The sequence below is a fragment of the Rattus norvegicus genome, chromosome 9 (assembly GCF_036323735.1).
Source record: "Rattus norvegicus strain BN/NHsdMcwi chromosome 9, GRCr8, whole genome shotgun sequence".
Classification (NCBI taxonomy): Eukaryota; Metazoa; Chordata; class Mammalia; order Rodentia; family Muridae; genus Rattus; species Rattus norvegicus.
This window is the reverse complement of record NC_086027.1, coordinates 7,534,397-7,606,485: the sequence shown is the minus strand read 5'-3', so window position 1 is coordinate 7,606,485 and position 72,089 is coordinate 7,534,397. Positions and strand designations below refer to the sequence as shown.

The following is a 72,089-nucleotide window of genomic DNA, read 5'->3' as shown; positions in this document are numbered from 1 at the left end:
GGCTTCCCCTTCCACTGGTGCACTTACTAGGCCATTCATTGCTACCTATGAGGTTGGAGCCCAGGGTCAGTGCATGTATAGTCTTTGGGTAGTGGCTTAGTCCATGAAAGCTCTGGTTGGTTGGCATTGTTGTTCATATGGGGTCTCAACCCCCTTCAAACTCTTTCAGTCCTTTCTCTGATTCCTTCAACGGGGGTCCCATTCTCAGTTCAGTGGTTTGCTGCTGGCATTCGCCTATGTATTTGCTGTATTCTGGGTGTGTCTCTCAGGAGAGATCTACATCCAGTTTCTGTCAGCCTGCACTTTTTTGCTTCATCCATCTTATCTAGTTTGGTGGTTGTATATGTATGGGCCACATGTGGGGCAGGCTCTGAATGGGCTTTCCTTCAGCCTCTGTTCTAAACTTTGCCTCCCTATTCCCTGCCAAGGGTATTCTTGTTCCCCTTTTAAAGAAAGAGTGAAGCACTCGAATTTTGGTCATCCTTCTTGAGTTTTACATGTTCTGTGCATTTAGGGTAATTTGTAGCTCTAGATTCTTGATTCAAAGTACTTTTGCCCACCTTGAGATAACTCTATCTCATTCACTCCCCTAGGTCTCATGGTGCTTTTCTCTGAGATCTGCTCTGTGACGCTCATTCCAGACCATGACAGATAACAGGCAAGATTCACCTTCTCATGTCAGAACCTTCCAGTTTTCATAAAAAATTCTATTGAGGTATTCAAGACAGAGGACCAGATTTGCTGGGTACTGGGCTACTTCTTCAAAAATGTTTATTATTGCTGTAGACTAATTTTTATTATTTGTTTGGTTTCTTACACACATTTACCTACAATTATAGTGATGATGCTTTCTGAGTTCTTTTTATTCAATTAGATTTTTCTCTTTTCACTTGGTTGGGAAGAAGGAAATCAGTGCGGATTACACCTAGCTTTCTTCCTTATGCCCACTTATCACAGGCTCTGATCCTGTTCTACCACATCATGAGCTGGTAAACAATTCCTTAATCCTCTTGTGACTGCACACGAGACAGCTTATCATTACAAGTGAAGCAATCTTATTAGTCCACAAACAACACAGCCTCGGATACTGGCTTACTTTGGAAACATTTCCCATCATGAGAGAAGAAAGTAATCCCTGCAGGTGTCCAAGAAGTAAGAAAATCTACCTCAGCAGGTGTTTGCACTGAATAGAAGTCAACAGGCAAGGGATGTGATCTGAGATTTTTGCTTGCTCATGGACAATGCCAATCTGTAATACTGTTAAAGAATATTAGTCATTGCACATGTTCCCATAGTCCTTGCCAAAACACTAAATGCAGAGCATATCTGTGAAGCAAATGTCCCTGAGCATTGATCATTCATTGAGAAAATGCTGCTAAGCAATTATTTGACTACAGAAGAGTTTCTGAGCTCATCTCACCTCACTGATTTTAAGCCTAGAGTCTAAAGTTTTGATTTACAACAAAACCCAAATTATCTCCAAGTTTTCCAGACTTGCCATTCTAGGCTCATCCTGTGTCATGAACCCACATTCAGGTTTCCTATGAATCCAGCTTAAGCTCCAGCACTGGGGTTTAGAATACTTCTCCTTCTGCATGCACACCGTTTGCAGCATTCACCATCATAGCATCTCAAGTCTTAGAGAGTTTATCTGACTTCTTAACCATCAACCTTCCATTCCCATTACTCACTGATTCTCCCTATTTTCTTTGCACAGCATAGCACCTGTTATAACCTTATGTATTGTTACCTGTGTCTTTGAATTGAGGTAGAAGCTTCTCATCATGACACCAATGCCCATACCATGGCTAACACATAGAAAGTACTCATTCATCATTACATACATTGATATATGGAGGTCATAAGGATAGGAAGCTGTTATGAAGATCTCATGTCTATGGCATTTATCTAAAACTGAATTGCTGAGTAATTTTGTACTATGAATAATTACCATCTGTAGGCATAAATTTCTTTTATCTTTTAGGGCATACATTTTTGCAGCCTATTTTAATAAAAGTTCACCCTTCCTTTTGCCTACCACACACCACAGGTATTGGAAAAGAAGTTATTAGGATATGAGGAAAGTGGACCTGTTTCTCAATAGTCCTTTGGGGATGAGCTCAATCTTCATCTGCAGTCCAGTCCTCTCAGCAGGTAGACAATGCCTGCAAACCAGCAGCTGTAGTTCAATCCTGAAGAAGCCACAAGGCTTGCCAACTGGCTTGAGGCTGCCAAAGCAGCAAGAAGCCTCAGGAACTTTGAGGTTTCAAAGTTTCTTTTTAGTTTCTCTCAATGGCAGTATTACCACAAGTGGAGCTCAACCAATACTTTATAAGACAAACCAATATATGTGTGGCATTAGCAAAGAATAGTGAGGCAGAAAAATCAAACCAATGCTCCAATTCCCACTAACTGTGGGGTCGAATTTATACTCCTTCATCACATGTCCTTTTACATGTTTCTTACAGCAAAATATCCTTTTACCTGTGTCTGCTTTAGAAAAGCATTCTTTCATGTGTTTGCCTCAGCGAAACATTCTTTCATCTGTGTGCCCCAGCAAAACATTATTTGACATAACTGGCTTTCCAAAGAAACTAGAAGTTTCTTCTTCAGCCATCCTCTCTACTTCACAGACCTTACAAGCTGCTCATTCTTTTTAAAAATGTGTCCAGATGAGAATGGGACTCTAGTCTACTCTGGGCTTTTCCTTGTCAGAATTTATTCTACTCCCTCTTGGTAACTCCAGTGAGAAGTTATGAGGCATTTGTACATGAACACTAGAACTCACAAATAGGGAATCTCTTAAATTACATTTTGCAATATCAAGTGTTTATCCACATTAATTGTGTCAATGAAGATCCAGACAGTTTGAATAAATGACCAATAAAGAGAAAATGTTTCATTTTTCTCAACTCTGCCCTCAGGATAACTACAATCTTGGAGTCAATTGAGATCAGACACATGCATTCAGAGTCTTGACATTTTAAACAAATATTTTTGAAGTTATTTGACTTTTGATAATGTTTAAATATAACTTGGTAGGTTCCTAAGATTATTAGTTTAGCCTGTAAAATTTTGAAATGTAGCTCATTTAAATAATTGTTTTAACTAGTCTAATTTTGTCTTACCCAATGGATCAAGGATATCAAATTTTATATATTCAGCATAAAACATAGACATGTTTAGGTCTGTAATAATATTAGAAAGACAACAATACCGGACAAGAAACTTTGGGCCTCAAGTGTTTGATTTCTGACTGAGTCAACTGCCCAACTCCAAGTGGGGTTTTGAAGTTCTTGTGTCCTTACCTAAAATATTTCTTACTTTAATAATTAAGACACATAGTGAGCAGATTTTGGTAAAAACTTTTAAGTTATAGTAAGATGATAAAGTATCCAGAAATCTGGCTCAGTGTAGCCCAGGCTTTAGTGATTATGGGGTTTTTATTTAGCTTATGTGGTAGTTGGAATGTACTTGGCCCAGGGAATGGCATTAGGAGGCTCCCCTTGTTGAAGTGAGTTTGACCTTGACAGAAGAAGTATCTTGCTCTGGAGGTGGGTTTTGGGACACTCCCCTAGCCGCATGGGATTCAGTCTTACCCTAGCTGCCTTTGGAACAATAGGTAGAACTCTCAGCCCCTCCAGTGCTTTGCCAGACTGGGTGCTGCCATGCTCCCTGCCATATTAATAATGTACTACATCTCTAAACCCGGAAGCAAGCTCCAATTAAATGTCCTTTCTAAGAGTTGCCCTGGTCATGTTGTCTTTTCACAGATATGAAGCCCCAAAACAGCTTATTTCATTGGACATGTCTTTGAATGATAATTACAATAAAAATCAGAAAGACCAACATGGGAAATTGATTTTTTATGTGATTTAAACTGAAAATGGAACAGCAATGTAGTACTAGTATAAACGAAGATATACCCTATATGATGTAAATAAAAACAGTGGGTGTAGGAAATAAAACACAGGACCTCCCCAGTGAGAGAGAGACCCAACCGCCTGGTCAGGTGGGCACTCCTGAGGCTGCAGAGCGGAAGAGACCACCAACACTGCTCACCCCTGCCCACATCCCTGGCCCAAGAGGAAACTGTATAGGGCCTCTGGGCTCCCGTGGGGGAGGGCCCAGGAGCGGGAGGACACCGGCCTGAGACACCTCCGGAAACTGAAAGAAACAGACCGGATAAACAGTTCTCTGCACCCAAATCCCGTGGGAGGGAGAGCTAAACCTTCAGAGAGGCAGACAAGCCTGGGAAACCAGAAGAGACTGCTCCCTGCACACACATCTCGGACGCCAGAGGAAAAAGCCAAAGACCATCTGGAACCCTGGTGCACTGAAGCTCCCGGAAGGGGCGGCACAGGTCTTCCTGGTTGCTGCCGCTGCAGAGAGCCCCTGGGCAGCACCCCACGAGCGAACCTGAGCCTCGGGACCACAGGTAAGACCAAATTTTCTGCTGCAAGAAAGCTGCCTGGTGAGCTTGGGACACACGGAAGCAGAATTTCTCTAAGACCGGGCACGTTCTGTGTTTACCGGAAGTCCCACACCCGCGGATCCCGGCCCGCAGCAGCTCTCTGCTCCCAGACCCGGTGAGAGAGAGACCCAACCGCCTGGTCAGGTGGGCACTCCTGAGGCTGCAGAGCGGAAGAGACCACCAACACTGCTCACCCCTGCCCACATCCATGGCCCAACAGGAAACTGTATAAGGCCTCTGGGCTCCCGTGGGGGAGGGCCCAGGAGCGGGAGGACACCGGCCTGAGACACCTCCGGAAACTGAAAGAAACAGACCGGATAAACAGTTCTCTGCACCCAAATCCCGTGGGAGGGAGAGCTAAACCTTCAGAGAGGCAGACAAGCCTGGGAAACCAGAAGAGACTGCTCCCTGCACACACATCTCGGACGCCAGAGGAAAAAGCCAAAGACCATCTGGAACCCTGGTGCACTGAAGCTCCCGGAAGGGGCGGCACAGGTCTTCCTGGTTGCTGCCACTGCAGAGAGCCCCTGGGCAGCACCCCACGAGCGAACTTGAGCCTCAGGACCACAGGTAAGACCAAATTTTCTGCTGCAAGAAAGCTGCCTGGTGAACTCAAGACACAGGCCCACAGGAACAGCTGAAGACCTGTAGAGAGGAAAAACTACACGCCCGAAAGCAGAACACTCTGTCCCCATAACTGACTGAAAGAGAGGAAAACAGGTCTACAGCACTCCTGACACACAGGCTTATAGGACAGTCTAGCCACTGTCAGAAATAGCAGAACAAAGTAACACTAGAGATAATCTGATGGTGAGAGCCAAGCGCAGGAACCCAAGCAACAGAAACCAAGACTACAATGCATCATCGGAGCCCAATTCTCCCACCAAAACAAACATGGAATATCCAAACACACCAGAAAAGCAAGATCTAGTTTCAAAATCATATTTGATCATGATGCTGGAGGACTTCAAGAAAGACATGAACACACTTAGGGAAACACAGGAAAACATTAATAAACAAGTAGAAGCCTACAGAGAGGAATCGCAAAAATCCCTGAAAGAATTCCAGGAAAACACAATCAAACAGTTGAAGGAATTAAAAATGGAACTAGAAGCAATCAAGAAAGAACACATGCAAACAACCCTGGATATAGAAAACCAAAAGAAGAGACAAGGAGCTGTAGATACAAGCTTCACCAACAGAATACAAGAGATGGAAGAGAGAATCTCAGGAGCAGAAGATTCCATAGAAATCATTGACTCAACTGTCAAAGATAATGTAAAGCGGAAAAAGCAACTGGTCCAAAACATACAGGAAATCCAGGACTCAATGAGAAGATCAAACCTAAGGATAATAGGTATAGAAGAGAGTGAAGACTCCCAGCTCAAAGGACCAGTAAATATCTTCAACAAAATCATAGAAGAAAACTTCCCTAACCTAAAAAAAGAGATACCCATAGACATACAAGAAGCCTACAGAACTCCAAATAGATTGGACCAGAAAAGAAACACCTCCCGTCACATAATAGTCAAAACACCAAACGCACAAAATAAAGAAAGAATATTAAAAGCAGTAAGGGAAAAAGGTCAAGTAACATATAAAGGGAGACCTATCAGAATCACACCAGACTTCTCGCCAGAAACTATGAAGGCCAGAAGATCCTGGACTGATGTCATACAGACCCTAAGAGAACACAAATGCCAGCCCAGGTTACTGTATCCAGCAAAACTCTCAATTAACATTGATGGAGAAACCAAGATATTCCATGACAAAACCAAATTTACACAATATCTTTCTACAATTCCAGCACTACAAAGGATAATAAATGGTAAAGCCCACCATAAGGAGGCAAGCTATACCCTAGAAGAAGCAAGAAACTAATCGTCTTGGCAACAAAACAAAGAGAATGAAAGCACACAAACATAACCTCACATCCAAATATGAATATAAAGGGAAACAATAATCACTATTCCTTAATATCTCTCAATATCAATGGCCTCAACTCCCCAATAAGAAGACATAGATTAACAAACTGGATACGCAACGAGGACCCTGCATTCTGCTGCCTACAAGAATCACACCTCTGAGACAAAGACAGACACTACCTAAGAGTGAAAGGCTGGAAAACAACTTTCCAAGCAAATGGTCAGAAGAAGCAAGCTGGAGTAGCCATTCTAATATCAAATAAAATCAATTTCCAACTAAAAGTCATCAAAAAAGATAAGGAAGGACACTTCATATTCATCAAAGGAAAAATCCACCAAGATGAACTCTCAATCCTAAATATCTATGCCCCAAATACAAGGGCACCTACATATGTAAAAGAAACCTTACTAAAGCTCAAAACACACATTGCACCTCACACAATAATAGTGGGAAATTTCAACACCCCACTCTCATCAATGGACAGATCATGGAAACAGAAATTAAACAGTGATGTCGACAGACTAAGAGAAGTCATGAGCCAAATGGACTTAACGGATATTTATAGAACATTCTATCCTAAAGCAAAAGGATATAGCTTCTTCTCAGCTCCTCATGGTACTTTCTCCAAAATTGACCATATAATTGGTCAAAAAACGGACTCAACAGGTACAGAAAGATAGAAATAATCCCATGCGTGCTATCGGACCACCACGGCCTAAAACTGGTCTTCAATAACAATAAGGGAAGAATGCCCACATATACTTGGAAATTGAACAATGCTCTACTCAATGATAACCTGGTCAAGGAAGAAATAAAGAAAGAAATTAAAAACGTTTTAGAATTTAATGAAAATGAAGATACAACATACTCAAACTTATGGGACACAATGAAAGCTGTGCTAAGAGGAAAACTCATAGCGCTGAGTGCCTGCAGAAAGAAACAGGAAAGAGCATATGTCATCAGCTTGACAGCACACCTAAAAGCTCTAGAACAAAAAGAAGCAAATACACCCAGGAGGAGCAGAAGGCAGGAAATAATCAAACTCAGAGCTGAAATCAACCAAGTAGAAACAAAAAGGACCATAGAAAGAATCAACAGAACCAAAAGTTGGTTCTTAGAGAAAATCAACAAATAGATAAACCCTTAGCCAGACTAACGAGAGGACACAGAGAGTGCGTCCAAATTAACAAAATCAGAAATGAAAAGGGAGACATAACTACAGATTCAGAGGAAATTCAAAAAATCATCAGATCTTACTATAAAAACCTATATTCAACAAAATTTGAAAATCTTCAGGAAATGGACAATTTCCTAGACAGATATCAGGTATCAAAGTTAAATCAGGAACAGATAAACCAGTTAAACAACCCCATAACTCCTAAGGAAATAGAAGCAGTCATTAAAGGTCTCCCAACCAAAAAGAGTCCAGGTCCAGACGGGTTTAGTGCAGAATTCTATCAAACCTTCATAGAAGACCTCATACCAATATTATCCAAACTATTCCACAAAATTGAAACAGATGGAGCCCTACCGAATTCCTTCTACGAAGCCACAATTACTCTTATACCTAAACCACACAAAGACACAACAAAGAAAGAGAACTTCAGACCAATTTCCCTTATGAATATCGACGCAAAAATACTCAATAAAATTCTGGCAAACCGAATTCAAGTGCACATCAAAACAATCATCCACCATGATCAAGTAGGCTTCATCCCAGGCATGCAGGGATGGTTTAATATACGGAAAACCATCAACGTGATCCATTATATAAACAAACTGAAAGAACAGAACCACATGATCATTTCATTAGATGCTGAGAAAGCATTTGACAAAATTCAACACCCCTTCATGATAAAAGTCCTGGAAAGAATAGGAATTCAAGGCCCATACCTGAACATGGTAAAAGCCATATACAGCAAACCAGTTGCTAACATTAAACTAAATGGAGACAAACTTGAAGCAATCCCACTAAAATCAGGGAGTAGACAAGGCTGCCCACTCTCTCCCTACTTTTTCAATATAGTTCTTGAAGTTCTAGCCAGAGCAATCAGACAACAAAAGGAGATCAAAGGGATACAGATCGGAAAAGAAGAGGTCAAAATATCACTATTTGCAGATGACATGATAGTATATTTAAGTGATCCCAAAAGTTCCACCAGAGAACTACTAAAGCTGATAAACAACTTCAGCAAAGTGGCTGGGTATAAAATTAACTCAAATAAATCAGTTGCCTTCCTCTATACAAAAGAGAAACAAGCCGTGAAAGAAATTAGGGAAACGACACCCTTCATAATAGACCCAAATAATATAAAGTACCTCGGTGTGACTTTAACCAAGCAAGTAAAAGATCTGTACAATAAGAACTTCAAGACACTGAGGAAAGAAATTGAAGAAGACCTCAGAAGATGGAAAGATCTCCCATGCTCATGGATTGGCAGGATTAATATAGTAAAAATGGCCATTTTACCAAAAGCAATCTACAGATTCAATGCAATCCCCATCAAAATACCAATCCAATTCTTCAAAGAGTTAGACAGAACAATTTGCAAATTCATCTGGAATAACAAAAAACCCAGGATAGCTAAAGCTATCCTCAACAATAAAAGGACTTCAGGGGGAATCACTATCCCTGAACTCAAGCAGTATTACAGAGCAATAGTGATAAAAACTGCATGGTATTGGTACAGAGACAGACAGATAGACCAATGGAATAGAATTGAAGACCCAGAAATGAACCCACACACCTATGGTCACTTGATTTTTGACAAAGGAGTCAAAACCATCCAATGGAAAAAAGATAGCATTTTCAGCAAATGGTGCTGGTTCAACTGGAGGGCAACATGTAGAAGAATGCAGATCGATCCATGCTTATCACCCTGTACAAAGCTTAAGTCCAAGTGGATCAAGGACCTCCACATCAAACCAGACACACTCAAACTAATAGAAGAAAAACTAGGGAAGCATCTGGAACACATGGGCACTGGAAAAAATTTCCTGAACAAAACACCAATGGCTTACGCTCTAAGATCAAGAATCGACAAATGGGATCTCATAAAACTGCAAAGCTTCTGTAAGGCAAAGGACACTGTGGTTAGGGCAAAACGGCTACCAACAGATTGGGAAAAGATCTTTACCAATCCTACAACAGATAGAGGCCTTATATCCAAAATATACAAAGAACTCAAGAAGTTAGACCGCAGGGAAACAAATAACCCTATTAAAAAATGGGGTTCAGAGCTAAACAAAGAATTCACAGCTGAGGAATGCCGAATGGCTGAGAAACACCTAAAGAAATGTTCAACATCTTTAGTTATAAGGGAAATGCAAATCAAAACAACCCTGAGATTTCACCTCACACCAGTGTGATTGGCTAAGATCAAAAGCTCAGGTGACAGCAGATGCTGGCGAGGATGTGGAGAAAGAGGAACACTCCTCCATTGTTGGTGGGATTGCAGACTGGTAAAACCATTCTGGAAATCAGTCTGGAGGTTCCTCAGAAAATTGGACATTGAACTGCCTGAGGATCCAGCTATACCTCTCTTGGGCATATACCCAAAAGATGCCTCAACATATAAAAGGGACACGTGCTCCACTATGTTCATCTCAGCCTTATTTATAATAGCCAGAAAATGGAAAGAACCCAGATGCCCTTCAACAGAGGGATGGATACAGAAAATGTGGTACATCTACACAATGGAATATTACTCAGCTATCAAAAACAACGAGTTTATGAAATTCGTAGGCAAATGGTTGGAACTGGAAAATATCATCCTGAGTGAGCTAACCCAATCACAGAAAGACATACATGGTATGCACTCATTGATAAGTGGCTATTAGCCCAAATGCTTGAATTACCCTAGATCCCTAGAACAAACGAAACTCAAGACGGATGATCAAAATGTGAATGCTTCACTCCTTCTTTAAATGAGGAAAAAGAATACCCTTGGCAGGGAAGGGAGAGGCAAAGATTAAAACAGAGACTGAAGGAACACCCATTCAGAGCCTGCCCCACATGTGGCCCATACATATACAGCCAACCAATTAGACAAGATGGATGAAGCAAAGAAGTGCAGACCGACAGGAGCCGGATGTAGATCGCTCCTGAGAGACACAGCCAGAATACAGCAAATACAGAGGCGAATGCCAGCAGCAAACCACTGAACTGAGAATAGGTCCCCTGTTGAAGGAATCAGAGAAAGAACTGGAAGAGCTTGAAGGGGCTCGAGACCCCAAAAGTACAACAATGCCAAGCAACCAGAGCTTCCAGGGACTAAGCCACTACCTAAAGACTATACATGGACTGACCCTGGACTCTGACCCCATAGGTAGCAATGAATATCCTAGTAAGAGCACCAGTGGAAGGGGAAGCCCTGGGTCCTGCTAAGACTGAACCCCCAGTGAACTAGTCTATGGGGGGGAGGGCGGCAATGGGGGGAGGGTTGGGAGGGGGACACCCATAAGGAAGGGAGGGGGGAGGGGGATGTTTGCCCGGGAAAGGGAATAACACTCGAAATGTATATAAGAAATACTCAAGTTAATAAAAAAAAAAGAAAAGAAAAAAAAAAAACAACACAGGACCTCCAATGGCACTGCCTGCAATAATCTGCCTGCAACTACACCGAAGGAATTGGTGTTCATGGTGTTCCAAGGTGTGCACATGCGTGTCTCACTAAAATGATAGCCCATGATCTCATCCTCATGATTTTAGTTGTATTATATTTTTTGAAGTTACGAATCATTGAGGGATATCTCTCAAGGTGATTGACAGGGCACTTTAGATTAACTCTTCTAAAAAGGGGGAGTGGTATGTCTGTAATTTTATAATTTTTCAAATACAATTCTTGCTCCCTCCCAAAAAATAAGTAATAGTTTATTCTCTAGTAAAATGGCCCTGGAACACAGATTCAGGCTATCCTGAGTTACATGTTCCCATGAAGTAGAGTTTAATAAAAGTTTTATATGACAGAAAAAGACAAAGTTGTAAATCAATGTATTTTTCTAAAATGTCAATGGAAATTTTAGTTAGATGTTACACAGAGAGAGGAAACCTATGCTGTAGAACTGAGATGCTGACGGATGGCATTCTGAGCAATTTGGTTCATGGAAGTTTTGTTACATTAATACATCTTAAAGGGTTTTACTTATTACTCACAGGATATAAGGTATACCACACAGGTGGGCAAGGAATGCCTATTTACCAGGCCCAATAACCTGCAACATTCCAACCTCACCATCATCAATGAAGTCCTAAGCAGTTAATTAGCCTTGCAGAAAATTTAATAGAAGGTGTGTCTTCTAAATGTCATGACACAAGACAACGCAGATACAAAACATTTGATTAAAAAAAGCTAATGTAGTACTGAAGAGCCCTGCTATCTCTACAGGCTTTCCCATCATTCCTTTCATTCAGTATTTTAAATTTGTGGAGGACGCTTCCCTGCTTCTTTCAAAGTAGTTCAAGCTCTAAGAGGACAATTGTGATATTTTCCTTTCTTAAAGTTAGCATTTTACCAGGACAAGAAGGAAAAGCCCAAAGCTAATTAGTTCGTTTTCACAGCCTTCATGCCTGCTAATAATCTGCCTAACAAAGAAGCAGAACTCTGACTCCAAGGGCCTGTGAGGCTCTCGGGGAGCCTGGTGGTATTCATATAATGGCAGGCATCCTCTTATTTCCTTGTTACCTCTGCCTCACTCTGCACAACTGGTGCCTGAGTAGCCTGATCTATGGCCCGCCCTTGGGGGAGGAGAGAACAGGATTAAAGTAAAAACTGCCCTTTGGGCTCCCCTGCAAGTGGCATGCATCTGGCAGAATTCAAAAGGTATCCTGAAAGAACAGTCTAAAGACAGTGAAGTCATCAACATTCAACAAGCAGGGAGCAAGGGCCAAGGTATAGAAAGACTCTCACCTGAAATCCTGTAAGTATTACTGTTTTCCTCGGTTACCCTTGAGGGCAGACAGCAAGGTCTGGAAGAGGGGAAAGGGTAGTCACTCTTTGTAGCAGAGAAGAGAGTGCTACATTTGCAGTGATAAAGCAGAAATGTCTTGTTATGCCTCTGTCCCCAAATTTCCAAAGTTCTGGGTTCCATTGATCTTATTGTTAGATTTAAAAGTAAGACTTCCCTGAAGGATTTGCAGAACTCCTCATCAAGAACTGTCAAGTAACTTTGTCCCTGAAGGAAGACACCAAGTTTAAATGAATCTGCCGTAAAGCAGGACCAAGATTTCCTCAGTGGATGGATGATACTGGCACAAGTTCTATCCACTGTATGTCTGAGGAGCTACCATGGGCTAGCTGTTCTGAAAAAAACAAAAACAAAAACAAAAACAAAAACAAAGTTGGGAAGTCCATGGGCTGACTGCAGAGTCCAAGGAACCACAGCCTTCTGTGTTTCCTTCTCCTGAGGAAAGGGGTAGCTCCTTTTTTCTTTTCTCAGGAGGAACTCAGGCCTTTACTTCAGACCTTGGCATTTGACTGCCTGGGTTCAGAAGAGAGTTTTCACAGCTTTCCCAAGAGTGCTGTGAGTATAGATACCTAGGGGCGTCTCAGGATACTGAAGCCTTGAGAGGTTATGGCATTCCAAGAACAGAAGAGAAACTAAAAAGTTTTCTTGCAGAAGTACCAGGACCTCAGGCTCCCTAAGAGCATCCTCCTTCAAGTCAGAGACAGGTTGATTACAGAAAGCACCCTTAGGTGCTAGGGGCACAAAGGAATTCTCTCATGGAGACAGGATTTAATTGCCTGACACAGTTCATGGGTCTTCCTGTGACCTGACAGCCTTGGAGCTGAACACAGCCCCTCTCTGGGATTTGATACTGAAAGTGAAGAGAACAGTTCCTGATATCCTTAAAATCACCCCCACTGGGCCACTGTAAAGAGGCCTTTTGGTTTTTCCCTGGCATGGGAACACAGAGAAGAGAACAATGACATAGATGGCTTGGACCCAGCCATCTGCAGGAGTTCCTGAAGTGAGAGCCCTCAGAGTTCCTCCAGCTCCACTGTGGATCTGGAGATCCTGAAACTTTCAAGGTACTCAAGGATAAAACCCTCAGCCTCCAAGAGCACAAGGGAGCTGGCTCTGTGCCATTGTTATTTTCCCACAGAGACTTCACATGCCAGGCTGTCTGTAATAATCAATGCAGGGTAAGCAGGACTAGGCAGGAATCAAACTATTACTCAAGGCAGAAAAGGTCATGGGTGGATATTTGAGGAGAGTCACTTAACCACCGTAGCAGGAAGCAGGCTTCCATTATATACCATCATTGCACTAGCATTGCCAAGTTCTTCAGACACAGGTCTTCCAGCCAAAAGGCAGAAACAAGTTTAATCATAGAATTCAGTAGTAAAGTTTACTTCAGTATCCCTGTTTTTATATGTCATTGTTTTTTTACTAAACTGAATGTGTTCACATTCACTATCAATTTAAGAGTTTATTTCTCTAAGAAACTAAGATTTGTTTTCTGTCTTAGTATAAAAACCTGAAAAGAAAACTAAAATCCTTAACACATATATCCTAAATGGTCCTTCTTGCCCATTTTCAAAATAGAGAAATTTTACTTAAGCCACAAATAAGAGATTAAGGAAATTCCAGTTCGGGGAAGGGATGAAAGAAAAAGGGACTTCCAGTTCAGGTAACAAAGCCGACCTTGAAAAGCCTGCAAAAACAAACATTAGGAAACTGGATAGGTGCGGCAAACAACCTGTTTGCCCAGAACTGGGTGAAAAAGGCAAAGGACATTTCAGGGTCGCTAGAAAGGGGAACACAGCTGTGAGTATAGCAGGCTGAACAGCTGTCCCATGGGGACATGGCTAGAATGCCAACTGGAGCTACATTTGTAACATTTTTAAATTGTAACACAATTACATCATTTCTCCCTTCTCTTTCCTCCCTCTAATCCTTCCCATGCCCTCTTTATTTTAGTTGTTACACACACACACACACACACACACACACACACACACACACACACTCCTAAATGTATAAAAACAATCAGCCCAGTTACTTGTATAATGTTACTTGTTGACCACTTGTATTGAAAAATCTACTTGGAAATGAGAGTCTTTTTCTAGGGAAGACAATTTCTCCCACTCTTAGTTTTCTTTACTACAGAATTTTAATGCATAAATATCAGCACCAAAATTCCTTGCAGCATTGGGAACTGGAAATAAATGACCTAGTTCAAATGTGGCTTCTTCAAAGGACCCTGGAGAAAGTGGTCCCCTTGGAATTGGAGATATGGCTCTGTGGTTAAGAGCTTTACAACCATCTGTAACTTCAGCCCCAGAGCATTCAGTACCCTCTTCTGGCCTTCTCAATCACTGAGTCAGCATATGGTGTACAGATATGCATAAGCTGATACCATTAAGTAATTTTTAAGTGGTCCCATATGAGCAAAAATGGAGACTCAGATGTAGATAAACAAGTATCTTCTCAGTTCAGTTAGGCAAGAACCAATGCAACAGAGCAAGCCATGAAGCTCGTCTGTCCCAGCAACCTCAAAGACAGCAGTCATCACAAAAGCAAACTGCAAGTTAGCAATATCCTGAATCTGTATCTCATGTCCTGAGCTTCTCTGAAGAGATAAGCCTTCAACAAAGCTGTAGTGTTAGCTCATATGGAAATGAACTTGCTATCTTAAACACTACTCACTAGGGAAAGGAAAGCTACTTGTCCTAAGACTTCCTAAAAGAGCCCAAGTAGTGGTGAATGCCTATAATCTCAGATTTTAGGAGGCTGAGTCCTAAGACATAAAACAGAGGGAATGCATGTTTGAGGAGATAGCTATATCAGACTCCTGTCAGCATGCACTTCTTGGCATCAGCAATACTGCACTTCTGAGAGTCCTGCTGTCTCCCCAGAGGATCTGGGTACAGAAAGCTGTGGGACCACCTCAGCTCTGGGCGCAGGCATAAACCAGAAGGATCCTGTCCTGGGATTCTCTGTCCTGAGGGCTCCAGGAAAGTCCTTTGGAGAAGAAGCGGCGGTCTTCTGTTTCAGATGTGTCAGCAATCCTGGCGACTGGCTTTCAGCTCTGGTGCACAGAGTCTGGAAGGATCTTGTCCCTTACTGCTCCTAGGTTACTGTGTCCAGAGGACTCCAGGCAGTTTCCTCTTGGTCCAGGAATGTGAGCAGAAGTGGTGGTCTCCCCTGAGCTTTCAGGATTGTCCGAACTTCTGAGAGCCCATCTCTTTCTCCCATGGGATTTGGGTAGAGAGAGCTGTGAGACCAAGTCAGCTTCCTTGAGATTGTAATATAATTACAATCTCTCCTACTTCCAACTTTCCTACTGTTACTAATGTAAGGTTAAGGTCTCATGGATTTTTCCCTGATCCAGTAGTTTGGGCAATAATGTTGGTGAAACTTTTCGATATTAATAGATTTATGCTAATGTATTCTGATATTAGTAGAAGACACAATCTCATAGCAAAGGCACTGATCCTCAGATCTTACAATCTTTCTGCCCTGTCTTCTGAATTATTCTCAGAGCCTTAAGTATGGTAGTATTTTGCAGATGTATTAATCAGAATGAGATTCTACATCTCAGCATCTTTACTGGCTATTGTTTTCTGTATTTCTGTCTTTTACCTGAGAAGTTGATGAGAAGTGAAGATTAAACTTATCTGTGGGTATAAAAACTTGCTTCAAGTTCTAATATGTGTCAAATTTGTAGAAAGTTCCATGGGCTCTAAGACTGTGGTGTATTCTTTAGTGTTTGAATAGAATATTCTGAAGATATGTTAGGTCTATTTGATTTATAATTTCTTTTAACTCAAAATTTCAATTAAGTTTTGTTCAGATGATTTGTCTGTTGGTCAGAGTGAGTAATTGAAATCACACACTATAACAGTGTTGGGATAATGGTTGGTATATATAATTTCTCTTCTCTCTCTCTCTATATATATATATGTATATATATATAATGTATATAGTCCCTGTGTGTATTTATTACTTTTCTCTTGCTGTGATAAAATACCATGAACAAGACCACTTAAAGAATGAAGTGCTTGTTTGGGCTTATGGTTTAAGAGGGATAAGAGTCAGGGTTGGAGATTTGGCTCAGTGGTAGAATGCTTGCCTAGCAAGTGCAAGGCCCTGGGTTCGGTCGCCAGCTCCGGAAAAAAAAAGGGGGAGAAAAAAAAAACAAAAAGAGGGATAAGAGTCTTCTCAACATCCTGAAAAACCAGCATGAATAGTAAAGTAGAACATCAAACTGAGGGCTCCCTCTTGGACCATAATCCAAAAGCTAGAGAGAGCAAACTGGAAGTAGGGAGAAATCTTAAGCTCTCAAAACCCACCTCAGTGAATACTTCTTCTGACAAAACTGCACGTACGAAACTGTTTCACCAGCTGAAGACTAAGTATTCAAATCCCCAGACTATGAGGCTAGGCCCTTTCTCACTCAAATCAACATACTACTTAGTGAATTTGTGTTTGGAGTTATGTAATTAGGGAGGATTGTTCCTTTAATGAGTGTGAATTAACATTACTTATCTCATTAGAGCAATTTTGCATTGCTGTCTGTTTTGTCAGACACTAAAGAAGTTTTGTTCATCAGTTCCATTTGGTTCATATAGCTTTCTCTAGTCTTTAAGTGTGTATCAATAGGCATGAGGTATGTTTCTTGGAGGCATCGAAAAGATGATTCCTACTTTCTAACCCAGTCAAATCATTGTCTTTTTATTGAAGAATTGAAAACATTAATATTAAGGGTTATGTGGAACAATAAATTCCTGTCATTGTGCTTTAGAATAATTTATTTCCTCTGATTTTATGGCTATGTTTATCCTTCTCTTCCAGTATTCTTTGTAGATATGAATTGGTAGCCATAAATTTCTTTAATTTGTTTTTATCATGAGCTGTTTTTGATCCTTTAATTTTAATACAGTTTTGCTGGGTATAGCAGTCTGAGTATCACTGTTGGTCTTGGAATACATCTTTCTATGCCCTTTCAGCTTTAAATTTTTTTGTACAATAATCAAATAGCACTCTGAAGAGCCTTCATAATAATCAAGTAGTATACTGATGAGCTTTCATTTATAAGTGATTTGATCTTTTTCTCCTAAAACCTTTAATATTCTTTCCTTAGGTTGTCTTTATAATGTTTTAACTATAATATGTCCAAGGGAATTTATATATATATATATATATATATATATATATATATATATATATATATATATATATATATATATATAAAATCTAATTGTAGTTTTGTAGGCCTACTATATTCTGGGTAGGTATCACTTTCTTCTGGTTTGGAGAATTTTCCTTCTATGGTTTTATTGAAATTCTTCACTATAGCTTTACTAATGCTATTAGTCATGTATTTCTATGCTTATAAATCTTGAAGTTTTTCAATATTGTGCCTGAGTTCTCCAGTGGGAGAACTGATGTTTCTGATTTTATTTTTTCTAAATTTACCACTTATGTTTTCTGAGTTATCCAATTCTTCTACCTTGCCTTTCAGCCCGATTTTTTCTATTTTTACATGTTCCACTCTGTTGGTAATGTTTACCATTGGGAATTTTGTTTGGATTATTCAGTTCTTCATTTTTAGTTTAATTTTAGTTTGAGTTTTCTCCAGGAATTATACTTTCTATTTTTTTATAATTCTATTTTTATTTCTTGAATTGACTTCCTTATTTGTATATCTTTTTATTATTTATCTTATTTGGGTTGTTTCAACATGATTATAATCATTCTTTTGAATTCTTTTCTGGAGATTCTTCTGTGCAAATTTCATTAAATGTTGTTATTAAGTGACTAATGATTTGTAAATGAGGCTTATTGGCTTGGATTATCATGTTGTTTCTGTTCCTGCAGTGGGAAACACACATCTGCAGCTAGTTTACTGGTTTGTCTTTTGTTCCCCTTCATCGGCAGTTTTTATTTTAAAAAATTTAAGTGCTCTCTTTTTCTTTCCAGGGTGGCATTTACATGTTCATTGGAGGACTAAGTCATAGTAGGTTTGTGATGTCATAATTCTCTGTGAGACTTAGATTTACGGTGGTATGCTCTACCTCAAGTTCTCTTCAGAGGCTTGCTATTTTTCTATGTCAGTTAGGGCCTGTCTGGTTCTCACACTTTCTCTGTGATTTTTTAAACTCTATACACATCTACGGGCCTAACTCAGATCTGGTCTCCACCCTGAGTCTCCAGCTTTCAAGAAAATCATTGGGCATTATGGAACTCCAAAGCAAGAGTAGGCTCTGTCCTCTTTCACTGAAACCATTGGGAAATATAGAATTTTCTATATACATGTGTTCTTAATTCAGAATCAAATTCCTCTGTAGTCTCTTTTAATCATCACAAGACTATTCTATATTTTCATTATTTAATGATAAATAATGTTGATGCTTTTGAAGGATTCAAGTTAGTTATCTCATATTATTTTCCATGCTCTCATGTGTGTAAGTGTGTCTTCATGTATGATATTCAAGTTAAATATTATCACTAAAATATTTCTTAGGCCATGATATTTACATGTGATTGTGCTGTAGTAGACAATATGTCAAAGTTACTGATTCTAATTCGGATTACATGGTATTACAGAGTATCTGGCCAAATCTCTTCTCTGTGTGGGACATTTCCTTTTAGAAATCTGAATTATATGAATATCCTATTTTAGTCAACTTTTTACTCCTGATTATTTGGAGGTATTCTATTTATTATAGTTATAAAAAGCATACTTGATAAAGTTTATTCTTAATAGTAAAAGAAATAAGAGCCAGAAAACATGGAATGACAGAAGATGAAGATAAAAGTCTATGCCTAGAAAATACTGAGTAAAGATTATATATGTACATTTTTTATCAGACAAACTAATCTTTAAAGGAAAAGGATCAAGACCCAGTGTGGTGGCTAATGCCTATAATCACAACCCTTGGAAAGCTGAGATCAAGGCCAGCCTGGGCTATATAGTAAATAATAGGCCAGCTCTAGGGTACAGAAAAAAAAAACCCTGTATCTTAGTCACATTTTTACTGCTATATTAAGACATCATTACCCAAGCCAACCTACAAAAGAGTTTATTTAATCTTATGATTGCAGAGTGCTAGGTTACAATGGCAGAGCAAAGGCATGGTGAATAACAGCTGGAACAGCAGCTGAGAGCTCATATCTTGATCAACCAACAGTACTCAGAGAGTACACTGAAATAGGCACAAATCTTTGAAACCTCAAAGCCTACCCTCAGTAATATACCTCCTACAACAAGGCCATAACTCCTAATCCTTCTCAAACAGTGCCACCACCTTGAGATTAAGAATTCATACACATGAACACCACAGGAGCCATTCTTATTTAAACAGTCACATCCTACTCCCTCGTACCCATCAGGAGTCATAATATAAATATCATACCATATTTATAATATAACATATTATAATATAAAATTCATTTAGTCCTAGTTTAAAAGTCCTCATAGTCTTTCAGTCTTAATACTGTTTAATAGTCCAACACTAAAAATCACTTATAAGACTCAAAACAATATAATTTTAATCTCTTATAAAATAAAAAAGTAAATTATATACTTCCAATACATGATGGCATAGAATTTCTGTACAGGAAAAATGGGAACAGGGTGAGATTCTGCAATAAAGGAAGGCCACAACCCAGCACGACAAATTCTAAATCCTGTAGCTCCATATCTGGTACATGTGTCAGGTCCCAAAGAAACCCAGGACAAGTCTCACTCAGTACTTATGGCTCCTATCAGCGTTTTTCACTTTCCCTACCCTAACTCTCTCCATTGCAGAGACTCGGCTATTCTCCCCACACCTTCTCTGATTCCTATATAACATCAGTCATCTTAGTTATGTTGTCTCCTGGTCTCTGGGTTCAGAGACACCTTTTTGTTTTGTGAAATATAAAAAAGCAACTTACACTGGTGCTGGCTATGCTCTAGTAACATGGCTTCCCCACCTCCGGGGGGAGAGGGGATGACCTCTCAACTTGCCATTCTCTTGGTGAGTATCCTGCTCATATTCCCAGCCATCTGCCCCCTTTGGTTAGCTGTCACAAATCCCTATAACCCAGTAAAATCAAAAGTATAGAGGCTTATTATTTATCAATCAGATTTATATCAGTCAATTCTCAACCCACAAAACATCCACACAATGAACTCAGAGCCAATTGATATGATATAAGCTGCCCACCACATTGGACAAATTGTCCTGTATTAGTCCATCCCTTCTATGGTATTCATAGCTATCTGGCTATTTAAAGCCACATCGATCTGGTTCCTCCTCTTCCTCCATCTTTCTTCCTTCTTCCTGTGTGTCCCTATATATCCCATCTCTAAAACACTCAGCCCACCTTTATTCACTGCCCAATCACAGGCTCTAGCCTTTTCTTGTGCCTGCCCTCACCTGCATACAGACAGAAATCCACACATTTTCTGTTGTTGCTTCTTTAGGAGAAAGTTTTTTAGGTCTTTTCCTTTCAAAAGTTGGAAGCATCATTAGGTAAAGTCATTTCCTGAGGGTATCCCTCTGTTTACTCCATTTTAAATCAGACCTTTTGAGTGTAGCCTCAAGAAAACTCTTAAAACAATGGCAGAAGCCAGATACGTTGCATGTATACTGATCTATCAGAGGAATACTTCTGTCTTAGGGTTTTCATTGGTTTGGAAACAAACCATGACCAAGACAACTCTTATAAAGAAAACATTTAATTGGGGACAGCCTACAATTTCAGAGGTTCAGTAGATTATCATCATGACAGAAAGCATGGCAGAATCCTGCTAGAGAAGAAGCTGGTAGTTCTACATCTTGATCTGTAGGCAGCCTGGAAGAAGACTATATTCCAGGCAACTAGGAGGAGGAGAACACAAATCCTCCAACAAGGCCATACCTTCTAATAGCGCCATCCCCTGTGTCATGCATATTCAAACCAGCACAATTCACTCCTTGGCTTATTCAAACACATGGGAGCCATACCTAGCCACAGCATAATGCAAAAATACATTTAGTCCAACTTCCAAAGTCCCTATAGTCTATAATATTGTCAGCAATGTTAAAAGTTCAAAGTATCCTCTGAGATTCATGCAATCTCTTAACTGTAATAATATCCTGTAAAATCAAAAGCAAAAGGCAAATCACATACTTCCAACATCATAAGATATACATTACCATTCCAAAATGTGATAGTGAGGAAATATTGGATCAAAGCAAGACAGGGAAACAGCAGGACAACTCTAAACTCTGCACCTCCATGTCAGACACCAATGCAGTCTTCAGATCTATAACTCCTTTCATCTTTGTTGATTGCAACAACTTCTTTCTCTTGGGCTGGTTCCACTCCCAGTTAGTTTTCCTCAGCTCGTGGATCTAGCATCTCTAACATCTTGGGTATCCAAAGCAACTTCACCCTTACAGCTTCTTGTTCCAATGTCTGGGATCCACACATTATCTTCTGGTCTCCTCTAAGGAGCTTGGGTCACTTCCCTGGCTCTGCCCTCTGTAGCACTCTAAGCTCCGGTTAACTCTATTCCATTGTGGCTGCTGTTCTTAGTGCTCATCCCATAGTACTACTAGAATGTCCAATATGTGGGGGTCTCCCATAGCAATGATGCCTCACCAATACCCTTTCCTAGGCTCTGTTCATGGAGCCAAGGCTCAACTTCTTTACATAACCCATGACCCCTTCAGTCCTAGGCCATCTACTGCAACTGAGGATGGCTGTCTCTGAACTCTCACAGAGAGAGACAAGCCTCAACTGCTCTCCATGACCCCCTGATGTCTTCAAAACCAGTTTCACCTGAATGATTCCTACACATTACCATGCCCAGCTGTAACACAAAGTATAACTTTGTTTATCTCTGGAGCATAGCTTCTTTGTTGTCTCAGAAAACACTTCCCAGAAGATTTCACTCAATGACACTGGTCTTTTGTTAATGATTGCTAGTTTCTTGGCCCTGGCTTATTAGCATTGTTGTCCCAGTAATCTATCTACTCTTAATTTTAAATCTAGGGCACCAAAGCTGCTGAGTTCTGCTGCTTGCTGGGTCCAGAATATTCTGCCTTTGTTCTATTACACTGTCACCAGCTTGTTTTCTAGTTCCTTCAAGTCTAACCTTGGCAGTCCTGGAATTTACTTGCAGACTGACCTTGAACTCTGCATTACTCTGTCTCCTTCATCCTGGCATTAAAGGCATGTACTACCACACCTAAGTTTTTCTCTACCAGGAAATTGCTTTGTACCAGGCTGGCCTTTAACCCATACAGTTTGCTTCCTTTTCCTAAGATTATATGGGTGTTCTGCCATGCTGGGGCCTAAGCTTCTCATGGCCACTATCCCTCAAGATCTGAATAAAAAGCTTGTGTCATTCAGTCTCAAGTTCGGGTCATGTTTGTGCTCTAAGTTTCTGAGTTGTAATTATTTTCAGATTAAAACCTCAAATGAAAACAATAACCAAGTAATAATAACGCCTAGATAAAACTACCCCTTGTACAACTAAAAAAGCATAAACAATAAGCATGGCATTGGTGTGGTCTTGACACTAAGTTGCCACTCACTTAATCTATATATCTCCTTGAATATAGGATTTATATCTATTCTAATTCCAGGTGCCCCTTCATTCTTTTTTATTTCTTTGTAAAGGTATGTTTTTATTGGATATTTTTTATTTACATTTCAAATATTATTCCCTTCCCAGGTTTTCTGTCCATAAACCCCTATCCCATCCCCCTCCCACTACTTCTGTGAGTGTGTTCCCCCTCCCCAACCACACATGGCTTCCCATTTCCCTGCCCTGGCATTTCCCTACACTGGGCGGACCAGCCTTGGCAGGACCAAGGACTTTTCCTCCCATGGTATCAACAAGGCCATCCTCTGCTATATACTTAGCTGGATCCATGGAACTGTCCAGGTATACTTTTGGGGTAGTGATTTAGTCCCTGGGAGCTCTAGTTGATTGGTATTTTTCTTCTTATGGGGTGCAAAGCCCTTCAGCTTCTTCAATCCTTTCTCTAACTCCTCCAAAGAAGGAGTTCAATGATTTGCTGCTAGCATTCGCCTCTGTATTTGTCATGCTCTGGCTAAGACTCTCAGGAGAGAGCTTTCTCAGACTCCTGTCAGCATGCACTACTTGGCCTCAGCAATATTGTCTGGGCTTGGTGACTGTATGTATATGGACTGGATCAGCATGTGGGGCAGGCACTGAATGAGCATTACTTCTGTTGCTGATCCAAACTTTGTATCCATATCTCCTACTATTAGGAGATATGTTCCCCCTTTTATGAAGGACTGAAACATTTGGTCATCAATCTTCTTGAGCTTCATGTGGTCTATACATTGTATCTTGGGTAATTCCAGCTTTGGGCTAACATCCACTTTGGGCTAATATACCATGTGTATTCTTTTGGGACTATGTTACTTCACTCAGGATGATATTTTCTAGTTCCATATATTTGCCTATGAACTTCATGAAGTCATTGTTTTGTTTTTAAAGATTTTTTTAAATTTATTATATATAAGTACATTGTAGCTGTCTTCAGACACACCAGAAGAGGGCATCGGATCTCATTACAGTTGGTTGTGGGCCACCATGTAGTTGCTGAGATTTGAACTCAAGACCTCTGGAAGAGTAGTCAGTGCTCTTAATCACTGAGCCATCTCTCCAGCCCCAAAGTCATTGTTTTTGATAGCTGAGTAGTACTCCATTGTGTAGATATACCACATTTTCTGTATCCATTCCCCTGTTGAAGGGCATCTGTGTCCTTTCCAGCTTCTGGCTATCATAAATAAGGCTGCTATGAAAAGAGTGGAGCAGGTGTCCTTATGTTGGAGCATCTTTTGGGTATATGCCCAGTATAGCTGGGTCCTCAGGTAGTACTATATCCAATTTTCTGAGGAATCTCCAAACTGATTTCCAGACTGGTTGTACCAGCTTGCAATCCCACCAACAATGGAGGAGTGTTCCTCTTTCTCCACATTTTCACCAGCATCTGTTGTCACCTGAAGTTTTGATCTTAGCCATTCTGACTGATGTAAGGTAGAATTTCAGGGTGGTTTTGATTTGCATTTCCCTGTTGACTAAGGATGTTGAACATTCCTTTAAGCACTTCAGAGCCATTCGATATTCCTCAGCTAAAAATTCATTGCTTAGCTCTGTACCCCATTTTTTTGGCATTGATCACTATTTTCTTTTTTATTTTATTTTATTTTATTTTATTTTTTAACTTGAGTATTTCTTATTTACATTTCGAGTGTTATTCCCTTTCCCGGTTTCCGGGCCTACATCCCCCTAATCCCTCCCTTCCCTTCTTTATGGGTGTTCCCCTCCCCATCCTCCCCCCATTGCCTCCCTCCCCCCAACAATCACGTTCAGTCTTAGCAGGACCCAGGGCTTCCCCTTACACTGATGATCTTACTAGGATATTCAATGCTTCTGTACCCCATTTTTAATAGGGTTGTTTGACACTCTGGAGCCTGACTTATTCAGTTCTTTGTCTATATTGGATATTAACCCTCTCTATTGGATGTAGGATTGATAAAGATCTTTTCCCAATCTCTTGGTTGCTCTTTAGTCCTAATGTCAGTGTCCTTTGCCTTACAGAAGCTTTACAATTTTATGAGGTCCCATTTGTTAATTTTTTTTTTATCTTAAAGCATAAGCCATTGGTGTTCTGTTCAGGAAATTTCCCCCAGTGCTCATGTGTTTGAGGATCTTCCCCACTTTTTCTTTTATTAGTTTGAGTTTATTTGATTTTGTGTGGAGGACTTTGATCCACTTGGACTTGAACTTTTTACAGGACCATAAGAATGGGTCAATTGCATATTTCTACATGCTGACCTCCAGTTGAACCAGTACCACTTGTTGAAAATGTTATCCTTTTTTCTGTATGGTTTTAGCTCCTTTGCCAAAGATCAAGTGACCATAGGTGTGTATTCAATACTGGGTCTTCAATTCTAGTCCATTAATCTACCAGACTATCTCTGTACCAAAACCATACAGTTTTTATCACTATTACTCTGTAATACTGCTTGAAGTCAGGGATAGTGATTCCCCTAGAAGTTCTTATATTGTTGAGGATAGTTTTTGCTATCCTGGGTTTTTTCTTATTCCAAATGAATTTGCAAATGGCTCTTTCTAACTCTACGAAGAAGTGAGTTGGAATTTTGATGGGGATTGCATTAAGTCTGTAGATTGTTTTTGGCAAAACGGCCATTTTTACTATATGAACCCTGCCAATCTGTAAGCTTGGGAGATCTTTCCATCTCTGAGAATTTCTTCAATTTCTTTCTTCAGAGACTTGAAGTTCTTGTCATACAGATGTTTCACATACTTGGTTAGAGTCACACTGAGGTATTTTATGTTATGTATGACTATTGTGAAGGGTGTTAGTTTCCTAATTTCTTTCTCAGCCTGATTCCTTTGAGTAGAGGAAGGCTACTGATTTGTTTGAGTTAGTTTAATGCCCAGCCATTTTGCTGAAGACGTTTATCAGACTTAGTACTTCTCTGGTGGAACTTTTGGGGTCACATAAGTATACTATGATATCAGCTGCAAATAGTGTTATTTTGAATTCTTCTTGTACAATTTGTATCCCTTTGACCTCCTTTTGTTGTTTGATTGCTCTAACTATGACTTCGAGTACTATATTTAATAAGTAGGGAGAGAGTGGGCAGCCTTTCCAGTCTCTGATTTTAGTGGGATTGCTTCAAATCTCTCCCCATTTAGTTTGAGTCTGGCATTTGTTTATGTAGTAGATTACGTTGATGGATTTCTATATATTGAACCATCCTTGCATTCCTGGAATGATGCCTACTTGTTCATGATGGATGATCATTTTGCTGTGTTCTTAGATTCAGTTTGTGAGAATTTTATTGGTTGTTTTTTTTGCATAGATATTCATAAGGGAAATTGGTGTGAAGTTCCCTTTCTTTGTTAGTTCTTTTTATGGTTTAGGTATCAGGGTAATTGTGGCTACATAGAAAGAATTGGGCAGTGCTCCTTCTGTTTCTATTTTGTGAAATAGTTTGGACAGTATTGGTAATAGGTCTTCTATGAGGGTATGAGAGAATTCTGCACTAAACCAATCTTGTCCTGTTGGGAGACATTTAATAACTGTTTTTATTTCTTTAGGAGTTATGGGGTTGTTTAGATGGTTTATTTGTTCCTGATTTAATTTTTTTTTACCTGGTATCTGTCTAGAAAATTGTCCATTTCATCCAGAGTTTCCATTTGGTTGAATATAGGCTTTTGTAGTAGGATCTGATGACTTTTTGAATCCTCAGATTCTGTTGCTTTGTCTCCCTTTTCATTTCAGATTTTGTTAATTTTAATACACTCTCTATGTTTAGTATAGCTATGGGTTTATCTTGTTGATTCTCTTATAGAACCAGTTCCTGGCTTTGTTGATTCTTTGTACAGTTCTTTTTGTCTTTACTTGGTGGATTTCAGGCCTGGGTCTCATTATTTCCTGCTCTCTACTCCTCTTAGGTGTATTTGCTTCTTTTTGTTCTAGAGCTTTTAGGTGTGTAGTCAAGTTGCTAATGTATATGCTTTCCAATTTCTTTTTGCAGGCACTCAGAGCTATGAGCTTTCCTGTTAGCACTGCTTTCATTCTGTCCAATAATTTGGGTATGTGGTCCCATCATTTTTCTTAAATTCTAAAAAGTCTTTAATTTCTTTCTTTATTTCTTCCTTGACCAAATTATCATTGATTAGAGCATTGTTCAACTTTCACGTGTATGTGGGCTTTCTGTCATGTTTGTTGTTATTGAAGACCAGCTTTTGTCCATGGTGATCTGATAGGAGGCATGGTATTATTTCCAACTTTTTCTATCTATTGAGGCCTATTTTACAATCAATTATATGGTCAGTTTTGGAGAAGGTACCATAGGTGCTGAGAAGAAGGTATATTCTTTTGTTTTATGATGGAATGTTCTGTAAATATCTCTTAAATCCATTTGCTTCTCAACTTCTGTTAGTATCTCTGTTTCTCTATTTAGTTTCTGTTTCCATGATCTGTCCATTTATGACAGTGGGGTGTTAAAATCTCCCACTATTATTATGTGAGGCTCAGTGTGTGTTTTGAGTTTCAGTAAGGTTTATTTCATGATTGTAGGTGCCCTTGCATTTGGAGCATAGATATTCAGGATTGAGAATTCATCTTGGTGGATTTTTCCTTTGATGAATATGAAGTGTCCTTTCTTATCTTTCTTTTTGGTTGATAGTCAATTTTATTTAATATCAGAATGGCTATTCCAGCTCGTTTCTTGGGACCACTTGCTTGGAAAGTTGTTTTCCAGCCTTTTACTCTCAGGTAGTGTTTGTCTTTGTCACTTAAGTGGGTTTCCTTTATGTAGCAAAATGCTGGGTCCTCTTTACTTCTCCAGTCTGTTAGTCTGTGTCTTTTTATTGGGGAACTGAGTCCATTGATGTTAAGACATATTAAGGAATATTGACTCTTGTTTCCTGTTACTTTTGTTTTTAGAGGTAGAATTATGTTTGTGTGGCTTTCATCTTTGGGGTTTGTTGCAAGAAGATTATGTTCTTGCTTTTTCCAGGGTGCAGTTTTCCTTCTTCTGTTGGTGTTTTCTATCTATTATCCTCTGCAAGGCTGGATTTGTAAAAAGATGTAGTGTAAATTTGGTTTTGTCATGGAATATCTTGGTTTCTCCATCTATGTTAATTGAGAGTTTTGCTGGATATAGTAGCCTGGGCTGGCATTTGTGTTCTCTTAGGTTCTGTACAACCCATGCCCAGGCTCTTCTGGCTTTTATAATCTCTGGTGAGAGTCTGGTGTAATTCTGACAGGTCTGCCTTTATATGTTACTTGACCATTTTGCCTTGCTGCTTTTAATATTCTTTCTTTGTTTTTTTTTTGCATTTGATGTTTTGACTATTATGTGACAGGAGGAATTTCTTCTCTGGCCCAATCTATTTGGAGTTCTGTATGATTCTTGTATGTTTATGGGCATCTCTTTCTTTAGGTTAGGGAAGTTTTCTTCTAGAATTTTGTTGAAGGTATTTACTCGTCCTTTGAGTTGGGAGTCTTCACTCTTTTCTATACCTATTATCCTTAGGTTTGATCTTTTTATTATGTCCTGGATTTCCTTGATGTTTTGTGTTAGTTCTTTGTGCATTTTGCATTTTGATTGATGGTTTGTGTCAATGTTTTCTATGGTATCTTCTGCCCCTGACATTCTCTCTTCTATCTCTTGTATTCTGTTGGTGATGCTTGCATCTATGACTCCTGATCTTTTCCCTAGGTTTCCTATCTCCAGTGTTGTTTTCCTTTGTGATTTTTTTATTGTTTCCATTTCCAATTTTAAATGGATGGTTTTGTTCAATTCCTTCACTTGTTTGGTTGTGTTTTCTCGTAATTCTTTACGGGATTTTTGTGTTTCCTCTTTAAGGGCTTCTATTTGTTTACCTGTGTTGTCCTGTATTTCTTTTAGGGAGTTATTTATGTCCTTCTTAAAGTCCTCTATCATCATCGTGAGATGTGATTTTTAAATCCAAATCTTGCTCTTCCAGTGTGTTTGGATATCCAGTATTTGCTTTGGAGGAAGAACTGGGCTCTGATGATGCCAAGTAGTCTTGGTGTTTGCTGCTTAGGTTCCTGTGCTCGCCTCTCACCATCAGGTTGTCTCTGGTGTTAGCTGGTCTTGCTGTCTCTGAGAGTGGCTTGACCCTCCTGTTAGCCTATGTGTCAGTACTTCTGTAGACCTGTTTTATACCAGCCAGATCTGGATACTCTGTCCTTTGGGACCAGGTCAGCTCCAGTCACAGGCAGAAACAGGATCCTGTCCAAGATTTCTCCTGGGTTTGTGTGTCCTGAGGGCTCCAGGCAGGTTGCTCATAGCAGAAGAGTTGGTCTTACCTCTGCTCTCAAGTGTGTCAACACTCTTGGTGACTGGCTTTCAGCTCTGGTTCAAGGCAGAGACTGGGAGGATCCTCTCCCTGACTGTTCTAGGTTCTTGTGTCCAGAGGGCTCCATGGGGATTCCTCTTGGGCCAAGCATGTGAGCAGAAGTGGTGGTTTCCCCTGAGCTCTAAGGATTGTATGCACTTCTGAGAGTCCAGCTCTCTCCTCAATGGGATTTGGGTAGAGAGAGCTATGGGATCAGGACAGCTCTGGGCACAGTCAGAAACCACCCCCCTTCATTCTTTGATCCTTATATTTTATTATTTTCTTTCCTAAGCTTGTTATGCTGATGCCTCTAGAACTATCCTTCCACAATTTAAATTACTCTTAGCCTCAGTGTCTTCCACATTTCTACTTGGATGGTCCATTAAGACTCACTAAAGCATTGCCCTGCTTCCCAAATCCAAAGTTCCAAAATCTAAATTCCTCCAAGCATGTTCATGCCTATCATAGCAATACTCCAGTCCCTGGTACCAACTCCTGATTTTATTAAAGTTTCCATTGCTATGAAAAGACCCCACTAAGGCAACTCTCATAAAGAATGAGGATTGCTTACTGTTTCTACAGCTATCTGGCAATGCGGTTAAGTTAGTAGTGTCTGATCTCTTCATTTTTCTTTTAACAAAGTTACTTAGTGCTGTGAACCTGTCTATTAAAACACCTCTATGTCCTCTGGGTATGTTGGGTATTCATTTTTCATTCAATTCTAGAGAGTTTTTAATTGCTTTCTTTATTTCTGTCATGACCTAATTTTTATGCAGTAGAGAGTTGAGCAGTTTCCATAAGTTTCTAAGATTTCTGTTGCTTTTGTTGATATCCAACTTGAATCTGTGGTAATCAAATGTGACGCAGTATATTATTTAAGTTTTTGTGTATCTTGTGACTTGCTTTCTGTCAAATTATGTGGTCAACTTTGGAAAAAGTCCGAAGAGGTACTATGGAGGCACAAAACTTTTGTGTTTGTGTGAAATGCTCTGTAAATATCTGTTATATCCATTTGGCTTATAATGTCATTTAGCTCCATCATTTCTGTTTAACTTTTATCTGAATGACCTGTTCATTGGCAAGAGTGGGATATTGAAGTCTCACTGTGTGAGGATAACTATGCTATTTAAGCTGTAGTGGTATTTTTTTTTTACAAAATTGAGTGCCCTTGTGTTTGGGGTATAGATGCTTGAAATGAAATTTCATCTTTCTGGATTTTTTTTTTTTGATGACTACGTTTTCATCTGAGGAGGGTTTTTGTTGATGTTTCTGTTTGTTTATGTGTTTTCTTGTTTGTTTGTGTTATCAATTATTTGCATGTCTATACCTTCTTGCTTGTTAGGTCCATCTGCTTGGAATATCTTTTTCCAACATTTTACCCTAAGGTGATATCTATAGTTGATGTTATAGTTCTTGGATGTAGCAGAAAAATGGATCTCGTTTTTGCATCCATTCTGTTAGTGTGTGTTTTTATTGGCAAATTAATCACAGTGATAATGAAATATATCAAATACCAGTGATTGTTGCTTCTTGTTATTTTATTGTTCTAGTTTTGTGTGTGTGTGTGTGTGTGTGTGTTTGTGTGTGTGCATGCGTGAGTACATATGTGTTTGCGTGTATTTGTATTCAACTTTTTTTAAGCTGATGTTTTCCTTCTAAAACCTTCTATAGGACTGGAATTTTAAATATAAATTTCTTAAATTTATCATGGATGTCTTTTTTTGTCTTTAATGATTGAAAGTTTTGCTGAGTGTAATAACCTGGGCTGGCATCTGTGGTCTCTCAGGGTCTACAACATATCTGCCCAAGCTCTTTTGTCTTTAAAAGGTTCTGTTGAGAAGTCAGATGTAATTCTAATAGATCTGACTTTTATGTTACTTGACCTTTTTCCCTTGAGGTTTTTAATATTCTTTCTTTCTTCTGCTCATTTAGTGTTTCAATTATTATGTGTCTTGGGTACTTTTTTCTACTCCAGTCTATTTGGTGTTCAGCATGCACCTGGATAGGTATCTCCTTCTTTAGGTCAGAGACATTTTCTTCTATGATTTGTTGAAAATACTTTTTGTGCCTTTACCTGGGTTACTTTTTCTTTCTGTATTTTTTTATTATTATAATTCTTATATTTGATCTTTTAATAGTGTTCCATATTTCTAGGATGATTTTTACTAGGTTTTTTTTTTAAGATTTAACATTTTCTTTGACTGATGTATCCATTTCTTAAATCATGTTTTCGATGCCTGAAATTCTCTCTTCCATCTTTTGCATTCTATTGGTGAAACTTGCCTGTGGTTTCTGTTTGAGTTCCTACATTTTTCATTTTCAGAATTTCCTCAGTTTGAGTTTTCTTTATTGATTCTATTTCCACTTTCAGATGTTAAATGGCTTTACTCATTTTTTCCACTGTGCTTTTATAAATTTATTTAAGGAATTTATTTCCTCTTTAAGGATCTCTATCATATTAGTAAAGGCTACCATAAGTTGTTCTTCCTGTGTTTCACCTATGTTGAAATTCTCAAGGCTTCATTTGTGGGTTTATTGGGCTCTTTTGGAGACATATTGCACTGCCTGGAATTGAGTGTGTTTTTGCATGGAATATAGACATGTAGGATTGGAAAGATTGTAATTCTAGGTGCTGATATGGTTTATTCTGAGATTTCCCAAAGAAAAACCAATTCAACCATTCTACACCAAGTTAAAAGTAGCTTCATTAAATATTAAATACTGACCAAAATATGGGCTTTGGTCAGGATAGCTCCTTGGAAATTCCCAGTTGAGTGTCCCTGGAATTTGTTTATTATAAAAACAAGCCTAGAAGCAACCTTACTATCCCATGAGACTTTTTTATTTTCCAAGAACTACAATTCCCAGAATTCCAGGAAGTTATCTTTTCCTTAGACAAGTGGGACTGACAGGTTAATTTGGGACATTATAATATCTAGTCTTCTCTTTTGGGAGGTTAACTGTTCATGCTTCCTCTCTGGTACTTAGGAGGATGTGTTGGCTGTGTATTACCTGGTAAAAAATTCTCTTGTGGACTTGATAGATGTGGTCACTGGGCATTTCAAGTAAAATGTGTTTCCGGGTATTGGGAACTGACTTGGGAATGAAATTGACTGGGAGGTGGCTCTGGGGATGATCTAAGAGGGAGTAAAGCTAGGTATTCTGTGGAAATCTGTTTAATCCCCTGAAAATGGGAACAGAGTGAAGAGAGGCCACATCAGAAGGTCTACTACAGAGCTTGGGTTGAGACTGGGGGATTAGAGTTGATGGAATGAACAGAGAGGCAATGAGCTGTAGTTAGCCTTCTAGCTTTTCTTGTCAGAGTAGCCTGTGAGTTTCCTGGGAGTGTCTGCTAAAGTTGGGGTCTAGGACAAATCAATGAGTATGGGAAAGGAAGTTAGGGGAAGAAGGTCTATGTAATCTACTGGAAATGGATACAGGAAGTAGGGAAAGTAATATAGCCAGTGTTTTGGAGAGATGTGAATAAAACTGGAGAATTTCATATTGAAGAGCAGAAGGAAAAGTAAAGATCTGCCTACCTGATTCCCTGGAGGAATGGCCCTTGGTTTTCATTGGAATTGGTTGTTTGGTTTTAGTTAAAGTCAAAGCAGAGTACTGGCTTCTCTTACCATCTAGAGAAGGTGCTATAACCCCTTTGGGAGTTAAATGTCAGATTTCTTGCATATCAGTTATTTACACTATGATTTATAACAATAACAAAATTACAGTTAGGATGTAGCAACAAAATAATTCGATGGTTGGGGATCACTTCCACATGAAGAACTGCATTAAAGGGCCATAGAATTAGAAAGGTTGAGAACCACTGATCTAGAGCAATCTCCTAGCCTCTTTTTTTTTGCATTGTTCACCTTTGAGCAGTTCTCTTATTGCAGCATGGTTCACATCCTGAATATACACTATTTTTCCTCCCATTTAGATTCAGATTAAATAACTTGGTAAAAATACCACAGAAAATGTCTTTCAGATTTTAACCCCATTGACAATTTGTAAAAGAAAAGATGTTGAATGAAAAATGAGTAAAAATGAGATCACATGAAATTTTCTCATGTTTTCTTTTCAGTTTCCTTGTTATTTTTTTCTTCCAAAGCTTGAGATGGAACCCAGACCCTTGTAAATGTTCAATCTCTAAACTACAACATCAACTACAATAAAAATGTATAGGAAGTATTAACTCTCATTTGATTATGAATACAAATAAATCCCAAGTTACAAAACATTGTAAAGACAATAACATTCCCAAATCTGAACTGTGATTATAATTTAAAATTGGCAACAGAGTTTTAGCTATCTTTAATACTGCAACTATTAAAAGAAATAAGGCAAACTGTTATCTTCCGAGTGTCAGATTTCAGGCTGTTCTTGGATCTATTTTTGCATTTTTTTATATTTTATTTTATTTTATTTACTTACTTATTCTGTGACTGGCACATAGTGCCACATGCCTTTAATTTCAGGGTATAGGTGGATCTCTATGTTTTTCAGGCCAGACTAGTCAAGCCCCAGGGAAGCCAGTGCTACATAATGATACCCTGTCCCCCACCACAAAAGCAAACAAACAATCCCCAAAACAACACAAACAAATATAGAAAGTAAGAAAGAAAGGAAAGGAAAAAAAGAAATGAAAGGGGAATAAAGGAAATGAAAGACATATGTACAGTAGAAAAAAATGAATGGAAGGGTATTGGTGAAGTTCCCACAAACATCCATGGTAACTGCATTGCTAAGGTCAACTGAGAGTTATGCACTCCATCTGGTCTTCCCTACTACCTTTGCAATTATCTGGAACTGAGGTGGTCTTTCTCTTAATTCTCCTATACTGTGGCTTTGTCCCCACCAACTGCTTTCCCTCAGAGGGTAGCAGTTATGCAACCTTTTGCTGTTCTGATCCAGAATCTCTTCCAGGGCACTCCAGGCCTGAGTGATCCCTTCTTAAAGGGACGTACACAAAATACTTACAAGAATCCATAAAAAAAAAACTTTGAGAACTAGAGTCTCCACTTCTTCATGCAGAGTCTAGCCATGTTGGGTAGGTCTGTTCTATGTCCTATCCCTCTGACTCCTCACCAACAGACTACAACAAGAATTTTATTCAAGGCTAAGGAGTTTTAGAGTGCCTCTGGGATGTTGTCACTTTTTCTCATCCAATCATTACAAGTCTCTGATCCTAGACCAAAGGGTTAAAGAAACCTTACTTCATACTCTCCACCCTGGGAGTGTAGGGTTGTTCCCTTTCCAAACATAAGGTCAACTGGTACCTTCAGGAATAAGTAGGTGTATAGGATGAGAAGAGTTGTTACTTTAAGTCTCATTTTGCCACATTGGGTACACAGGTAAGGAAAATGTATCATCAAATGATTTACAAAGAAAGCCTTGTCAGGATTTCAGCAGTTTCGAACAAACTGACGGGAGCAGGTATTAGATGATTACCCAGTGATTTCACAGATACCAGTTGCTTCTTTTTTATAATAATGCCCACTACAACGTCTGGCTCACCTACTGTCTTAATGAGATCCTGGTCTATGTTTCACTTCTGGGTAGCTGCTGTGTCAGCTTCATATTGCTGCTTAAGATTACTACAGATGTGGTGGTTTAAAGCAACATAAGCTTTCTAGCTTCCAGGTTCTGAGACACAAGTTCAAGGTCAGGCTTTTGGTGAGGCTACTCTCCCAGAAGTCCTAGGATAGAAGTAAGGTATTGTCTGCCTGCATTCTTGACTGCAGCTCTTCCACATGGTGTCATTAACTATGTCTATATGTTTCCATATCTCTCTGTCTCTATCTCCACCTATCATTCTCTCTTTCAATTAGTGACTGGTTTCAAAGTCACTATGTAGCTGAGGGTAACCTTGATCTTCCTTCCTCAGTTCTGGCATGACAAATTTATCCCAACATCCCTGGGTTTCACACACACATCCTAAGGAGCTTGTGTAACAATTGACATTCACAGTCATGTTGTCACGTAGTCATTTCTGCCCCCTAATCTCCTCCAGCTTTCTCTACTCATCTTCCCTCCTAGCTGCAGATCCCCATTCGCCTCCACTATCTACACAGTTTCATCTTCCTGATAAACCCATATAGTTGGAATCACACAGGATGTCGCCATTTCAAAGAGCTTTCTTTCACATAGTAGTGTGTACTGAGATTCCCTCTGTATCTTTCTGTTGCTTTATAGAGCATTCATTTTCCACAATAAAGTTAGACTCTGAGAAAAAAACAAAAATTTCAGAAACCATTCTTACCTCAGGCTACTTCAGGACTTACCTACAAACCCTACTACCCTGTTTCCTCACCTCTGAACTTAGTGAAAGGAATTCCTGGGCCAGAACAACACATTGCCAGTGACTGTGTCACTTCAGAATGAAAGAAGAAGGCACATCCTTAAAAAAGAGTTGCCATATGTGCTTTCTTTATGCCAGAGTCCTTTCTTCCTTTATCCCTATTAATTAATTTATTTTTTCACTTTTTTCATTCTCCTTCAAGTCATTCATTCATTCATTCGTTTGTTTGTTTGTTTGTTTGTTTATTTATTTACTTATTTATTTTTACACTCCTGGTTTTTATTCCCCTCCTGGCCCACCTCCCCCACCAGAGTTCCACATCACATACCTCTTCCCCACCCTCCCACCCCCACTCTATGTCTTCACAAGGATGTCCCGACCCCATTCACCACATCAGATCTCTAGACTTCCTGGGACCTCCAGTCTCGTGAGGGTTAGGTGCATTTTCTCTGACTGAACCCAGACTCAGGAATCCTCTGCTGTGTATGTGTTGGAGGCCTCGTCTCAGCTGCTCTATGCTGCCTGGTTGGTGATCCAGTGTCTGAGAGATCTCAGGGGTCCAGAGTAATTGAAACTGCTATTCCTCTGACAGGGTTGCCCTCCTCCTTAGCTTCCTCCACTTTTCCCTAATTCAGCCATAGGGGTCAGCAGCTTCCGTCCCTTGGTTGAGTGTACATATCTTCATCTGACTCTTTCAGTCTTTTGGAGGGCAATCATGATAGGTCCCTTTTTGTGAACTCCCTATAGCTTCAGTAATAGTGTCATGTCTTGAGGCCTCCCCTTGAGCTGGATCCCATTTTTGTCCTGTCACTGGATCTTCTTTTCCTCCCGCTCTTCTTTCCATCCCTTCATTTCCTTCAGACAGGAAGAATTATGGGTCAGAGCTTTGGTGTTGGGAAACCACCCCATCCCTCACTTGATGGCCTGTCTTTCTACTAGATGTGGAATCATTAAGTTCACTCTCCCCATTGTAGGGCCTTTCATCTAGGGTCACTCTCTTTGAGTTTTGAGAGTCTCTCACTTCCCATATCTCTGGTATGTTCTAGAGGGTTCTCCCAACTTCCTTCCTTCCCAGGTCAACTGTTTCCATTCTTTCTGCTGGCCCTCAGGGCTTTAGTCCTTTCCCCCCCACCCAATACCAAATCATACTTCCCCTCTTCCCCTCTTCCCCACCCCTACCCCCTTTTCCTCCCCTGTTCCTCCCTCTGTCCACCATTGTGGTTGCTTTCTTCTCCCTCCCAAGTGGAACTGAGGCATCCTCACTTGGGCCCTTCAGCTTGTTGACCTTTTTGAGTTCTGTGGACTGTATCTTGGGTACTCTGTACTTTATTTTTGGCTAATATCCACTTATTAGTGAGAACATACCATGCATGTCCTTTTGGGTCTGAATTACATCACCCAGGGTGACATTTTCTAGTTCCATCCATTTGCCTGCAAAACTCAGGATGTCCTTGTCCTTAATAGTTGAATAGTATTCCATTGTGTAAATGAACCACATTTTCTGTATCTGTTCTTCTCTTTTGGTACATCTGGGCTGTTTCCAGCTGCTAGCTATTAAAAATAAGGCCACTATGGACTTCATGGAACATGTGCCCCTGTGGCATGGTGTGGCATTTTTGGGGTATATCCCAAGAGTGGTATTTCCGGATCTTTAGGTAGGTCTATTTCCAATTTTCTGAGAAACCTCCAAATTGATTTCCAGAGTGGTTGTACCAGTTTGCAATCCCAACAGCAATGTAGGAGTATTCCTCTTTCTTCACATCCTCTCCAACATGTGTTGTCATCTGAGGTTTTGGTCTTAGTCATTCTGACCGGTATAAGGTAGAATCTCAGGGTCATATTGATTTGCATTTCTCTGATCACTGAGGACTTTGAACATTTCTTTGAACTTCTCAGTCATTTGAGTGTCCTCTGTTGTGAATTCACAGTTTAGCTCTATACCCCATTTTTTATTGGGTTGTTTGGGTTTTTGGTGGTAAACTTCTTAAGTTCTTTATATGTTTTAGATATTAGCCCTCTATCAGATGTGGGGTTAGTGAAGATTTTTTTCCTAATCTGTAGGATGCCGATTTGTCTTATTGACTTGTCTTCTGCCTTAAAGGAGCTTTTCAGTTTCATGAGGTGCCATTTATCAATTCTTGATCTTAGAGCATAAGCCATTGAAATTCTGTTTAAGAAATTTCTACCTGTGCACATGAGTTCGAGATTCTTTCCCAATTTCTCTTCTATTATATTCAGTGTATCTGGTTATATGTTGAGGTCTTTGATCCACTTGGACTTGAGCTTTGTGCATGGTGAGAAATATGAGTCTGTTTTTATTTTTCGACATACAGACATTCATTTAGACCAGCACCATTTATTAAAGATTTTTCTTTTTTCCATTGTATATTTTTGGCTTCTTTGTCAAAGATCAAGTGTGCATTAGTGTGTGGTTTTATTAGGTCTTCAATTCTATTCCACTGATCTACCTGCCTGTCTCTGTTCCAATACCATGCAGTTTTTAATCACAATTGCTCTGTTGTAGAGCTTCAGATCAAGGATGGTGATTCCCCCAACTGTTCTTTTATTGTTAAGAATTGTTTTCACTACTCTGGGTTTTATGCCTTTCCAGATGAATTTGACAATTTTTCTTTCCATGCCTTTGAAGAATTGTGTTGAACTTTTGATGGGCATTGATTGCATTGAATCTGCAGATTGCCTTTGGTAGGATGGCCATTTTTACTATGTTAATTCTGCCAATCCACGAGCATGAGAGATCTCTATATTCTCTGAGATCTTTGATTTCTTTCTTGAGAGACTTGAAGTTCTTATCATAAAGATCTTTTGTTTGTTTGGTTATAGTTACCCCAAGATATTTTATATTATCTGTGGCTATTGTGAAGGGAATTGCTTCCCTAATTTCTTTCTCAGCCTTTTTTTATCATTTGTCTAAAGGAAGGCTACTGATTTATTTGAGTTAATTTTATATCTAGCCGCTTTGCTGAAGTTGTTTATCAGCTGGAGAAGTTCTCTGGCAGAATTTTTGGGGGCACTTATGTATACCATCATATTATCTGCAAATAGTGATAACTTTATTTCTTGGTTTGCAAGAATTTTATTGAGTATTTTTGCATTAATATTCATAAGCGAGATTGAACTGAAGTTCTCTTTTTTGGTAGCATCCTTGTGTGATTTAGGTATCAGATAATTGTAGCTTCATAGAATCAATTAGGTAGTGTTCCTTCTGATTTTATTTTATGGAATAGTTTGAAGAACATTGGTGACAGGTCTTCTTTGAAGGTCTGGTAGAATTGTGAACTAAATCCATCTGGCCCTGGGCTTTTTTTGGTTGGGAAGTTTGTAATGACTTCTTCTATTTCCTTATGGGACATGGACCTGTCTAGAAAGTTTACCAGCCCTTTATTTAACTTTGGTATGTGGTATCTCTAGAAAACCATCCAAATCACCTAGATTTTCCAGTTTTGTTAAGTATAGGCTTTTGTAGTAGGATCTGAGGATTTTTTTTAAATTTCCTTCATTTCTGTTGTTATGTCTCCCTTTTAATTTCTGAGTTTGTGAATTTGGATACTGACTCTGGGCCTTTTAGTAAGTTTGGCTAAGGGTTTATCTACCTTGTTGATTCTCTCAAAGAACCAGCTTTTGGTTTTGCTGATGCTTTGTATTATTCTCTTTGTTTCTATTTGGTTGATTTAAGCCCCGAGTTTGACAATTTCTTGCCTTCTACTCCTCTTGGGTAAGTTTGCTTCTTTTTGTTCTAAAGATCTCAGGTGTGCTGGTAAGTTGCTAGTGTAAGATCTCTCCAGTTTCTTTACCAGTGCATTTAGTACTATGAATTTTTCTCTTAGCACTGCTTTTATTGTGTCCTGTAAGTTTGGATATGATGTTTCAACATTTTTATTAAATTCCAGGAAGGCTTTCTTTATTTCATCCTTGACCAAATTATCATTAAGTAGACAGTTGTTCAGTTTTCACATGTACACGGATTTTCTATTGCTTTTGTTGTTATTGAAGACCAGCTTTAGGCCATGGTGGTCTGATGGGTGCATGGGATCATTTCAATCTTCTTATATCAATTGAGGATTGTTTTGTGATCAATTATATGGTTGATTTTGGAGAAGGTATCATGAGGTACTGAAAAGAAGGTGTATTTGTTTGTTTTAGGGTGAAATGTTCTGTAGCTGTCTGTTAAATCCATTTGGTTCATAACCTCTATTAGTTTTACTGTCTTCAACTATTATTGTGTGAGGTTCAGTGTGTGCTTTGAACTGTACCAATTTTTTCTAAATAATGGTGCAGTTTTTAATATCATTTTTCCACTGACATTGCCAACACATCAATTATTATTTGAAGAAGTATCAGCAGACACATGTTTTTAGAGGAGCCAAACTTGCATAAAAGGCCTTCCTTGGTAGTCTCTGCCCTTCCCCCACTTCCTTCTCACTCTTATGGATTTTTCTCAAAAATATGTCTCAAATAATTACAGTTACTGTTTTGATCAGCAACTGGGGATAGGCAAAGTACTTCTGGTTTGAATGTCTTTTCTTCTCTCAAATGTAAGGAAAGAAGTGAAAGTTGTAATCTTAAGAGGTAGCAAGCAACTGGCATCTTACAGAATTAACTCCCCTATTAATCATTTGAAAATCAGTAACTATTTAGACTAAGAAATTTCAAGATGATCAGAGGAAGCAAATCTTAAGATATAACTGGTATTAGTTAGTTTGAAAATGTTGACTATTGCACTTTGAATTCTAGAGTCCATTCAAATTCAATTTTTTCCCTCCATCTTTATTAACTTGGGTATTTCTTATTTACACTTAAATTGTTATTCCCTTTCCGGGTTTCCAGGCCAACATCCCCCAACCCCTCCCCCTCCCCTTCTATATGGGTGTTCCCCTTCCCATCCTCCCCCCATTACTGCACTCCCCAAAACAATCACATTCACTGAGGGTTCAGTCTTGACAGGATAAAGGGCTTCCCCTTCCACTGGTGCTCTTCCTAGGCTATTCATTGCTACCTATGAGGTTGGAGCCCAGGGTCAGTCCATGTAGTGGCTTAGTCCCTGGAAGCTCTGGTTGGTTGACATTGTTGTTCATATGGGGTCTCAAGCCCCTTCAAGCTCTTCCAGTCCTTTCTCCGATTCCTTCAACAGGAGTCCCATTCTCAGTTCAGTGGTTTGCTGCTGTCATTCGCCTATGTATTTGCTGTATTCTGGCTGTGTCTCTCAGGAGAGATCTACACCCAGTTCCTGTCAGCCTGCACTTCTTTGCTTCATCCATCTTATCTAGTTTGGTGGCTGCATATGTATGGGCCACATGTGAGACAGGTCCTGAATGGGTGTTCCTTCTGCCTCTGTAAACTTTGCCTCCCTATTCCCTCCAAGGGTATTCTTATTCCCTTTTAAAGAAGGAGTGAAACATTTGCATTTTAGTAATTCTTAAGTTTCATGTGTTCTGTGCATCTAGGGTAATTCGAGCATTTGTGCTAATATCTATTTATCAATGAGTGCATACCATGTGTGTTTTTCTGTGATTGGGTTACCTCACTCAGGATGATATGTTCCAGTTCCATCATTGTTTTTGATAGCCGAGTAGTATTCCATTGTGTAGATGTACCACATTTCTGTATCCATTCCTCTGTTGAAGGGCATCTGGCTTCTTTCCAGCTTCTGGCTATTATAAATAAGGCTGCTATGAACATAGTGGAGCATGTGTCTTTGTTGTATATTGGAACATCTTTTGGGTATATGTCCAGGAGTGGTATACCTGGGTCCTTAGGTAGTACTATGTCCAATTTTCTGAAGAACCTGCAGACTGACTTCCAGAATAGTTGTACCAGTTTGCAATTCCACCCACAATGGAGGAATGTTCCTCTTTCTCTACATCCTTGCCAGCATCTATTCTCACCTGGATTTTTTACCTTAGCCATTCTGACTGGTGTGAAGTGAAATCTCAGGGTTGTTTTGATTTGCATTTCCCTTATGACTAAAGATATTGAACATTTCTTTAGGTGTTTCTTAGCCATTTGGCATTCCTCAGCTGTAAATTCTTTGTTTAGCTCTGAACCCCATTTTTAATAGGGTTATTTGTCTCCCTGCAGTCTAACTTCTAGTATTTCTTTTATGAATGTGGGTGCCCTTGCAATTGGGGCATAGATGTTCAGAATTGAGACTTTCTCTTGGTAGATTTTCCTTTGATGAATACATAGTGTCCTTCCTCATCACATTTAATAACTTTTGATTGAAAGTCTATTTTATTGGATGTTAGGATGGCAACTCCAGCTTGTTTCTTGGGACCATTTGCTTGGTAGACCTTTTTCCATTCTTTTACCCTGAGATAGTGTCTGTCTTTGTTAACAAGGTGCATTTATTGTATTGATCAAAATGCTAGATCTTGTTTGCATATCCAGTTTGTTAGCTTATGTCTTTTTAAAGGTGAGTTGAATCCTTTAATATTGAGTGATATTGAAGACAGATGACTGTTAGCAATAGCAAATACAGACCTATGTAAATGTAACTGTAAGATTTCAAGAAATTGAAACAAAAATATTCATCATAGGAATAGCTATCATGTCTCAAGCCATTGTATTGTAGGGGCTTTTAGGGGTTCCTGCTTGAGATGTAATAATAAAGTCACAGAGACATCTGTATAATATGAGCCTGTTAACCTTTGTGCTTGGCCCAGTTCCTCAGTTAGCCATCTAGACTCAGTCCAGCTCCCCTATATCTGGTCTCTTCCCTGTGGTTCTTTCTGCTTGACCTCCCTACTATGCTCCAATTCACCTCAAAGCACAAGACTCCAGATCTTCATTCATCCCAAGTCCTTTACTCTCTCATACAAAAAAAAAGTTCAAGAGCATAGTAGGAAATGTTCCAGAGCATACACTATCAGCAGCAGGACTATGACCTGTCTATTATTGCCTTTGGCCAGATGAAAGGCTAGCTTTATGAACACCCAAGGACAGTTTGCTTTTGAACATGATAATATCAGAGACTAATTTCTCACACTGTTTATATCTATTTGGGTAGGTGGAGAATTGATAAACATTTACATATGGAAAGCAGGTTTTGTGGGCTATAGAAATGACAACACCACATGTGATGTCAGCACCCAGCACTGCCAGCACACCAATTAACAATTGAGAATACAAGGGCACACATTCATAGCCAGTTCATATAATATCTGTGTGGGTAGGTTACCCTAACACCATTGGGTTTGTTCTTCAAGATATATAGGATAGCATTAGATTGTGGTTGCTCTTCAGCTGAGACCTACCACTGCTGACTTACAGAAAGATTTCTGTCAGCCAGACTGCCCTGCTGTGATCCTTTCATGAACATAGTTTCATAGGGAAGGACCTTACTAAAATGTTGTATGAAGTCATTTCTATAAACTTTGTACTAGTCTGGCCAGAAACAGTTTAATGAGCCTACCTCCACCCACTTCAGCACTGCTTTGAATCCAATCCATTTCATGCTCCTTGAACCCCACAGTAAGCCATGATCTATGGCATAAACCATGTTTTGCCTGTTTCTCAGACCTCAGACAAGTTGGTTCCAAGGAGAAAACAAAAACTGGCAGATTCCTCTTTGGTTGTCTTCCTCTCTGGCAGTTATCCCCTCAGAGATGTTTGTAGGCATGTTCCAACTGTCCCACATGCCAACAACTTCACTTACTAAACACAAAACACGTCTTCTGACCACTTGAGAGAAGTGCTTTCAATGTTAAGGCCAAATATTAGACATAACGTAAATTCTCCTTCCTATAGAACCTGTCAAGTCCCCATTCTAAGATGTCCTTGGAAAAAATGAAAGACCTTCACCTTGGTGAACAGGACCTACAGCCAGAAACCAGAGAAGTGAATGGGATTCTCATGTCCAAGTTGATGAGTGATAACTGGGACAAAATCTGGAACTTCCAAGCAAAGCCTGATGATCTCCTTATTGCAACCTATGCAAAAGCAGGTGGGTATAAGGAGCAGTAGCAGGAAAGGCCACTTACACAAAACAAGTGATTCCTAACATGAGCATTCAAAGAGGATGGATGTGGCTTTATCTAAGCAAGTCTTTAGGGGAAAAAAAACAGAACAAAACAACCATTCCTATTCATAAGGGTCAATACCCTATCCTAATGGAATCTCCTTTAATTAAGCTCTTAAAAGACAGAGATGGTCCCCAAAGACTATGTAAAATTACAAAGTGTTTACACAAAAATTACAAATCACAGACTATGAAAATAAAATGGAAATTCTTGGATTCTGCCAATCCAGCCACCCTTCTGTGTTCACCTTTCTAGCACCTAAACTGTGCATTTAGTGGCCTAGATTGGCATGGACTTGAGTACTTGCAGCCCAGAAGTAGTGCTGAGAACACATGCACACCCATTGTGACAAAAATAGAGAAGAGTTACCAGTTATTAGAATCCTAGGGAACAAAGAAAGGACTAGAAAGGGATCAGAAAAGACAAAGAATATCAGGGACCTGATCAGGGTGTAAAGCGAGGAACATACCCACTGGGGTAACATTGATGAATAACTAGTGGGCCTTTCCCCTCCCCAATACCATTTGTTTTTGTATTCCCACACAGTGTAATAGGGTTTAGTTTGGACACTTGATTTAGTAATAGAGACTTTTGACATGAAGATACAGCTGAATTTTTAAAAAGGACCATGTCTCTGCTCCAGATTAGTTGATATTTCAACTCCTGTTGTTCACTGGGCCAAGATCTAGCATAGGGGTTTCTAAACAAGGATTCTGGTTGCTATAGGTTCTCAATTTCTGTCCAGGTTTCATTGGACATGTGCCTTTCCCACATGCCCTTTAAACATGCACTTTTTCTTAGAACAGAAAGTTTTGATAAGTCTAGCTTGAAAAATATGCATATCTCTTCTCTCTCTCTCTCTCTCTCTCTCTCTCTCTCTCTCTCTCTCTCTTTCTCATATCTCTGGCTTTATTGCAGTATTTCTCTTAGCACCTTTCAATTTCCCATAAACACTACATACACTTACAAGTGGACAAACCTGCCATGGTCCCCTCCAAATAATATTATTTTCTAGGGCAGGTGACATTCTAATTGTACTTCCTTTCTTTATGTCAAAATGGCTATAGTTCTACTCAAGCCTTTAATCAAACCTTTCTATGCACTACTCAAGCACATTTTTTTGCTTCCCACCCTTTCTGTGGCAATGGTTATCCTTTGACTATGTATATACCTAATGTGTTTGGTTTATCTGTGCAAAGAAGAGATAACCAAAAGTAGTCATTGTATCTTGGTACAGGAAAAGCTAAAAATTGTAGTCTTGACTCAAGTGGCTAGTTACCTAACTAAAATGGAAGTATGTCTTAGTTTGAAAAAAAGAGTAGATGTCTGGTAGGCAAGAGAGAGTCTCTGTTATGTCTCCCCCAAAAGGACTATCAGCTTATGAGAACAAGTGCATTGGCTAATTCATCTTTGATTCAATCCATGTTTGCCTGACTGCATATTTAATCACTCAAACTCTGTTTATGGGGGACAAAGTACTTGATTGAATGACAGGCAGAAATAGGTCAGAGGATTTTTAAAAAGCATACACTACAAACACACAGTGATAATGAGCACAGAGGGCCACTAGTGTTTAAAGGAGGACAAAGAACGTAGTGAGTTGATTCTATCTAGAACCCAGTGAATCTGAACACAGCTTTGTTCACTATATGTGTGATTGATTAAATAAAATTGAATTGTGTCATAGTGGGTAGAACTGAAAGTAACTGCTTCTAGGTACCACCTGGACGCAGGAAATTGTGGACATGATCCAAAATGATGGGGATGTTCAAAAATGCCAACGGGCCAACACCTATGACCGACATCCTTTCATTGAGTGGACTTTGCCTCCACCCCTCAACTCAGGTGAGTTCCCACAACCAGGATTTAGGGGACTGAAATCATTGTGCAGTATCAGTTTTTACCCCAGAGGAAGATCATGTCTACAGCCTTTCTTTGAAAAAGCATTGGAATGGTTTTATCTAAGTTTAGGTAAATGGCAAGAGGTACATATAACTAAATAGTCTTTTTCAAAGTGTAGTTCCAGCCATCATTATGGAGTATCCTCTAGAATGAGCTGGAAATCTGGCTTCAAGATAGAGGGAGTCATGAGTCTTACATATTTAAGACAATAGACTCAATCATTTGGCCAATACAGTTTCTGGTGTTTAACACAATATCGGATTCACATAACTGGGGAGAAAGATCTGGCTATACAAAGTTGTCTTACCTCCTAGGTCTGGATCTGGCTAACAAAATGCCATCACCTAGAACCCTGAAGACTCATCTGCCTGTTCATATGCTTCCACCTTCCTTCTGGAAAGAAAACTCAAAAGTAAGACCAGCCTACTTTCATTCATTAAAACAGAAACAACCTGTGGAAACTATAGGACACATGATGGCATTACCCCAGAGCCCACATTCTTCTTTTTGCACCCCTGTTTCCTTCATAATATTATTCTTGGGTATGATTGGAAGTTTTTATGCATAGTTCTGATCATCTACCCACTAACCTGTGTTAAATGAGAAAAGTAAATTATACAAAGTTTGGGTTTCCTGCTTAAAGGTAGAGTTTTAATTTGGATGATGCAGGGACTAACAAGGACTTAAAGGAGAGAGCAGTCTATCTGGGGAAACCTACATGGGTAAAGTAAAACATGATAGTGAGTTTGTGGATCTCTGGGACCCTACAAGCAGAGGATACAAGGATTATGAAAACATGGGCTGTACTGCAGGTCCAAGCACTATTCAATAATCTAGTAAAAGTTCTCCTAAAGCCAACTATCCGAGAGCCTTACCCACCTCTGGATTTCTGCTATGCCAAATTCTTAGCCACATGCATCCCTTTTGAAATGTGTACTTGTCTAGAAAATGATAGTTTATTAAGACTATAGCAGCTAAGGCTGTCTGATCATATCTTTCCAACAACCATAGACCAAATAACCTATTCTAATGAACACCAATGAGAACATGTCCACCTTGTAGGCAAAACTTGGTCCTCTTCCTCTTAGAATGACAACCCTAATTTGACAATGCATAGAAACTTGATTTACCTTTATAGCAACCTTATCTCATGAAGCTAGATCCCATTGTACTGTTTTTATTTGCTCTGTTTAGTTTGTTTTGACACTTTTTTAATTGTAATTCTCTACAAGTATAGACATAGATTCTTACTAAACTCAAACCTCCCAGACATTTTTTTTCCTTTTTTTTTTTTGGAGCTGGGGACCAAACCCAGGGCCTTGTGCTTGCTAGGCAAGTGCTCTACCACTGAGCTAAATCCCCAACCCCCCTCCCAGACATTTTTATCTTTGCACATACCAACAGATACAGGAAGATGGTTTGAGAGCCATTTCATCAACAAGCTTTGAAATAAATAGTTTATTTGAAGAATTATTATCACTACCATAGCAAACAGACAGTATGCCAGGGGATGTGACAGAAGTTCAAGCCTATGAGATACAGTCCCTTGTTATAGTCCAGACTGTGTCATTCAGTAAGGCTGTTTGATTCCTAGGCAGCACAGGGATAGAAAGAATTCAGGAATAGGAACATGTCTTTTACTCTGAAGTAGTGTCTGTCTCTGTGTCTGAGGTGTGTTTCCTGCATGCAGAAAAATGCTGGGTCCTCTTTAAACATCCAGTCTGTTAGTCTTTGTCTTTTTATTGGGGAATTGAGTCCATTCGTGTTAAGAGATATTAAGGAATAGTGATTGTTGTTTACTGTTATTTTTGTTGTTAGATGTGGAATTATGTTTGTGTGGCTTTCTTCTTTGGGGTTTGTTACAAGAAGATTACTTCTTTGCTTTTTCTAGAGTGTAGTTTCCATCCTTGTGTAGGAGTTTTCTATTTATTATCCTCTGCAAGGCTGGATTTGTAAAAAGATATAGTGTAAATTTGGTTTTGTCATGGAATATCTTGGTTTCTCCATCTATATTAATTGAGAGTTTTGCTGGATATAGTAGCCTGGGCTGGCATTTGTGTTCTCTTAGGGTCTATACGACCTATGCCCAGGCTCTTCTGGCTTTTATAATCTCTGGTGAGAGTCTGGTGTAATTCTGATAGGTCTGCCTTTGTATGTTACTTGACCATTTTGCCTTGCTGCTTTTAATATTCTTTCTTTGTTTTTTTGCATTTGATGTTTTGACTATTATGTGACAGGAGGAATTTTCTGGTCCAATCTATTTGGAGTTCTATATGCTTCTTGTATGTTTATGAGTATCTCTTTCTTTAGGTTATTTTGTTGAAGACATTTACTGGCATCAAGTTGGGAATCTTACTCTGTTCCATACCTATTATCTTAAGGATTGATCTGTTCTTTGTGCCCTGAATTTCTTGGATGTTTGGGGTTAGGAGCTTTGTGCATTTTTTATTTTCTTTGACGGTTGTGTCAATGTTATCTATGGTATCTTCTGCCCCTGAGATTCTTTCTTCTATCTCTTGTATTCTGTTGGTGATGCTGGTGTCTATGACTCCAGATCTCTTTCCTAGATTTTCTATCTCCAGTGTTGTCTCCCTTTGTGATTTCTTTATTGTTTATATTTCCATTTTTAAATCCTAGATGGTTTTGTTCAATATTTTCACCCATTTGTGTGTGTGTGTGTGTGTGTGTGTGTGTGTGTTTTCTGTAATTTTTTAAGGTTTTTTTTTTTTTTTTTTGGTCGTTCCTCTTTAAGGGCTTCTACTTGCTTAACTGTGTTGTCCTGTATTTTTTTAGGGAGTGATTTATGTCCTTCTTAAAGTCCTCTGTCATTATCATTAGATATGATTTTAAATCCAAATCTTCCTTTTCCAGTGTATTTGACTATCCAGTATTTACATTGGAGGGAGACTGGGCTCTGGTTATGCTAAGAAGTCTTGGTTTCTGTTGCTTAGGTTCCTTTGCTTTCCTCTTGCCATCAGGTTGCCTCTTGTGTTAGCTTGTCTCTTACAGTGGCTTGACCCTCCTGGGAGACTGTGTGTCAGTACTCCTGTAGACCTGTTTCCTCCCAATGGGATCTGAGTACAGAGTGCTGTGGGACCAGTTCAGCTCTGGGCAGAGGCAGAAACCAGAAGTGTCCTGTCCCAGACTGCTCCTGGGTTTGTGTGTCCTGAGGCCTCCAGTTGTTGCTCAGAGCAGTAGAGTTGGTCTTCCCTCTGCTCTCAGGTGTGTCAGCACTCCTGGCAACTGGCTTTCAGCTCTGGGCACAGGCAGAAACCTGAAGGGCCCTGCTTCTGACTTCTCCTAGTTTCCTGTGTCCAGAGGGTACTAGGTGGGTTCCTCTTGGGGCAGGAATGTAAGCTGAAGTGGATGTCTCCCCTGAGGTCTCAGGAATGTCTGTACTTCTGAAAGTCCCGCTCTCTTCCCCACAGGATTTGGGTACAGAAAACTTTGGGACTGGTTCAGCTCCAGGCATAGGCAGAAACCTGAAGGGTCCTGAACCAGAGATTTTTAGCCTTTTTAATGTCGTAATGCTTAAAAAAAATATTCCCCAGCCATAACTGACATGGCTGCCAGCCATGTGTCAGCCATTTGTCAAGATGGTGGTGAAGCCATGACTCTACCTTCTTTATCCCACAGTCAAGATGGTAGCCGGCCATGCACTGTTTATATCTTTCCCACTGCCAACTGAGTTGTAGTCAAAACGATGTGACAGGTGATTTAAAAAGCCAAAGATGCTCCATCAACACAATTGTTGTTAGGACAGGAGAGAAGTGGATACAAAGACCCTGGAAGGCAGCACCAGTTTCATTTGCAATGGTGCTCAGCAACTAAAGCTGTTTTGCAATGAAGAAGAGGGAAGGATTCCAATGGCATTGTTTCCAAATAGCCAGGACTCCCAAAGTTCAGATTGAAGCTGTTTATGCAAGGTCCGTGACAAATCTAATTTGGATAAATTTCACAGCAGGCCTCAGCAATGTTCATTTTCTCAGCCTGTGCCAGGAGGTACTGGAAAACCCAGTGTGCAGCATCCTGCACATAAGCCTGGAGTTGAACAGTAGGAGTTGGGTAGCCTCAGGACTAACATCTCTTAAATCGGAAAACTCCGTTGGAACAAAGACTGTCTTTGCTCTGGGCTGGAGAAGCTATCCCTGGCAAGGCCTCAGGTTGGCAGAATCCATGTTTGGGTGGTGTACCCAGAATAAGTACCCAGTACTTAAAGGCAGCCTCTGAGAACTGACTACTCATCACGTTCAAAGTGGATCATGTCAGGCTAAAAGAAGATAGGTGAAAGGAGTGGGCTCCTTGTCTGGCCTGACCTGGCCTATAATGCTGGGGGCTAACTCCTCTGAGTCTCAGCACCAGATGATAGGTTATCCCCACCAGTGAAATGAACCAGTTCAAGTCAAATTAAAGCATAAGTGCAGGTGTATTGGGGACAGCTCTCATTTTGGTTCACCAGTCCCAATGTAAGTGGTCAGGGAAGTTGCCATGCACACAAGGAGTCAGAGGGAAGAGTGAAAGCAAGAAAGAGCAAGAGAGAAGAAGCCCAGCCCTTAGTGGGCTAGGAAGTTCTGTACAGTGGGTGGAGTATGACAGCCATGCCCTGTAACTGGTAGGAACTGAGGGATGCTGGGAAAACCTGGAGTCCAGGGCCACTTTGATATGTTAAATTTATACCTCAGCTACTAGTCCCCAGTTTGAACCCCAACATAAAGTACCAGAGATAGCATCCTCAGACTCTGACCGGAATCCAAAAGAGAGACAGAAAAGGAAAAGAAGGAAGAGTTACTACCTGATTCAGAAGGGCAGACAGGCCCAGCATAACCTCCCTTGTGGTAGATTTAAAATGACTCTACTATGTGGCAGGAATTCTAGAAATGAAAAGTACATGATCTCATCAAACAGCTAGTTATTCTTACTGTCTCTTCAGCAGGACATAAGTGAATCTACTTCCTGAGAGATGGTCCTTTAACCAAGTGATTGGCCAATCAAACTGAATTAGCTAACTCTACACCCAGGGGTAGATTCCATTCCTTATATAAGAAGGTAAAAGCTAGGTAAAAGCTTTTCCTTAATGGGCCTTTAGTCCTGCTTTATCCATATTATTGCCAACCTTGTAGATCCAATGTCAGAAGAAACAAAAACCCCTATTTAATCACAACACTAACACGTCTTTGTAAAATCAGTCATATAAATACTGAAAGCCTGTATGGAATCCCCTCTCTTTATCCACTTAGATGTGAATAGTTAACGATTTCTGAGACCTTTCTATAAACTTTTCATTTTATAATGGTGTGGTAGGCTTATAAGTGACTGCCCAGTGCCATTCGTATGCTAGTCAATAGAACTTGGGAATGTTACTATTGTCAAATGGGCCTCCAGGTGTGATTAAGGATGTAGTGAACAACCTCAATTATCCAGGCCTCAGATTTCACCATAGAGGATTTTATAAAAGAGTCAAGCAGAAATAGAAGATGTAGCAACCAAGCATGAAGAAAGAGTGATTCTAGGAAAGGATCAGCAGCTACAAAAATGGAGATGATTTCCAATGCTAGAAATGATAAGGAAATCCACTGTCCTCTACAATCAAGAAAACAAACAAGCCCTGCTGATAGCTTTACTTTTTCCCGATGAAACATGGCCTCCAGAGCTCTAAGATAATCTAATTGCTTTCAGCCACTATATGTATTTATGATAATTTATTTACAAGATGAATTAGAAGTTAATATAAATTATCAGACTCTTTTTTTTTTCTGGAGCTGAGGACTGAACCCAGGGCCTTGCGCAAATTATCAGACTCTTAAAAGTTATATTTAGCTTTGGATTCTATATTGTAAGCTCTCTTGCATATATTTGCTCTGCCTAGGACCTCTCTTGTTTCCAATTCTTGAACATGATATCCAACATAGGAATACTTTTCAAAATAGGAGCTGAAAATTAAATTAAATTAAAATTAAATCTATAAGCATTTGTTTGATATCCATGAGTCACTGTAATGTAATGTATATATATTTATATGATATTGATAAGTGTAGTGACTCACAGTTTTTGGGTTTATAAGTGATTTCGTGAATATTGTATAGAAATCCAGTAGCAAGAAACAGTCATGCAGGCTGACAATATTGGTGGAAATGCAATTGGAAAAGTTCATGCTCAGGTAGTTCATCAGAAGAAAAACAAATGATTGAGGCACCATACAAAGGTGCTTAAGAAAACACTAGTTTTCTTATATTAGACAAGAAGCTTTGTAGTACTCCTTAAGCAAAACGCCTAGCACAAGGTACTGAGGAAGGAAGGAGAGGTTTATTTTGGTTCATTGTTCTGAAGATTAAAATTTAAGATGAAGCAGTGCTCTTGATTGACCCCCTAGAAAGAATAACATCATGGTATAAATAAAAATCAAATTGAGAAGTTAAACCTCAAAGTAGAAATGAAAGCCAGAGGAGAATGAGAAAGAAAAAGGAAGAATGAAGGAGAGTTCCACAATATCTTTAGATTGTATACTGCCAGTGTCCTAAGGATTCCACTTTAAACCCTGTCTCTGAAAAGTCTACAGTACCAACTTATTGCACTACCCTGGAAATGCCTGACTATTTGGGGAATGCAATTCAGATCAAACCATAACAGTTTCTCCCTCCCCCAACATTACTACAAACATATACAGCCACATAGGAGAATAGGAGCCAGGTGGCAAGGAATGGAAGAGGGCAGACAGCAAGATAAGATGAGGGTCACCTGTCTTTCTTCAGATCCTACCATTGTCTTCCTTACACAAGAATGCCCTTGCCAAGGGGGACTTTACACTGCCACAGAGGATCAAAAGCAGGGGATACAATTCATCTGTGAAATTGGTATTTATCTGTAGAGAAGAGGCTGGTTGATTCACAGTCTTTGCTTCTCCCATATCCAAACGAGACTCTTGGTTAAGCAAAACCTTGAGAGGATTTTCAAATAATAAAACACACCATGCTGCATGGGCTGAATGTTCTGTCCTTCAAATTCATGAACTGAAATTTTAATTTCCAAGTTGATTTGATTAAAGTAGATATTTAGTGATCATGTTATAAAAGTGGGACCTCATAGATGAGGTTGAGACCTTTATTAAAGATAGCTATCAAAAACAATGACTTTATGAAATTCATAGGCAAATGGATGGAACTGGAAAATATCATTCTGAGTGAGTTAACCCAATCACAGAAAAGCACACACAGTATGCACTCATTGATAAGTGGCTATTAGCCCAAATGCTTGAATTATCCTAGATGCACAGAACACATGAAACTCAAGACCGATCATCAAAATGTGAATGCTTCACTCCTTCTTTAAAAGGGGAACAAGAAAACCCTTGGGAGGGAATAGAGAGGCAAAGTTTAGAACAGAGGCAGAAGGAACACCCATTCAAAGCCTTCCCCACAGTGGCCCATACATATACAGCCACCAAACTAGATAAGATGGATGAAGCAAAGAAGTGCAGGCTGACAGGAACCAGATGTAGATCATTCCTGAGAGACACAGCCAGAATACAACAAATACATAGGCAAATGCCAGCAGCAAACCACTGAACTGAGAATGGGACCCCCGTTGAAGGAATCAGAGAAAGGACTGGAAGAGCTTGAAGGGGCTCGAGACCCCATATGAACAACAATGCCAACCAACCAGTACTTCCAGTTACTAAGTCGCTACCCAAAGACTATACGTAGACTGACCCTGGGCTCCAACCTCATAGGTAGCAATGAATAGCCTAGTAAGAGCACCAGTGGAAGGGGAAGCCATTGGTCCTGCCAAGACTGAACCCACAGTGAACGTGATTGTTGGGGGGAGGGTGGGGAGAGGAAGCCCATATGGAAGGGGAGGGGAAAGGATAGGGGAATGTTGGCCCGGAAACTGGTAAGGAGAATAACAATTGAAATGTAAATAAGAAATACTCAAGTTAATAAAAATGGCTATCTCTGAGGAAGCCGGACTTCCCAAGACCTTCATCTTAGTTTCTCCAGCATCTAGAATTGTAGAAATTAATTTTTATTAATTTTGCCACACCCAGTATCTAGCATCTTGTTCCAGCAGTATAACTGGACTAAGTCACTATGGGTAGCTTCTTTATTTCTCAAGTTAAGGGTAACAGCAACATTTATCATGCAAATCACAACCCCTTTAAAATAGAAAAAGGGATAATGTTAAGAATAGAGTGATAAATGAGAATGGTTAGTGAACAAATTGAAAAAGATGCTTATGTTGATCATAAAAACACATGCATATCCAATTCCTCAATAAGTTGACCTATAATATACAGAATGCTTTCAAGTAATATGCATGTCCATATTGAATAGTGATCACTTTTTGTCTTGTTTCCTCTTGGCTTCCCATTCCTTTTGCTGAACAAACCTAGATTATCTATGTGGCCAGAAATGCCAAGGACTGCCTGGTATCTTACTATTACTTCTCAAGAATGAATAAAATGCTGCCTGACCCTGGTACCCTGGGAGAATACATTGAACAGTTCAAAGCTGGAAAAGGTGTGTGAAATAAACTGGTGGTGTACTATGTTCTAACCCATGCAATGACAACAGACAAGATTTTCAGTAGACATTTGTATTTCTCAAGGTCAATCAGGAAGGTATACACAAAATAAGTCATTTCTGAAGACTTTGGCAAAGGGACTATTGACAGTTGTGAGCAGTTAGGGAAAGTCAGCAAGGGCTAGTAGTTGTTTCTGACATTCCCAACCCCTAGTGCTATCAGAGGAGCCATTAATAGGAACTGAGCTTTGACAGTGCCAGCAGTCAACCACAGTGAACCAAGAGGAAATACACCAAGGAAACAAATCTCCAACATCCTCCTGTCTCCAAAGGCCTCTTTGAACAAAGTCTGGCCATAAGCTGAGTTCCACATGCTGGGCACAGCTGGCAGAACCAGCAAAAGATACCCAGCATACTTCTTAACACTCACCATCACAGACAGAAAGTTGTCCAGATACTAGGTAGCAAGACATTTCCCAAAGTTTATTTCAAAATCATACTATTAGAATGTTTTTAATATATACATATATATACTTATAACATTGCATGTATATGTATATATACTGCATATATAGTGTATTAATATGTATCATTTATACTATGTTGCATATATGAAATAAAGTTATATTTAAACAATTATTACTAATGCTTAACATTAATCTATGTGTATCGTGATGATGCAAGAAAAATAAGTCTTGAACTCAGCCATAATACAACCCACATTAGAGAAAGTTGAATGATGGGAATAAAAAAATCAAGAATTCAGAATGTATCTTATTATCTGACTCAATTCTCTTACAAAAGGAAGAGAGATCAGCAGTATCTAAGAGCCAGGGGCAGTGAATGACTACAAGGAAACTGTCTTCTGGCCACAGCAGGGGAACTGTACATATATTCCAATTGTGAGAGTATTCATAAGCCCTGTGAAAGCCCACGCCAAATCCTAGCATCAAGAGAGGAGTTGGGCATAAAATTCTTCCCCTAACAAATGAGCTACTGGGGATTGTTATTTGCTGGAAGATAACAAGTCAGTTTTCTCAGGTCACTTTAATCTAAAAGTATACATATCCTCTGATAAGTATACCATGCTCCAGTGGAAGATAGCATATTCAAGAATATTTGGGGAGTACAAACTGGCATGGGCAAAAGAGATACCAAGTTCAGTGGAAGTAAAAGACGGAATACTCCTGTTAAGATTTGGGGGAGAGGGCTGAAAAATTATCAAATGTGGGGTGTGTGTGTGTGTGTGTGTGTGTGTGTGTGTGTGTGTGTGTGTATGGCTGTGTTTGTGCATCAGTGTGTCTATGTATGTCTGTCGGAGTCTGTGGGTATGTATAAAACTGTATTCTTAAAGAAAGAATTTTGTTCAGGATCTTTGTATTTTGTTTGTATTTATTAATTGTTCTTTTATATTTATCACAGCTATTCTTATCGGATAAGTTTTAAGGTGACAATAACATCCTCTTTCTTTCCTCCTTAGTGCTGTGGGGCTCCTGGTATGACCATGTAAAGGGATGGTGGGATGTGAAAGACCAACACCGTATTCTGTATCTCTTCTATGAAGACATGAAAGAGGTGATGGCAGTGTGATCTCGACTGTCATCCCACATCCTCATATAAAAATAATCCCAGTGACACCCTGGAATGTGGGCTGGTCCGCAGAAGATTCTTGAGGAATCTGCTTCTATGATACCTCACAATTCATTCTTCCCCTAGAAACTCTGCAACTCAGTTTTTTCCTAGATGCTCTAACTACTTTTTCCCATTTAGTAGTCATAATTTTCACAGTATCTTTTCTCTTCAAAAAAAGAGAGCAAGTTTTATACTCAAATCAAATGACCAGATTCTGATACTTGTTATCCATGTTTCATTATCGAAAGCTGGTTGTTGTTTATCTCACGAAGTGACTAGAAATGTATCCAGTCATAGTTGTAGAGTATGAAAGTGTAACTTCTTTCTCCCTTGTCCACACCTCTGAAGTCCATCACTAAGTTGTAGACCATGTGAACACTGGCTGGATTAGACACATACAGTGGGGTACTGAACTGACACCTCTCTCTGTTTTATTGTGAGTAAGTAGCATGTAATGCCTAAAATTAACCTGTAAGTCACATCTGCTCAGGGAAGAAGTAACTTCCTGGAACGCTGAGTTATAGCTTTTAGAAAATAACAAAGTGTCATGGGAAAATACAGTGGCCTATAGGTTTGCCTTTATAAACTCCTGCAACACATGGCTTAGGGCCCTTATAGCTAGGAAACTCCAGGGAATGGTCCTAACTAAAGTCTATCTCTTAATACGTATTTAATAGTTAATAAAGCTTGCTTACAATTTGACCCAAATTTTAAGTTGGTTTTTCTGACAAATCTTAGGATTAACATAGAGCACAGATATACTCTCACAATCCTGTGGATTGGTGTGCTTATGTTACAAATTCACCTTCTATGCCCAAGCTAAGATTTAACCAGAATCTGTTGGTACTTTTCTTTCATCAGAATGAGGCAAGTTGCAAGGATTCATATCCTTGGGTTGACTTGGTAACTCTTTTATTCGTTCTCTTATTAGACTTCTCATAGCTCTCAATCTCTTTTTGCTGACTATTATAGCCACTATACAAAGTTAATCACACAAACCAACAGAACCTCAACTTCACATGATCTTCACAAAATCTCTTAACACCCAGAAAATAAAATAGAATGCCTTCCAAGATTCCAGGTCCTGGCTCTGAAGGCATTTGATCCCCTGCTACAAGTGAATATTCTAGATGGCAAGAGTAAAACCTGAGATAGTCAGTGCCTTGCATTAAAACTACTTAAGATAAATTGCAATTGGCCCCATGAAACATACTTTTCTAAGTAGTGTTTGTCAATGCTGACTAAACCGCATCTCTAATGGAAGACCAAAATTATTTATTTTATATAATTGTTCCTTATACAGGACCCTAAAAGAGAAATTAAGAAGATAGCAAAATTCCTGGAAAAAGACATATCAGAGGAAGTTCTTAATAAAATCATCTACCACACCTCCTTTGATGTAATGAAGGAAAACCCAATGGCCAACTATACCACTCTACCCTCCAGTATCATGGACCACTCTATATCTCCTTTCATGAGGAAAGGTAGGTGAGATTGACATTCTGAGATGTCAAATAAGTCTCATGGTCTTGCTAATATTTTCCACTAATGTATCATGCTACCTGACTTATTTTGCTAACAGGTGTAATTTTGGAGCTTGGTACAAATCATAGGGGTGTATAGGCAGTCCTTCCTCTGTGTCTGCAACACTCTCTAAGAGTTCACTTTATTTCAGGGATGCCTGGAGACTGGAAGAACTACTTTACTGTGGCACAAAGTGAGGATTTTGATGAAGACTACCGGAGGAAGATGGCAGGGAGCAATATTACCTTCCGCACAGAGATCTGAGAGCAGTGAGGAAGAGGGAAGCCCTAGATTTCCTGACTATATGCTTTAGCTATTTGAGCTTCCATTCCTGAGTTTTGTATGTCCTGTGATACTATTTCATCAAAATGTAATCAGACCTTCCACACTAGGTGATTATTCTTATTGATACCTACTATACAACCATGCACTTTTACTGCACTTACGCAAAATAAACAGAATACCTTCACTAGCCTGTAATTGTCTTGTTTCACGGCAAATCTCATGAATAGAGAGACACACAAAACAGGATTAGACATAAGAAAGTAAATAAGAAAAGCCAAACGAATGAGAAGTGAGCACTGTGCATTAACCAAAGGCTATTTAATTTTCTTAACAATTGTCTTCATCTGTTCTCTTTAACGAAATACCTAATTTGTTTATAAAGAATAAAAATGATTTCTTATGCACTGCTTTGAAGTCTGGGTACTAAAGTCAAACTGTCACACTAGCAAGCCCCTTCTTATTGCACCCTCCCATGACAGAGTACAGAATGCACAGAAGAAAGGTCAAATTCAAGTTTTCATCAAGAACCTATGATAACCAACTCATTCATAAGATGATGTACTTATATCTCTTGACTCTACTGCACTGATGACTCAGTTTCTAATATATAATGAACATTGCTATATATTCAGATTACAGCTGTAGAACAAGAATAAGACTCTCCACTTCAACATCCCTAGACTAAATAACAACAACAACAACAATAACAAAAGTTAGGCATAAAATCTGCCTTTTAAGTTGCCAAGGTTATCTAAGATATTCCTAAAACTGTTATCCTTAGTTACCTCCCTAAAATAGAAGGTAAATCCCTACTGTTGGTGACATCATACACTTTGGACTATGCACATGACCCAGAAGATCTGAGTTGGATCCACCTTGAAAGTACACACCCTAAGTGATGTGGAGACTATCATATTTCCTCCAGTAATGCAGGATAAATTTCTCCAAATGGCTGGATAGATTGTTTCTACTGGCAGGGAACCATGAAAATAGCCAAGGCTTCCAACTCCATCAGTCTTTCTACATCTTCTCAGAATTTGTTTTTACTCTCCTTTCTTCTGAGTTAATGTTCTCACTTTAACAGTAGACTCCCCGTGAGGCTTGAAGTTCATTGTCATTGAGTCATTTGAACAAAGAAATTATGGGTTCAGTTTTCCATGATATCACCTTCTCTCTCTCTCTCTCTCTCTCTCTCTCTCTCTCTCTCTCTCTCTCTCTCTCTCTCTGTCTCTCTCTCTCTCTCTCTCTCTCTCTCTCTCTCTCTCTCGGATAAACATAGGTTTCAGGTAAATTTATATTCATTTTGAACTGAAATTTTATAACCTAGAACTCATTTTTGAAGCAAACAGTCAAACTTATTACTTGACAGAAATAGTTCATAATATCATATATATAACAATCCAGACATGGAAAGAGCAATTCTCAATTTCATGTGGAAAAATAAAAAAATACAGGATAGTGAAAACAATTTGTAACAATAAAAGAACTTCTGGGTGAATCACCATCCCGACTTCAAGCTGTACTACAGAGCAATGGTGATAAAAACTGCATGGTATTGGTACAGAGACAGGCAGGTAGATCAATGGAATAGACCTGAAGACCCAGAAATAAACTGACACATTTACGAACACCTGATCTTTGACAAAGAAGCCAAAATATACAATGGGAAAAAGAAGGCATCTTCAGTAAATGGTGCTGGTCTAACTGGAAGTCTGCATGTAAAAAAATAAAAATAGATCCATATTTTTCACCTTGCACAAAGTTCAAATCCAGGTAGATCAAGGACATCAATATAAAACCAGACACATTGAATCTAATAGAAGAGAAAATGGGAAAGAGCCTCAAACTCATTGGCTAGGGGGTAAAGGGTAATTTCATAAACAAAACTCCAACGGTCAGGCTTTAAGATCAAAAATTGATAAATGGGATCTCTTGAAAAAGAAAAGCTTCTTAGGACAAATTACTCTTAAAGAAAAGCATCACACATCCCATTCTTGTGCTCAAAATCCTTTGGAGATCAGTATCAGATAACAAAACATGACTTAGCTTGTGCCTAGATTCATACATAGTACCACCTCTCTACTTCAAATGTTAAATACCAGTGATTTTCATACTTTCCGATGTTAGAGGCTCAGAGTCCTAAACAGATTTTCTTTATGTGGTTTATAGCTTTTGGTGTTTTGTATATTATAAATTAAAACTAAGAAATTATAAAACTCCAAAATACAGCTTACTATATATCATTTGTCATCAAAATACTGACGGCACGATGTGGTAAGTGATAGAAGAGTTCACCCTGAACTCCTGAAAGATTCAATCTAAGAAACTAACATCATCTCATACTAGAGAAATGGTCTTGACCTTGTAGAACCCTTGGCAGGGTCTCAGTTTTTACAAATATTTCCAGAGTATAATTTATAAACTGCTGTTTGGTCTTAAACTCAAACAAAATCAGTGTATATTGTTCAACATCTAATTTCTTAACTTTAGTCAATCTGCTCTTCTATCTGGTTCATTTTGCCCCAGTTCACATATTCCATGTCAAATGACATCATCTCCCTAGCAGTGCCAGTCCCTTTGTGCAGTTTTATTACGCCATTATTTGATACATTACTATTTCTCTCCTCTCCTTTTTCCTTCCTCTCTTCCTCTTCCCTGCCTTCCCTCCTCCTTCCTCTCTCTCTCTCTCACTCTCCCCTTTGAACTTTCAAAGCAATATTTCTCCTCCTATTATTTCTAGTTATGTCTTTATCTTTTTTAACTCATATTATATATATGCACATATATATATATATATATGCCTATATAATTGCCTTTCAAAGATACCATTCAACCACCTGTTATCACTAATTTTTCTTTGGGGAAATATCACTCCCTAAATGTGCAATTTTATGGAGTTATCAAGGAGTCACACCTTTTCCTGATCAATGTGTACACATATGACCAAAACTGGGTAGGTTTTATTTTCTGCTTATATTTGAATTATGGGCCAACTAAATTTATTTGCAACCCACTCAACTTATGAGAATGGCTTTGGCGATGGCCACTTGGTAAATCCTTTATGGATTCCCACAACTGCCTCACTCTCTGTTCTTGTTCTTTTCTCTCAGTTCTTTGAGTAATCCTATACCCTTTCCAGTTGTTGTTGTACTGGAATAAAATGGTCCATGTTGCCTACTACCACAGAAACAAATGAACAGATACAAAAAATGAATCTTTAAACTGTACTTTATTCAGATATTCAGCCTTCTGAGAACCTAGTAAATTATTGTCCATAAACCTTCCTTCTCTGGCACATCTCCAGCTAGTATACATGACAAATAATCAGAACCAAGGCAGGAAGTTATTCCAAAGGTTATTCTTGTTGCTCTGGTCAGGTGAGCAGCTTTGTCTCTGACATTTATGATATTAATGCTTTTACAGCTATGTTCCTCTCTATATATAGTGGATGATTCACATATACTGAAGACTGCTAAATTTTGCATTCTTTCTGCATCACCATCTGCGTTACATCTAGGATAAAAGTTAACACAGAACAAACATCAGTGTAATATGCTGGGCTTTTTAGAATGTTCACACTCAGGTTCCTTTCCACAATGAAATACAAATGTGCCTCTCTAATATAGAATTTTTAAAAATGTGTACCACAGTATTCCCGGCAATGCTGTTTATTATCAGGAAACTCTAATAAACAATAACCTGGCCTCCATGTAGCTATATAACAAGAAAAAAGTCAGTCTGAAACTTTGAATCATGTTTTACATGCAGAGATAATAAGGGCCCAGAACTAATCAAAGTCTATATAAATATGAAGCCACAGCCTTTTCTTTCCTTTTTTTCTTTTTGTTTATCTTTTATTTTATACATATGTATGAGTGGTTGACTGTATGTTTGTCTGTACACCACGTGGGTATCCTGGAATTGAATATCCTGGAAATAGTTATGATTTATCATGTAGGTACAGGAATTGAGTGAACTTCTGTCCTCTGGAAGAGGAACACACACTCTTATCCACTGAGTTATTTCTCTAGCAGTCACAGTCTTGAGGAACGTGCTACACTTGCTATGAGCTAGACTGAGTGACTTTCAGGCATATACCTTAAAAGTGAAGTGAAAACACATGAACAGCAGAGGGACAAGCTGCATATGGATACCTCAAAGAAGTGAGGCCAGAGCAGCACAATCAGAAATTTCAAGAGCTTTGGCAAAAAGATAGAAATGTTAAATGGAACAATTCAGATTTACCAAAATTAAAGATATTCTTCTCACCCAGCAGAATAGTATGGCAAGTAAAGGAAATTAAAGAAAGAGAAACAAACAGGAAGAGAAGTCAAATTATCTCAATTTGCAGATAATATAGTATTATATATAAGAGATCCTAAATATTCTACCAGAAAACTTCTAGACAATCAACAATTTCTGCAAAGTGGCAGAACACAAAGTCAAATTACAAAAATCAGTAGCCTTTCAATCAACAATTATGTTAAGAGATCATGAATACACTCACATTTGCAATAGCATTGAAGACAAAAGACCTCCAAAAATATAAACTTCAAATACATAAAGGGATTAAGAAAATGAAAAAATCTAATATGTTCATGCATTGATAGAATTAATATTGTGAGACTGGCCATCCTATCAAAAGTGATTTAAGATTCAGTGCACTTGCAATCTAAATACCCCAAGTACAGTCAAAGAAATAGGAAAAAAAATCCTAAAATTCATATGAAACCAAGAGTAACCCCAAATAGCCAAGCAATTATGAGAAAAAAAATAATAACAGAGGGATTACTAATCAAGATTTCAAGACATACCATAGAGCTAAATTAATAGTGATATTTTTTTAATCCAATATGATACTGAAACAAAACAGAAACATAGATTAATGGAGCAAAAGACCCAAACATGAATATGTAAAAAATATATCCATCTGATATTTGATGAAAAGTCAAAATCATACACTTAAAAATAGCATTTTAGCAAATTGTGCTAAAAAATGGATATCCACATGCAGAAGAATGAAATTATATCTACCATTCTGTGCAAAAATTAGATTCAAGTAAATCAAAGACCTCAATGTTAACCCAAAAGTACTGAAACTTCTAGAAGAGAACAGGGGCAGTTAAAGTTTAGGTGTAGTAAAAGATTTTCCTTAATCCTGGAATTAATTATTTACCTGGGAATTATGGACAACAAATGACAAGTAGAACCTCATAAAACTAAGAACAGCTAAGGAAATAGTAACCTGAGTGAAGAAGAAAGCCACAGAATGGGGTGTAATCTTCGTTGGTTATTCATCTGAAAGAGTATATAAAGAACTCAAAATGGCAGTCAAAGAAAACATGATCCAATTAACAAATGAGCTAGGAATATAAAAGAGAATTTTCTTTTTTTTTTTCTTATTTATTTATTTATTATATATAAGTACACTGTAGCTGTCTTCAGATACACCAGAAGAGGGCATCAGATCTCTTTACAGATGGTTGTGAGCCACCATGTGGTTGCTGGGAATTGAACTCATGACCTCTGGAAGAGCAGTCGGGTGCTCTTAACCGCTGAGCCATCTCTCCAGCCCAAAAGAGAATTTTCAACCGCGGACACACACATGCCTACAAATCAGATCAAAAGTGTTCAGTATCTGTGCAATTGTGGAAATGCACATTAAAAAAGACTTGAGATTTCATCTCACCCCAGTTAGAATGGCTAACACAACAACTAACAAATGCTGAGGAGTTTGTGCGAAAAAGGAATTCACTTTTGGTCAGAATGCAAATTGGAGCAGGCAGACTGGAAGCCAATATAGACAGACAATTATTGAGCTCATCCACAAGAAAAACTCCTTCTCTCAGCTATCATTACATAGCTGTAGTGACTTTTCCGGGGGTGTGAACCTATGAAATTTCTCCCCTTCCTTAATAGTACATCTTATTTAGTACATCTAAGTTCAGATCTTATTTATTTAGCCATTATGAGAGACAGCGTCAAAGCACACATCTTGGTATTTCAGCTCTTGAAATCTTCCCTCAAAATACAATCATGTTCCCTAAGGCATAGATCAGGAGCTGTGAGATAGATGCATACACTGAGACTAGGTTTTCTGTAATTTGTTAACTCATGTCATTCAACATGTGAGACAATGCAGACTGCAAAATGTAAGTGTCACATGTTCTCTCTCATCTGCAGTTTCTTCAGATGTGAGTCTGTACTTCAAGGTATGATTATACAAGACTACGTAAGCACAATAATGAGGAAAGTTTAAGAGCACCATTGGGGTGGTGGGGTGGGGCATAAGTGTGAAATAGCCAAATATGGTGATGTGAGATGAAATGGAAAAATGGAGGGGAATTCAATTTGGGAGTACACAGGAAGGACAATACCAAAGAAGGGGATGAACAACAAATAACATCTTTTCTTTGAAAAAGTCTCACAAAAACTTATCATTTCATATATACCTAAAATATTTTTATACCTAAAGTCATAAGCAGTGCATGAAGTGCTTGAAGTGTACTTAAATGAAATTTTGCCACTAGGGCTGACAATAAGCACAGACTAACAGAAACCCCAGAACCAGGGATAAGGAATATACTTTAGCAGAGTTCTTCAGTGTAATCCTCCTAAAACAATGTCATAACTCCTAAAACAATGTAGACTATGACAGTTGTCCTCAGCTGCCTATCAGAGTGAACGTATGTTACTATTGCTAAAGATACCACATATTTAGGATAGAGCACTCAGTTGATACAAGCTGCATTTAATTTGGAAAACTCTTTACTGTAGACTAGCTTCCATGGAACTGGAAAATACTATGGAAGCTGCCAAGAAAGGGAATCAATTAACAGTATTACCCAGCTATTGAACACATGGACCTTAGCAATGACCAACATGACAAGCTATCCATAAAGGACCAGGGATTGACACACACATGCTAACGATTCAAGAGGATGAAAGCCATGCCTAATACTGGAATAATAGCCAACTTCCCAGGTGTTGTGTTGTGGGATGATGTCACAGGTGAGGCAGGTACAAGACAGAAGAAGGCCTGTCATTGGATGAGAAGGAAAGATGGGCAGGAGAAAAGTTTGAAGGAAGAGGAGGAGACTGGAACAGAAAGGAAGAAGAGACAGGAGAGAGAGGGAGAGAAGCAGTGGCAGGAGAATATGGCGGGTGATGTTAACATTCCACGCTGTACCTTTACAGGTTGTTACAAATGTTTTTAAGGGATGGATGTGTATTGGGCTTTGTATGTTTAGGTGGGCAATCATATCTTATCAATTGGGCCAAAACTTATTGTGTTGTGTGTTCCTTCATGTAGTGATTTAAGTGTAAGAAAGTGAAGCAGCTGGTTGGGGCCGTCATGGAATTGGGATGTGTGTTTCTGGCATGGAAACCTGCCTTGGGAACTAGCTAGGTAGAGAAATTGCTGCCAGGGTCAGAGAGAGGTCTTCAGCAGTGTGATATGGGATGCAGCAGAGCGGGTGAAATGCTTTGCTGACTGAGAATTAAGATATCCAGCAGATATCTTGGGGCACTGAGGTGCTGGACCTAGTGGGGGATAAAAGACAACCACTACATTTTTTTATTTTTTATATTTTTACAACAAATGTCTTGTGACAAGACATTTCCTGAGAAGATTCTACACATGTCTACTCATACCCCAGTGAGGGAACCTAAAATAGACCAAAATACGGATGCCACCAAAGTAAAACTTGGTGAACCAATAAGTTTTATTGGGGTTACTTATAAGGAGTATAGGTGGGAAGTTACAGGAACAGAAATAACTTAAAGACAGCTGCATCACTAAAACCCCAGCATAAAAGACAACTCACAAAAGCTGTGAACCTAAAGCACACTACAAAGGCTGCAGGCCATTCAACAAGTTGGAGAATGTTCTTTTCAAGTGACTTGGTGATTCTCTTGGTCTAAACATGTTCCAGGCACTCTGCTGTTTTTCTTCTTCTAGACAGCTGGTCTAATCTCGAGTCTTCTTTGTATCCTGACTTGTCCAAGAGTGTTTCTAGGGAACTTCGCTACTCTGGGGGTAAAGAGGAGAATCAGCAACAGGACATGATGAAATATTTGCAATCACATCAGATAGAAGACTGGTTTGAGCATTAAGTAAAGGAGTCTTCAGGTTTGATAGTAAAATGGCAAGTAGTCCACTTGAAAATTAACCAATCACACTAATCTATATTTAGTTTATCTGTGGGAGGGAGAAATGTTTCAAGGTATACAACAGAATGTGTTGTGAACTGCAGTTGTAATGCACAAAGTAAACCTGTAAGTCCCACCTCCACAAGGACCTGGTAACTTCCTGGAATGCTGGGAAGTTGTTAGATTTACATATCCTGAGTCACAGTCCCTTAAGGGAACTGAAGGCAGGAGGTGATGCAGAGGCCCCTAAAGGAGTGTTGCTTATTGGATTGCTTTTCCTGACTTGATCATCTTGCTCTCTTATAGAACCACATGTTCAGGGATTGTACAACCTCCAGTAAGCTGGGCTATCCCACAACATTCACTAATTAAGAAAATGATCTACAAACTTGCCTACAGACAAATCTTTTGGAGGCATTGTTTGGTTTGTTTATTTGTTTGTTTTGTCTTCTAATTCAGAGTCATTCTTTCCAAATAAGTCTAACTTACGTCAAGTTGATGATAAATTAGCCAAGATACTGACAAGCCTTGAAAGAATTATGAAACTGAGATTGTACAGTTGAGGTTGTAAAATGCAGCCAGTCACAAAAGAACCTGAGTGACTGTATGTACAGGAAATGTGTAGAATTGGCTGATCTATTTATAGGTGTAAAGAAGACTCACAGGTAAGTCAGGTGGGGAGATGGGAGAATCAGGGGGTAGATGAATGACACAGGATTTCTTTTGGGGAGTGGTAATGATGATGTTTTAACATAGATGGAATCAAAATCCTATCCACATACTGAAAATCCCTCAACTGAACATTAAAAAAAATATTCATTTTTCTAATGAATGGTTTATTCATACAATACACTTCGATCATATGCTTTTCATCCCCCCAAATACTCCCAGATTGACTTCCAATTCATATTCTTTCCCTCTCTTAAAAAGAAAACAAAATAAAAATATAAAAGCGTGCACACACACACACACATACACACACAAACACATGGTGTCATTGTTAGGTTTTAAACCTGGGACAGATGGCTAAGATGCCTATTTAACATATCAAATCAGACATCGACCAACATGTTCTCCATACATCCCTCAATCCATACCTGTAATAGAGCCCTTCTGGGTGTCATACACTAATCCCTACCCTAAACTTTCCAGCCCAGAGGGCTAGGCTGCTCATTCCCATATAATCCAGACATTTTGATTATCCACCCCTCTTTGTACCTGCACCTGGTTTCCCCCTCTCCCTTCTCTCCCAACCTCCCTCTGTTCCCTACACCATACACCCATCCCCATCCCTCACCCACACCTTTACTCACAAGGCACAACTCATTCTGGTCTTGTCCACACTGGACTCTCCCAGATGTTACTGCCTCTGACTATGCTCTCCCCCATATCTACAATAAACCTTCATTTTTCTTCCTTTTTCTTTTATTTTTCTCTCCATTCATTCGTTTGTGTTGGGTTACTACCCTTGAGCGTGAAGCCTGTCCCACAGTGTGATTGATATATCCAGTTTCACTCCATTGAAGAAATCTCATATTTCAATCCTTTCAGGGATCAATTGCAAGGAGCTTCTTTGGTAGGGATGCTACTTTGTGTCCATTTTTCCTTCTGTGCTAGAATTTTGTCTAGCTTGAATTTCTCTAAGTTTTTTGCATGCAGTCAGAGCCAGGTTCTGTAAGAGCATCTGCACCATCCCTATGGTGTGAAAAATGCTTTTTTGTTGGATTCATCGACTGTTTCTGTTTCTTTCCATCTCCCTTTCCTCATAGATCACTGAGTCTTGAGAGGAGTAGTTTCATGAAATCATCCTATTTGTAGGTAAATGCTCCAAATCTCTTATTCTTTATACATTGCCCAGTTGTAGTGTCTCTTAACTACTGTTTACTGCAAGAAGTTTCTCTTATGAGGGCTGAGTAATACAGTGGTCTCTATGCCATTAAAAATCATTTTATTGCTATGTTCACTTAGTAGAATAATACTATCAGATGTTCCTGAAGGACTCATGAACTATCCAGTCTCAGGTTCTTGGCTATGAACAGTTTCAAATATGGCTATGATTCCATCTTGGTTGGTTACTAACATTATATATTGCACCAGTACATATATCTTGCAGTGAAGTCATTATTATAGCTCACAAGGTTTTTAGAGTCCTTTGTGTATATATCCAATGCTGGAATAGCTGGCTCTTTTCATAGATCTATTTTCTGCTTTTTGAGGAAGCTTCACATTGAATTCCACAGTGGCTATACCACTGTCAACTCCCACAAGCAATGAATATATGTTCCCCTTTCCTCAAATCCTCACTAAGATCAACTGTCTTTTATATTTTATTTATATTAGCCATTCTGACTAAAGTGATTGGAAATCTCAAAATAGTTTTAATTTGCATTTACCTTGTGACCAAAGATGCTAAACAGTTTTAAGTGTTTCTTAACTATTTCTATGTCCTTTGATAAACTTTGGAGGACTCTTTGTTCACTTCTATACCCATTTTAAAATTGGTTTTCCCCCCTCAATGGTCAGTTTTTAGCTTTTTATATATTTCATATGATAACCCTCTGTAAAATGTATAATATGTGAGGATTTTTTATTTTTTTCTGCAGGGTGACACTTTTCTTGGTGTTCAGAAACTTTTCAACTCCATGATATCCTCTTTATTAGTTATTGCTCTTAATTGCAGTCTTATTTTAAAACACTTTTCCTATGTCAATGGGTTCAAGTCTCTCTCCTACTTTCACTTTAATCAGGTATTCAGTCTAATGATATTGAAAAAGTTCTTCCTCCACTTGGGAATTGAGTGCTTAGATGTGGATACATTAACATTCTTCTACCTGCAGTTATCCAATTTGACAAGCACCATTTGTGAAAGATGTGGTATTTTTCCTCACTGTGTATTTTTGGCTTCTTTATCAAAAATTAGGTGTCAGCAAGGGTCTGAAATTATGTCTGATTCTCCAATTAGATTTTGTTAATCAATGTGTCTGTTGTTGTGATAATAGCATGGTGTTTTTATTATTGTAACTGTAGTACAACTTGATATCTCTCATGATGATACCTCAAGCAGTTTTTTCCTTTTTTCCTTTTTTTGAGATTATAATATAATTACATTATTTCTCCCTTTCTTCCCTCCAAACCTTCCCAAACATACTTTCTTGTTTTCTGAATTTCATGGCTTCTCTTTTTTCTAAATTTTGCAACATGCATGTATGCAGAAACATAACCCGCTCAATCTGGGCAACGCCACTCAACATGCGCATTATCAGGACTGGTTATTTGTATTGAACAATCCAATTGCTGTGCTCTTTCTTCCAGAAGACTATTTCTCCCATGCTCAGTAATCCATAGTTGCCTGTAGTTCTTTGTGTAAAGTTGAGGCCTTGTGGGTTTCCCCTGTCCATTTTGGCATGCCTGTAATTAATGTCCTTGTTTCATTGTTCTACATGTCTACATGTGCTTCATGCCAGGCAATAATGTTTGTGAGGTTTTATAGGGGTAGCTTCTAAAATCAGTAGGGAACCCGATTTTACAGCAAATTCCTTGATCCTCTAGTTCTTACAATTATTTTTCTGCTCCTTGTTCAGCAGTTGCCCCGATCCAGTAGTAATAGTAATCAGGTTGTAGCTTTCTTGAGTTTTTGTTTCAATATGAAATTGCAAGATTTCTGTGAAGAATTGTTTTGGAATTTTAATGGAAATTTCATTGAATCTATAGAGTGCTTTTGGTAAGATGTTTTGTTTTATGACATTAGTCCTACTAATCCTAAAGTAAGAAAGGACTTTCTGCCTTTTAATATCTTCCTTTAACATTCTCATTTTACATATATTTCATCTTATTAGTTAGAGTTATACTAAGATATTTCAGAGGTTATTGTGAAAGTTATTTCCTTAATTTCTTTCTTAGTAACTTTCTCTTTTGTTTATCAAAAGACTACTAAATTTTGTATAATTTTGTATCCTGATAATTTGATGGGTATGGATATCAACTATAGAATTTAGCTGGTAACATCATTGAGATTGTATGCCTTCAAATAAAAATACTTTGGTGTCTGGTCATGGTGACACACACCTTTAGTCCAAGTACTTGCTAGGCAGGGGCAGGCATATCTCTGTAAGTTCAAGGCCAACCTTGTCTATAAAGTGAGTTCCAGTACAGCCAGGGCCACACAGAAAATTTCTGTCTCAAAAAAGAAAAAAAAGGAAAAACAAACAAACAAACAAACAAACAAACCAACAGCAACAAAAGAGAATACCTTGGATTTTTCCTTTCCTCTTTGTATCTTATTAGTCTCCTTCAGTTATTTTATTGCTTTAGCTAATACTTTGAGCATTATATTGAAGAGTTGTGAAAAGAGTACAAGGCATTCGTACTTTGTCTCTCATTTTAATGGAAATGCTTCGAGTTTCTTTAAATCTAAATTGATGTTAGCTTTTAGCTTTCTGTAAAATATCCTCATTATGTGGAGATATTTATTCATATTTCTAGATTCTCCATGGCTTTTATCATGAAAAGATAATGGATTTTGTCAAAGGCTTTTTAAGCATTAAATGATATGATCATGTAGTTTTTGTCTTCCAGTTTGTTTATGTGGTGAATTCTCTTTATTGATTAAAATATATTGAACTGTCCCTGCACCTTTTGGATTAAGCCAATTTAATTATAGTGAATACTATTTTTGCCGTGTTTTTTTTGGATTCAATTTTGGAGTATTTTATTGAGAAATCTTGGATATACATTCTTAAGGTCTATAATTTTCTTTTTGGCAGAGTCCTTTGGTTTTGGTATTAGAGTAACAGTGGCTTATGATTCTTTGAATATCCTTAGTGTTTGTTGTGATGTCTGCCTTTCATATATAATTTTGTAATTTTGATTCTACTTCACTTCTGGTTAATTTGAATATAGGTTTGTCAATATTGTTCACTTTTGAAAAAAATAGTTCTTCATTTCACTAATTCTTGGTATATTGCTTCTGTTGTTTATTTTAGTCTTATTAGTTTGAGCTCTTAGTTTGATTATTTTTCTGTTTATACTTTAGCAGTATTCTTTCTGCTTGTTTTTCTAAAGTGTTCATGTGTATCATTAACTTATTAATATGAAATTTCTCCAGGTGTTTTTTGTGCAGGCTCTCTGAAAGTCACAATGACCTGGACCTGGAGTCTACATTCTCAGAAAGACCAGATGCCAGCCAAGGCTGCCAAGTAAGACTATGAAACATAATCATGGTTAAAGAAGAACATTTCATGATTAAAAACAAATTTAACAGTTTCTGTTCACCCATCTAATTCAACAGAAGACACTAGTTACGGATCCAAGAAGACACAATGAATAAATAATCCCAGAACAGTAATCCAAAAGAGGTCTAAGAAGTAAAACAGGAACACAGAAAAATAACAGGAATTAATAAACACACTTCAATAATAACTGTCAATGTTAACCCCCTCCCCACCCCACCCCACCACCCAAGACACAGACTCAGAGATTGGATTAGAAAACAGGATTCATCTTTCTGCTGCCTCTAAGAAACACGCCTTTCCATAAAGTGCAAACACCACCTTAGGCGTTGAAAGATGGAAAAAATGCATTCAAGCAAATGGAAACAAGAAGCAAGCAGACATAACTATTTAATATTTGACAAATATACTTTGAACGAAAAATGATCAGAAGAGGTAAGGGAACATGCTACATATTCACTAAGGGAAAAAGCCAACAAGAGGATATTACAATACCAACTATTTATGCATCATGCTGGGTCTAGCATGGCTAGGAAGGCAGAGTGTGATATGGTTCCCACCCCTAGAGCAGAGACAGCAGGTTGCAGGTCTCCTTGAGTACTATTGATTACTGTAGGTCTAAGGTTTGTTTGCATAATAATGTACATATTTTACTTCATGTTCCTCCTTCAAAGAATGTTTTCCCTGCCAAGGTTATAAGGGAGTGTCATCCCTGCCAAGGTTAATGACTCCTTGATAATCAGAAATAGCAAGATTCCTGGAAGCCAGATTGCATCTGGTGATCCTCAGCAAAATGGAGATCTCCAAAACAGCCCTTAAAGCTGCAGGAAAGAACTCTGCAAACATGAGTTCAGGGATATAAATTTTTGTATTAGAACTGTTCTTTACAGGATTTCTTAACTATGCTAAATATAAATATCCAATATAAATTATATGTGGGGCTTCACAGACCTGAAAAAACAAAGGCAGCTACACTAATGAGTCAGCTTAGTTAGAAATATATTAAGGAAAGAAAGATGATTTTTGCAATAGTGGAAGAAACCTGGATTATGAAAGACAAAAGAATAGCTGAAATATAAGACTCAGATAGATGGTTATATAATGTTAGTGGTAAAATGGTGGTCTCCTCCACAGAAGCCATCAACAACTTAATTTGATCTAGATATTTTACTCCCTAAAGGAAGTAATCATATGTGTGATCCAGATAGAGGTTGGGGATGGACAAAAGTCTAGTATTAAAAAAAAAGATG

At 38.8% G+C, this 72,089-nt stretch overlaps 1 protein-coding gene across 2 annotated transcripts; it reads left to right on the top strand.

Moving 5' to 3' along the window:
• Positions 1–12,186: 12,186 nt before the first annotated feature.
• Sult1c3 (sulfotransferase family 1C member 3) lies at positions 12,187–57,647 on the top strand. 2 transcript variants are annotated; one of them, XM_063267705.1, is made up of 9 exons: positions 12,187–12,319; positions 18,329–18,369; positions 43,330–43,525; positions 45,318–45,446; positions 45,818–45,915; positions 53,890–54,016; positions 55,500–55,594; positions 56,955–57,135; positions 57,327–57,647. In XM_063267705.1, the coding sequence occupies exons 3-9, from the start codon at positions 43,354–43,356 to the stop codon at positions 57,437–57,439; spliced, it is 915 nt and encodes a 304-aa protein (XP_063123775.1). In that variant the 5' UTR covers positions 12,187–12,319; positions 18,329–18,369; positions 43,330–43,353; the 3' UTR covers positions 57,440–57,647. The 2 variants fall into 2 exon arrangements, with proteins under 2 accessions (XP_063123775.1, NP_113920.2); NM_031732.2 differs by lacking the exon at positions 18,329–18,369 and having other exon boundaries at positions 12,230–12,319; positions 57,327–57,644.
• The last annotated feature ends 14,442 nt before the right edge of the window (positions 57,648–72,089 follow it).

Coding starts and splice junctions, on each gene's coding strand:
- Sult1c3 (XM_063267705.1), top strand. CDS start 43,354: ATGTCCTTGGAAAAAATGAAAGACCTTCACCTTGGTGAACAGGACCTA. Junction 54,017..55,499: donor ACAGTTCAAAGCTGGAAAAG/GTGTGTGAAATA, acceptor TTTCCTCCTTAG/TGCTGTGGGGCTCCTGGTAT. Junction 57,136..57,326: donor ATCTCCTTTCATGAGGAAAG/GTAGGTGAGATT, acceptor ACTTTATTTCAG/GGATGCCTGGAGACTGGAAG.